Consider the following 71,416-nt stretch of genomic DNA (forward strand, 5'->3'; position numbering starts at 1 on the left):
CTATAAGTCGTTCTCGGCTGAGGTGGAGGGCTCACTATTCGGTCGTCGCGAGATTGTTGACACTATGCATTGTCAGGCCATCAACTGGTTCCCTATTACTTCTTTCACTCGACCTCCTGACGGATACTTCACCTTTTGGTGTAAGGTTGATGACACAGCCCCTAGGGCATGAAGCCACGGTTGAACCACGATGGCAATGTAGGGGGAGTATGCATCTACTACAATAAAATCCACCTCCACTACAACCAAGTCTATTTGTATAGGCAGCCTAATCATGCCTTTCGGGGTGACGGTTTTTTCCTTCAAAATTGACCAAAGGGGAGTCGTACTTCGTCAGGTCCTCTGGCTTCAACTTCAATCCCTTCTACAAGTCGGGATACATTACTTCCACGGTGCTGCCTTGGTCAACTAGCACCTTCTTCACATCGTATCCTCCAATTCTGAGCTTGACGACTAGAGCATCGTTGTGGGGTTGAAGGGTTCCCAGTTTGTCCTCATTCGAGAATCCGATTAAGGGCGTGGTCATCCTTCTAGCCCTCTTGGATTCCCTGTCGTCAGCTTCAGCCTGGAGCCTGCCCACCGACATTACTCTGAAAGAATTGGAGTCGGTCCTTCCTGGTGCGGCGAGAATGAAATTTATTTTGCCAATAGGTGGCCTCAATGTGCTTTGCCTGGTTTCAACATTTGACTGCTCCTGCCATCCAACAGGGTGATGTAATAGATGTCTCAACTTCCCCTCTCGGACAAGTCGGACCAAGTGGTTTTTCAGATTCCTGCAATCATCGGTGGTGTGGCCCGGCTCTTGGTGATATGCGCAATACAGATTCTGGTTACGTTTCAAGGGGTCACCTGCCATCCTGCTTGGCCATTGAAATAACGGTTCGCTCTTCACCTTCTCTAGGATCTTATGTAATGGTTCTCGGAACACAGCATGGACTGCCTGTGCCCTAGTGGATCCAGATTGTTCCGAGTAGTCCCTTCTCGACCTGTTACTGTTGTTAAAGCGGTCCGACCTGAAGTCCCTCCTCTCCTGAGGAACAACCTTCGCTTTGCCCTTCCCCATCTGTTGGTCTTCCTCGACCCTTTTGTATTTGTCAATTCTGTCCATGAGTTGGCGCACACTAGTGACCGGCTTCCCAATCAGGGACTTTCTTAAACCATGCTTTGTCGGTAGGCCCCTCTTGAATGTGCTAATGGCGATGTCATCGTAATTTCCTTCTATCTCATTATACATTTCCCAATACCTGTCTGAATAGGCCTTCTATGTCTTTCCTTCTCACATGGACAAGGATAGGAGGGAATCTAAGGGCCGAGGGACTCTGCTGCTGGTGATGAAGCGGGAACCAAAAGCCTGTGTCAGCTGCTTAAAGGAATTTATGGAATTTGGCTTGAGGCCATCAAACCATCTTATCGCCATAGGTCCCAAGTTAGACGGAAATACTTTGCACATCAATGCCACGTCCCTGGAATGGACAGCCATCCTCTGATTAAACCGGCTTACATGCTCTACTGGGTTCATTCGACCATTATATATGGCAAAGGTTGGTTGGTGGAACTGCCGAGGAAGCTCAGCCCCCTCTATCCTACGCGTGAAAGGCGACTGGGAGATGCGGTCCAGGGCCTTACTCATGGCGTCGTTTGCTAGGCCTTGGTAAGATGGGCTTTTGTGGCCGCGTTTGCGAGGTTGCTCTTCCTCATAGGAAAAAGTTTCTCTTGGGGGGGTTTTTGATCTCCACCTGTATTCATTGTCCTCTTCATCGCTAGTGTTCGAGCCGGGTGAAGGACGTTTTCGTTGCACTCGGCGTAACTTCTTCTTCAAGTCATCGATTTCTTACTGTAAAGCCCTGTGATCGTTTCGCTTATGGGATGCGTGACCTTTCCCTTTCGAGCGACTTCTGCTCATGTGGGAGGTGTTTATGCTACCCTCTCGCTGCTTGTCTTGATCTTTCTCCCGTTCGAGGTTCAAAAAGTTGTCTTACCGTTGGGAGTCTGCGTGTCCAATTTGGCGCGGACCTGATCCTTCCATTTCTAACGGTTTCACTTGTCGAGGCACAAGTTCTTCACACAGACGGCGCCAATTGTAGGGTCAATTTTTGGGGCCCAGGCCTAGCAGGTAGGTGATTCTGGCCCAAGGAGCCCTAGATAATGAATCTGTAGAGAGCGGGTTACAGAACTAGGCCCTAACGAAGTGAGTGTTAGTTAACTTTGGGCCATGCAACGATTGAACATAAGAATATCTCCTTCATGTCCACTGGATGCCCGGTCCGAGGAGACATGTGGGTGCACTTCTGTTCCTAATCAAAGGCTATGGTCTTTCTCTTTCTCTTCTGTTCTTTCTTCCCTTTTCTCCCGATCCCCTCTTCATGGGGATTCCCCTCTCTTATATAGCCTCCTTAAAGTCATCAAAACCTTACACTTGTTGATCATCTGGACTTTCACTTGAGTGCTCGTCCCATCGGACATCTCCCCTATCTTTCTGTGAGTTGAAGTGGCCAAGGTAACATTGTTCGCTTGTCCTCTCCACATTAATGCGGCCAGAAAAGTAACTTCCCTGCATTTAATGCGGTAGCTGTAATCTCTCCCTTAACATCCTATACTCTCTTCCCTCTCTCAGGCTTGTGGGGCTCATCCCTGCTACCAATACTCGTTGGAGTGATTCTTTATTACTGGTAGGATGCATGTTTGAGCCATACTTGGCACGTCCGAGGAGACATTCCTCATCGGACCTCATTTTAAATAAGTTTGGGCCCATAAGAATTGGGCTGAGAGCCCTTTTGGCGCCCTGCTTTCTCCTCGGACGTAGCTGGACTCTATATGGGGTTCAAGGCCCATTGCTTGATCTATGGATGTTACCCCTACATTAGTGATTACATAATTATCAAATTCTATAGTTTGCTTGAAGCCAGCCTTGTTAAGCAAAAAACTTGATATCAAATTCTTCCTCATGGATGGAGTGTAAAGAACATCTTTCAATGTTAGCATGCGTTCAGAAGTGAATTTCAATTTAATCTCATCACTCCCAAGAACCTTGGTTTTGCTAGAGTCACCAAGCATAATAGTTTTTTCTTTTTTTAAAGGAGTGTACAATTTGAACCAATTTTTGTCATAGCAGACGTGCCTATTAGCACCAGAATCTACCCACCACCCTTCAATATATTACACCATATTGATGTTTGTAATCATAGCCACTAAAGGCTCTTTGGTTACGTTAGCCTGCGGGACAGATTCATGTTTCTGAAATTTGCAAAATCGAGCAATATGCCCACTCTTACCACAAACAAAACAGGATCTATTAAATTAATCTTGTGAAGGGGGTCCTTGGTTCTTATTATAATTTTCATTCGGGTTTCCCCTTCCTTGAGGTCTATTATTATTTTTAAAGGCTCTCTTTTTAGGCTTCAATTGACCATTTTTAGGAAAATGATTTTTGGGCATATTATTATTGGCTGAAATAAGGTTTACCTTTGTGGTGGAATTACCATTGCTCTCTTGTGTCATGAGTGCATCTTGTTCTCTAGCCTCCTCCTCCACACGGATGCGTGTGATCAAAGTCTCCAAGGATGTCTCCTTTTGTTTGTGCCGTAAAGTCTTTTGGAACTCCCTCCAAGATTGTGGTAGTTTATCAATTGTGCTAGCTACCACCAAATTGTCTCCAATCTCTATGCCTTCGAATCTCAATTCTACCACAATCATTTGGAAGTCTTGTGCTTGATCCACCACCGATTTTCCATCCACCATTTGGTAACGGAAAAATCTGCTAGCAGCCATTTACTCACCAACGGATATTATAATTACTCTGAATGGGCTGTCAAGTAGGAGGCTCCAAGGGGCTGATTCATTTCCATTTTTAATACCTCCACTCTTCACCTCCCCTTTGCGCACGTATCTTGCCCAATATCTGAGACAATTCATGTTAGCCCATTAATTACTACAATTAAAAAGAATAAAATAGTCTCTCTCCTTTTTAATGTGGGATTAAACATTTTCACTAACTCCTTATCTTCCATATTGACTCCCATATTTTTACATTTATGTTATAACATTTATTCATTTTAATTATTTAATATTAAAATGCTCCAACACTAACACTTTTGCAAGAATACTAGTATGTGACTAACTCCAGCAACTGAAGAGATTTTGTTGGGTGCAAAATTCATTAATCCATGCTTGTTGATTTGAAAGCGGCTTGGTACAAAACCCTAAGACACATTAGAGTCACAACAACTTCACAGGAGTTTGTAGTACAGTGTATGTCTCTGTGTTAGTCTTCTCTTTTGATGACGGCTATAAAATATGTCTTTTATGTCTTTCAAAATCTTAGGCACGAAACCCTAAAAAGCTTTGGTCATCATGGGCTGAAAACAAATTTGAACAATCAAAATTTGTATGGCTCGATAGGTCGAGAGATATTGAGGCAAGTATTGCGATTCATTAAATCTTTATAGATCAAGAGATGTCGAGCTAGGTATCAAGATCTTCTGTTTTGCCTTTTCTGCATGGTAACTTGAGTACTCTTCATGTCTTCAAAATACCACTTGATAATTCAACCTTGAAACCACTTAGATACTACCTAATTACAAGCAGAGTGCGTTTTGTTATAAGATATGCCAATTACATAAAAATATGACCCTTACACTATTTAGTATTTATGTCAAGTCTTTGATCAAGTCTATTTAGATCCAGTCTTGTCCCTTTCAAGTGTAAGATAGCATAGACTCTATGTATTTTTTAGTTTTTAGAGACAGTTTTGGTTGAAAATATCATTTGGGATGGGCTATTTACACCAATCTTGTAATCTATCTCTGTTGATTGTAAATGCACCTCTTTGAAGGCATCCTTAAACCGAAATGATAGGGTAAATTTTTTATTTTTTATTTCTTTTGTTTGTCATCTGTTTAAAATTTACTCTGGATTTTCTGTCTAATTTGTGCATGTACCAATTGAGCTACAATTTTTCATGTATTTAATACCAAGCATATGGAGTGGAAATGTTGGAGCTTCTATCAAAAAATATTTCGCCTCATACTTTGCCGAATAGTGTGGTCCACTCTGACTACCATAAACTAAGCATGTAAGATTCAATTTCTCTTCAAAGTTCAAACTCCACCATGCCTTGCAGAACCTTTGCCGGACGAGTCACCAAGATCACATCTCGCCTCTTCCAATGCACACAAAGACTACTACCATTGAAATCTAAGGGCAACCCTTCAACTAAATGGACTAGGAGAGAAAAGCAACACTTAAACCTACGGTTTCGGATATGGGAAAAGGCCTCCAATTCCAAATGGACGACTTCTCCTTGCGTGACAAGTCATCTTCACCTTGTTTAAGGTTCTAATTGGGATCGGAGAAGTGGGCTTTTCCAATCAATTTGGACCAAGTATTGACCTTAGGAATTGAACTCCTAGTTGGATTTTTGTCTAGGTATAGGGCTTTGCTTATAGCTTCAATCTCATTTAACTTCCTATTACTCGAATCCTCACCAATCTTCCTCCCAGCTTCAAATTTTGACAACATCTTCCTTTCCACACCCCCACCCCCCCCCCCCTCCTCCCCCCCAAAAAAAAAAAAATCCCATTACTAAGCTCATCAATAAATGAATAAAACCAACAATAAAGAAATGAATAGAACCAACAATAAAGGAAGATAAAATGATAGAGTAAGAGTGATATTAAAGTAACTAATAGTGAAGAGATGAAAGGTAAAAGACCTGGGGAAAGGTTGAAGACCGTGTAACAATAAATTGAAAAATTAATATGAAAAAAAATTAAAAAAAAAACTAAAAATAAGATAGTGTTGAAAATAGGTGGATGATAATGTGGCTAAACAGAAGTGTAATAATAATAAATGTTATGCGTCAACTTTTAGATATAGATATAAACTAGATGTTTCTTAAAAAAAAAAAAAAAAAAAAAAAAAAAAAAAAAAGATATAGACTAGATAGAAAATTGTAAATTTTTTTGAATTTTGGAAGTTTAAGTAAGATTGTCTAAATAACTTAAAAGTCTAAACAGTATAAGTCATTTTAATAAGAATTTGGAGTAGAACCCAAGTACCTAGCATTCACATCAAAGGTTTTACAAAATTTAGCTTTTAACAACTCAAAAAATTGTTTTATTTATTTTAACATCTCATTTTACAATACACCCATCATCAAATACCCTATGTTTTTACTACTTCATTTAAATATTCTTTTTTTTATTATTTCTTTTACTACTCAAGTCTCTCTCTCTAATTTTCATTTTAAATAAATTAAATAATACTAGATGATGTCCCGCGCAATGCGTGGATAATTTACAATTTCATTCAAAATCACTTTTATGTATATTAAGACCTACATATGAAATTTATTTTGTTGTATTATATTTATATTTACCCACAATATTGTTAAATACTTTGAAACTTGATTTTCTTAATTCATATATATTTTTTTTTTAAATGTATAACACTATAAGACTATAACATATTATAATATTTACTGTTAAGAATTTATTTTTCAAACTAATTAAATGATTTTGAAATCTATAAATAAGAATTTAAAGTAAAAAATACTTTTATATCCTAAAATTATATAAATTTAAGCAACCTCCTAAACACTTCCACAACTACTCCACCAAAGAGAAATTGGCTAAAATTTATCTATTTATCAAAATTTAATTGCCTTTAGTTAGCATTCCATATCCTTTAAAAAAAAGTGAAAAAACTTTGAAATCATCATTGATTTTTCTTTTTATCACTATGGCTCATACCACACAAAATAACGGTAAAATACCTACAAAGAAACTTACAAATTATGAGTTAAAAAAAATAGCAAACTTCATAAATTATCAATTAGAAGGGTTTTTTTTTTTTTTTTAAGTTATAAAACAAAATACATTTATGACTTTCCCAAATCAAAATCCTAAACACCCAAAGACTCAAAACAAATCACAACCTTCACAAAATTCATAACGTTCGACTTCAACATCAAAATTGTAAGCTACCATCACTAAATAAAAAATGCAAGCCCCCTTCCTTGGTCACAACCTACTCATACAAATTAGAATCAAATAATACGATAATGTTGGAGTTATGTAGGTGTCATTGAAAATTTAAAGGTAAAATGACATAGTTTTTGGTCTAGGTGTATTTGAGATGGGATGGCATAAAGGGCAGTGAGCATGTATATATAAAGGAGTAGAAGTGAAAATGGGTGAATGGAAATGCAAAGAGTTTTGTGTGTGTGTGAAAGAGGACAAATCATGGTCTTAAAAACCGAATCAGTCAAAGAATCGAAAAATGGATCGATTCTGAGTTTTTTCCTGTTCTTTATCGGTCTTTTGCTGGACTGGTTTCCAGTTGAAATGGTCGACCCAAAAGAAATAAAGAGTTCTATTTTTAAATTTGTTTTTATCTCTAATGTGATTTAAGAGTCTTTTAATTTTCTTTGTAAAGAGTGCGTCACATTGTAGAACCACATACTATCCGTATGAGGTGGCCACATAACAGAACCTCATGTGTGTGTATATATATATATTGATTGATTTTTTGTGATTACCATTTCAGTACCAAAGATGGCAATTTACTCATTACCGTAGTTTGGTATTAAAAAATTTAACTTTTGGCATGATTGATGCAATGAGTTTTTTAGAAATTTGAGTACTAAAATAGTCGTGATTCCATGAATGCTCTAAATAGGGAAAAATTGCAAACTAACACCAATCCCTAAATAATTTCGTTAGTTAGAATCGTTTCCAAATTATTTAGGAAACTAACATCTCAATTGTGTAAGGCTCGATTTTGGTGTGCTAAATCGAATATAAATAGCTCGATTTCAAGTGGAACTCGAGTCTTAAAGACTCGATTTCTCCAAGTTACCATGGGGTTCTTTGTTCTTCTTCGATAAACACCAAAGACACCCAACCCAGAAATCAAGCCCCAACCCAAAAATCAAGCAGAGACAAACCGAAGACAAACGCAAAAACAAAATCAAACCCAACCTAGAGATCAAGCTACCGTGGGGTTCTTTGTTCTTCTTCGGCCCGTCAAATGAAGTTCTTCTTCTTCATTCTTCTTCTTCTTCACTTAGTCAGGTTTTCTTCTTTTTGCAATACTAAACTCAAGTTCTAAAGGCTCGATTTAGCACCAAAATCGAGTCTTAAATATTCGGAATGTTAGTTTTCTAAATAGTTTGAAAATGATACTCCCTTCGTCCCAATCTGTTTGTCATGTTTGAAAAGTCAAACTTTTTAAGGGAGTATCATTTGTTATCTTATTTGCCTTATAAAAATGTATAAGTTTACAAAACTACCCTTAAATAAATTTATCAGTTTTTTTTTTTTTTAAAGAGTTATTCTTAATGAGGCAACTAAAAATGTGCCACAATTAGATTGATTTTTTAAAATATTTGTTAGTTTTCTTTTCAAATAGTTTTGAAAATAAAGTAGGGGTATAATAGAAATATTAGTAAATTAATGACTTTTATTTTTAGAAACAGGACAATATTTTAGTACATTCCAAAATAGAATAAAGGACAAATAAACTAAGACGGAGGGAGTACTAACTAACGAAATTATTTGAGGATTGATGTTAGTTTGCAATTTTCCCCCTATACAAATGCTGTGTTTGTTTCAATTGAAAACTAATTCCGGAATTACTTTTACACCCTTGCGTGTGTTTGGCTCCAACAGAAAATATGGTCAAATGGAAAATCAATTACATGTTGACCGTAAAAACACCAACTTCAGCCGTAAAACCAATGCAGCCCTCATTTTACCTTCAAATGATTTCCAAGACTCAGAGAGAGAGAGAGAGAGAGCACAGGTGGCCACCCAGCCTAGCTCCGGCTGCCCAGATCGTGCCGCCCCCACCACCCAGATCGCGCCAACCAAGCTTCCTCTTTTTTCTCTCTTCTTCCTCAACTCTTCTTCTCCCTCTTGCTCAATGTTGTCGATTTGGCCACCACCGACCACCAGCCCACTACATTCCAACCCCAAACCCACCCTCTGCGCCGATGAGTAATCCACTGTTTGAGTCCGATGACCTCACCTCACCTTCGATCCACACACCTCTACCCAGCTATCACTCTCCCTCACGCCAGCGAAGCCATACCCGCCTAAAGCTGACCCACCCTCTCCAAAAGTCAATCCACATCCCCTCAAACCCATCTAGCCAAAATCCACCCTCAAACCCATAAATGATTTTATTTTGATTTTTGGTTGTGTTAGAGTGTATATTTTGAAATCTTATGTTATAAAATTTGTTTGAAAGCTGAGAAAATGTGAAAATTTTATAGGAAAATAACATTTTCAAAATGTTACCAAATACCAAAAATTATTTTCTAAATTATTTTTTATTACAAAACCAAACACTCAAATTTTATTTTATTTACGAGAATTCATTTACTCCTTTATTCATTTTACATTTGGATTTCAATTTACATCTAACAAACGCAGCAAAAGTCAAACAATGTTAGGAAACTTCTTCGGGTCCCACTTCTATTTTAGTTTTCCTAAATATATATGGCACCAAATACTTTTTTTATTATCATTTGTGGTAAAACCGACAAACTTCCAAACCTTTGAGCTCAAGCATTCAACATATCCATTAAGCTTGCTCTCCGTCTTTCCATTCAAGTCTCTCGGCTGCTGTCTGGGCTTCCACTAACAACACCCCAGTCGCCAACACAGCTTACATTCATCAAAGTCCCCGAACTTAAGAAATCTCAGGCTGACACGAAAAGCTAAAAACTTTCCACATAGAGAGAAAAGAAGAAGAAGAGAGATGGAGAAAAGGCTCTCAGATGCAGCAATGGAAGGAAACATTGCGACCCTCAAAGAGTTACTCTTAGAAGACCCTCTCCTTCTTGACAGAACCATTGTTTCTTGCGTATCAGAGACTCCTCTCCACATATCTTCCATGTTGGGCCACTTGGGTTTCGTCAAGGAGTTACTGAGTCTTAAGCCCGAGTTGGCCTCCGAGTTCGACTCACACGGATCCTCCCCTTTGCACCTTGCATCAGCTAAAGGGTACCTGGAGATAGTCAAAGAGCTGTTGTTGGTGGATCCTGATCTTTGCATGGTGAGGAACCAGGAAGGGAGGACCCCACTACACGTGGCGGCTGTCAAGGGCCGAGTTAAGGTGGTGAGTGAGTTGGTACGAGTCAAGGCTGAGTCCACCCGGGTGCTCACGGACCGAGCTGAAACGGTGCTGCACTTGTGTGTGGGGCATAATAGGTTGGAGGGGTTGAAAGTTTTGGTTGAGGCAATTGGGAAAGATGATGAATTGGTGAATTTGAAGGATTGTGATGGGAATACTATTTTGCATATTGCTGTGTCCAAAAAGCAGATTGAGGTATATGCTTTCTATACTTAATTTGCTAATGATTATTTGACGTAATTGGATTGATTGGGGTATGCTTTCTCTGCTCAATATTTTATGCTTAATTGCATAGATATAAAAAGATTGGTCATTTGATGTAATTTGATTTTGATTATATAATTTTGGACTATAAATTTCAGGCTTAATCTTTGTCTAGGAGTGAGAATATGGAATGTGGGATTAAGGGAATGCAACATGTATTAATGTGTGACCAAATCTTCAGCAATAAGGTAGCTGATGTTGAGTAAAATAATGAAAAGAATGTTTTTGGGTTAAGGAAATGTTAAGAGAATAATTGGTAGTTAATCTATTGTATGTGGAATTTCCCTTTTTTTCCTTTACGATGTTAAACTCAGCAGCTTTTTGCACCTACCATTTTAATCACAAAAGGAAAAAAAGAAAAGAACTAGCAGCCTTAACTAGATCTCATATCAACAGGATTAAAAATCCCACCTGATTGAAATTCTTGGGTTTCTGGTGTTTTCAAATTACTGTAAATTTAACATATGTCAGAAATCATACTGTTTGTATTTTTGGTTAATTGTAAATAGGCAGTGCAGTACTGCCTCTTTCTTTTAAGGCTGAAGAACTAAGTATGTTTTGGACTTATCTTATGGAAGTAATGATTTTAACTTGTATTGTTGATTGCATTTCATTTACAAAAAGGGTATGCATGAATTTTTTACAGACCATAAAATTTTTGCTTGCCAAGACTTGCATGGATGTGGATGCACTGAATACAAATGGCTCTTCAGCTTTAGACATTCTAATACAGAGTCCCAGAGATTTGAGGGATATGGAGATTGACGAATTACTTCGAGGTGCTGGGGCTTTAAGTACAAAAGATACACATCCGATTGTGCATGAATGGGCTCCAACAAAAGTTCCTTGGATAACCAAATCTCTAACCTCAACACTAACTATGAAAGAGAGTGGTTCAGAGAGGCCAGTAGTGAAGCATCAACATACTGATTGGCTTGGTAGGAAGCGAAGTGCATTGATGGTGGTTGCATCTCTTATTGCAACTGTGGCCTTTCAAGCTGGATTAACCCCACCAGGAGGTGTGTGGCAAGATGACCTCACAGTTGATGATAATGGGAACCCTGTGAAAGACCCTCATATTGCTGGAACAGCAGTCATGGCATACACCGATACAATTGAGTATGGTCAGTTCATGATTTTCAACACAATTGCTTTCCTTGCATCTCTAAGCATAATTCTTCTACTTGTCAGTGGTTTACCTATAAAACGTCGGAGATGGATGTGGATTCAAATGGCAATTTTGTGGATTGCCATCACTGCACAAGTGGTAACTTATTTTATCTCTCTACGTCACATGTCCCCAAGAAAAGTGCAAGGCATGCTGCGTGAAGTTACTTCGATATCAGTCTTAACCTGGTTGGTGCTAATTAGTGTTGTGTTCATAGGCAATATTATTCGTATGAATTTATGGGTTCTCAGAAAGTATGGTTATATTAAGGAGAAAGAGGTAGCAGTACCTAATGCTGAAATTGATGATGACCAAGAAGAAGTGTGAGGTGAAGATTGTAATTTGTAATAAAAGGAAATCCTCCCAATTTTTATACCTATAGCCAACTCTGCTCTTCCTGTTTTAGTGTTGCTGATATCCAAGATTGTTGGTCATCAGTTGAATGCTATTTGTAGTATGGATGTGGAAGTAGTCTTTAGGCAAGTTTTGTTGCAGATAAAGCCAAGTCCTTCTACTGGTAAATAGCTGAAGGAAGTCATTTTTTATCAGGATTATTTTAGTTGAGATATACACCATTTTTGTGATCTCTCTTGGTTAGTTGTACTATTTATGTCAAGTCTTTGATAAAGTTCTGTGTAGATCCAGTCTTGTCCCTTTCAAGTGTAAGAAGGAACCCACTGTTTTTTTTTTTTTTTTTTTTTTTTTTTTTTTTTTTTTTTCTAGAGGCTGTTTTGGTTGAAAATATCATCTGGCATGGGCTATATACGCCAATCTGATCATCTATCTCTGTTGATTGTACATGTATCTTTTTGAAGGCATCCTTAAACTGAAATGATAGGGTAAATTTTTTATTTTTTATTTCTTTTGTTTGTCTTCTGCTTAAAATTTACTCTGGATTTTCTGTTTAATCTGTGCATGTACCAATTGAGCTACTGTCTTTCATGTATTCAATTCCAAGTACATGGAGTGGAAATGCTGGTGCTTCTATCAAAATCTTGTAACCTCTGTATCTGGAAACAAAAATCATGGGTGTTAAGATCTGTATACAAATAATACTTCTATCAATTGCCATCTTATTAATTCCCAGTGAGGAGGGTGGTGAGTTGAGGTACGACTGCCAAGGACTAGGATTAAATCCATTTCACTTGAAATGGAGAGGATCCTTGTCCATAACTATAGACGCTGGCATTTCAGCCAACATGCTAGTAGAATTTAGAGCCTTCTTTCTCTCTTCGTCCACCAGATGCTTCACTGTTTTATTAATGATTTCATGCCAATTATTAGAATTTTTAATCTATAAATGGGAGAAAATTAGATTGCTTAATCTAAATAAGCTGAAAGTGATTTGCTTATCTTTCTTTTGGTTTGATGAAAGTGCCAAACTGACTGGACATTTTTCTATCAGCAGACATAAACACTGCAAGCCATACAACTTTACACACACACAAATTGAGGAGTATTTTTAAAAATTAGTACAACACTTTGTTAATATTCATATATTTACTAGCCGCAATTCTAGCAAGAATATAAGCTGCTTCTGTTACATTCCTTGGAACAGTAAAAACACATTCTCATCCGTTTATGCTTTATAGCTCTTGTGACCTCCAATACAGTTGCACACTATCACAGACCAGACACTGCTATTTACTAGCCTCTCAATTTCCTTTGGAGTGATTAACAAAATCAACTTTTGCAAACCCATCTTTCTTGTTTGAATGATAGCCTCCCTCGTAGCAAGCAACTTAATATTTTCCTTACCGTTATTATTGCAGCCAATGCTGCCACCAAAGATTATTTAGCCTTGTCTAGAATAATCAATGCTTGCCAATTTTTCATTGCTTTGCCTTTCGTTTCCTACGTCCAGTGTTATGACCATTATCTATGTTCGTCCCTTGGATTTGATTCTCTATGAATGCTTCTTTGTACCTGCCAATCAAAGACCCAGGCTATTACAAAATTTCTGAACTGGTGTATTTTTTACCCTCATGAAGGACCTGATTATTGTATGAAACCAACCGTAGCATCTACAGGTTAATAAAAAAGTAAAAATAGTCCAACATGATCTTGGCATGTTCAATACATAAACTAAGCATTCACACTTGGGTCGGGGTCAATCTTGAACTTCTGCAATGATACACCTGTTTAAGAACATTCTTAAGCGCTATTTCTTTGAATCACAAATCTCATTTTAATAAAATAATCAAGGTCAACCTTAAAACCATTAACTAGAAACGTTGTGTTTTTTTTTGTTTTTTTATTATTAGTTTCAAATTGTCAGCTTATCATGTTTGCAAGGAAGGCTGGAGGGGGAGGTCTGATCCGAGATTGCCAAGGGAATTGGGTCAAGGGTTATATGAGAAATATTGGAGTGGCAACAAATATAACTGTTGAATTTTGGGCTCTAAGGGACAGTCTTATCTTAGCCTCTCAACTTGGAATCACCCAACTTCTTGTAGAACTTCATGCAAAAGTTGTTGTTGATCTTGTCTTATCTAGGAAACCTTCTAGCAGCCCCTATTCTTCCTTGTTGAATGCCTGTAGATTCCTCCTGAACCAGTTCCAACAAGTCAGAGTTAGTCATGCTTTTCGGGAGGCCAACCATTGCGCGGACTCACTTGCCAAAGGAGGATGCTCCCACTTAAAGGATTTTGTTGTTTTAGAGCTTCCCCCTTATGATAGTTTTTATGTAATGCTTAACTCGGATGCTTCTGGACTGTATTCTCTAAGGCTTTCAATCACTACTTCGCCTTTTTTGGCTAGTTAATGTTATGATAATTACCCTTTTAACCAAAAAAAAAAAAAAAAAGGCTAGAGCACCAAGCGACTTTGCTCAATGATAAAGAGGCTATACTAGTAGGGATGGCAATGGGGCAGGGCAAGGCAGGGTGGGGCGGGGCTGGAGGATGTGATCTTTGTCCCCACCCCGCATGGTTGTTGCCATTTTCCGTCCCCGCCCCGCCCTGAGGCGCGGAACAAACTACCTTGCCCCATTCCTGCCCCTTGGGGCCCTGTGGGGACCCACCTCACCCCAAGTAAATTAAACCATGTGTGATGCTTTTACACGTTTCAAGGAAAAATAATGTGGATAGAAAGATATAAATATAAGTATTTAACCACATTAACAAAGATAAAGTCTTTAAGATTATCAATCAAATAATTTTTAAACTGTGACTCTATCACATAGTAAGTAAATAAATAAATAAAAATTGGATATAAAAATACAAATATAACCCAATATACATAATGAAATCCTAGTGTGGGGCAGAATATATCAAAAACTTTCAAGAGACAAATATATTATAGTCATTTGATTGAAAAACATGAAACAATGTGCAAAAAAAAAATTGAAACATTTGGAATATGAAAAGAAACAAACCTACTGGAAGCACCAAGAGACATGTACCTTTTTTCCTTCCAAGTGTGCTTCTTCAATAGCTATAAACAAAAATTCCAATTTTAGATAGGAAAAAAGAAACCAAAATTTAAATTGAAAAAAACTAATTTAAGAAACACTAAATCCTGGGCCAACCCAACAAAATTTGGGATCTAGGGCGAAAATTTTATATGGGACCTTTTTGGTTTTTATATGTAAACATAAATTAAATAAAATTATATAATACTAATTAAAACTAAATTGATGAATAACACTAACTAATTAAGGTTAATTTCATATAGAGGATTGAATATCAAAGTTGAACCATAAATTTAAATAAAAAGAACTAAAAAAAAATATTATTTTTTTTTAAAAAGTAACTTATTTTAACTTTGATATATGACTATGCATAGTTAAATACAGTTGTAATCTAAATTTTAATTTTATTTATTCTTTTTAAGAGAAAGAGATAGATAAATATTATTTAGTGTGTGGCTTTGTAGGAGTTTAGTTTACAAAAAATAAGGTCTCAAACTACTAGAGGAGATTAGTCATCATTGATGATCTATCACGTTTGCAGCATTTTTTTTTTTTTGAAACATTTTAGGATTTCAATTGGTTTAAATTTCTATTGATCTCCTATTTTGGAAGCCTTGTTAGAAATGAAAAAGAAAAATACTAAAGATACTTTAAAATGTTCACAATATAATGTGATAATGACTGTAATTAATGAATTTCAACAATTTAATTTATTTGTATTTGAATTACTTTTTTATATGATTGGTGACATGTCAATTAAACTTATAGTAAAATTTGTAGTATTTTTATTATCACTCTTAAAAAAAGTACCAATTATTTAATAAAAATTATATTTTTATAAAATTTTAGGCCTTTTACATAAAGAGATAGGGCCTTTTTTTAGTAGAGAATTTTTTTTTTTTTTTTTTTGGTTGTGGGGCCTTGGGCCGGCCCTGACTAAAACAAAAGGTAAGATAGTGAGTGAGATGAACCTAAAAAGCAATGTTGGCGTGGAGTATGGCTAATTGGCTTATGGCAATATTTGAAACTTAAAAAACACGTACAAAGAAGGGAGAAGGGTCAAAGAACGGCAGTAGGTATTAGAATAAAAATATTTTATCCCACGTCTTGTGTTCCACTTTAAATATTAGTGATTTAGGGTTTACTAAATTTACAATTATAGTCCTTATTAGTACAGGGTGGGGACGAGGCAGGCCGAGGACGAGGCTAAACAGGGTGGGAATAAAAATACTAAACCCATCCCTACCCCATCCTGGGGTGTGGGGACAGAATATTGCCCCATTCCCGCCCTACCACCTTTGCGGGGCGGAAAAAACCCACGTGGGGGTGGGGCGGGTTGGGTTAAAACGGGATAGAGCAAAATTGCCATCCTTAGGCTATAGCAACAAATGCAACTGAGTAAAAGTCATTGACAATCCCTTCAGTTATTGTCAGGACTAAGGAAGTTGTTAACGTTGGAAAAATGCTGGTATTGATGTCTATCTCCGCTGATTTACAATATGATGTGCTTAAGATGACTATTTAGAAATTGTCTCCAGCCAAGCTGATTGGGTTCCATTCCACCTGCTGCTAGGTTGTAGCCACTCACTCCTCTTAATAAAGAAACATACTAGCCTGAATTAGGAAACCAGGTTCCCAAGATTGAATGGTTGGCAGAGTCGTTTGACCATCAAAGCAATGCAGTTATGGTTCAAATCACCGTATACACAGCGCTATTAATGGCACACCACTGTGTAACGCGTATGTGCACCACGTTAGCTAAGATCGTGAGTTCAAAACACAATTTCAAATTTATAACCAAAATCATGTTTTGAACATACAATTTCCAAGTGTTTTGTGTACAGTGTGTGCACTTCATGGTGTGCAACAACAATTTCTCATACACAAATGGCCATCTTTGCCAACCGTGAAAGATAATTTAAGAAGAAAATGCTGCTCACTCCCATTCCAGCGTTTGCTTCCTTCCAGTGCCTTGGCTTTTTTCCCTTTTTTCCCCCCTTTATTGAGAAAAAAAGAAATGCAACTTTAGTAAATCATAGTATTTCTTTAACAAAAGACCAAGGACATGAGCGCGCTTTGTTAAAATATAAAAGACAGGGAAAGAACCTTCATTAAAGTTACTGTGACAAATTCTCTCCATTCTTCAGCACACTAAACAATCCACTGAGTGCTGCTACGAAGACCACAACTGTAACATTATTTTTGCATGCAAATACTGGCTAATGTGGGTGGGCTGAAACTATGCCTTCAATAGTACATAAATAACAATTCAAGCATGCATAATTACATAGATAACAGATTTACAGAAGAAAAAATATGAAGATATGACAAAACCAATCATCTTTCATCCCGTATTGCATGTATAAATATCCGTTGACCATATTTGCAGTAGATACAAGAGAACACCCCACAAGCAGAACTCACCAACCTTGTTCTGTCTCAAGCCATTTAAGGTATGGATTCCATAGCAATCTCATCGCAAGATGAACTAATTAATCTTGCCCGTGATTAACAAATATTTACCAATCTCGACTAGCAAAAACAATGAGATCAACCATTTTTTGTTGAAGGGTGAAACCCATCACAAGCCAGATCAAATTGCATGCACCACTTAGCGCAGCCTGATAGTTTCATTTGGTAAAATAACATTAGGGTTCCGTATATGTGGATTTAATGCTGCCAATTCCTTCCATTTAGCTCCAGTACCATGAACACGAGATGAGATGCTCCACAAGGTATCACCGGGTTGCACTTTTGTTGTTGACGGGGCAGCAGACTTAGAAACAGCCTTTGACTTCATAAATGGATGTTTGTTGCTCTTTCCCATTCCATTAGCTAACAACCAGCGGGAACCAGATTGCTGCTGGGTTGAGGTACCCCAAAGCTTCTTTTTTCCAGGCTCAGTTTTCAAACCTGCAACATGGACTTCAGTGATTCTAAACTGAGGAATGCCTTCCTCTTCAGAAGGTTTATCTTCTTTAGTTTCCTCCTTTGTCTCCTTTACTGCTGACTCGGACTCATCCTCCTCCTCATTACTGTTCCTTACGTGTGAAACTGTGCTGTATATTTTGGGCTTTGGTGGGACGAATACCCTCTCTACTTGAATAAGAGAAAGCATTGGTGCACCAACAGGCTCATAATTCCGTAGAGGATCACGAAGTTGCACCATAAGTGCTACTGTGAAGTTGTTCCCCAGTAAACCACACTTTCTGCTAGAGCCTTTGCCCCGTCTTCTCTCACCCTTTGAACCTCCACGGATCATTTCCAAAGAGTTAGCATGATGGGCTGCAAGAATTTTAGAAGTACGTTCACTGATACAATCTTCATCATCAATATCACCAGAATCCAGCCTCATCCATTCATCAAGAGATAACGAGAGGCCCATTAACCCATCAACATCATCGCCACCGTCTTCTATGTCCAACAATTGCAATCCAGCAGCTCCCTCCAAACCTAGGGACCCACTGATGTTAATCTCCTTACCCTCGAGAGCTGAAATTTCCCCAATAGACTGTGCACTAATGTTTGCAGGTGCATCCTCATCTGACATCCCTGATTGTATTCTCAACCCTTCCATTGAAAGTGCTTCAATCTTATCCATAGCTAAAGGAGCAAGATCCTCAAGGGAGACATATTCTGAGCCCATTTCATTGCCTACAGAGCCAGAACCCAAGTTATTAGACCTCGGTCTGGCTGACCTCCCTTTAATTATCTTTTGCCCATCAAACATGTCTTGATCAATGACTGATTCATGCTGCAACAAAGATAGGCTGTGCCAGGAAGAGATAATATACAATCAAGATAACATTTACCTAAAGCCATAAAACAGAAAGAAAGATTAAGCTTGTAACAAACCTCTCAAGTCCCTCCAAAGTGGGTGCAGCTTCCCATGCTACTTGCTGCATTGTCTTTCCAGTGATATTTTCCAAAGGCATCAACTTATTTGCCTGCATAGAAAGCTTTTCAATTCCCGCTGAAGCCAAACACTGCAATATTTCCATTATCCCAGAACCCATTTCTGCAGGTACCACAACTGGACTTGAAACCTGCATGATCAAGCTCCCATTATTTTTAGCATTCTTGAAAAGGGTAGGATTCATAGAGCGGACAAATCCTCCATTTTTTGTTTGAAGAAAAGGGCCTAACCCTTCTCCAAGAGGAGGCAATTCGGATGGATCTTCAGGAGGTATATCAATTGGACTCCCAAAACCACCAGAGCTTTTTGGTGGAGAATGTTGAAAGGCATTCTCATTCAAGCCCCACTCACGCATTAAGGCTTCTGTCTCCAGGTCTTCCAACATTTTAGCCCTTGTTTTGCTCCTTTCTGCCTGAGTTGCTATCTGATGCTCTTCCTCGGCAGCCTGAATCACTGATGAGAGTTCAGAATCCACGGACAAGTTCCCCCACCCAGAGTCACTTGGATCATTGTAGCCACATTCTACTTGGTCACCACTGCCTTCATTAAAATCAAATAAAGAACATCCCCCAGCAAGGGCCTCCTTCTCAAATTGTCTTAACAGTCGCTCTCTTGGGGATTCAGGCTCACTCTCAGAACTCAAGCCAAACGGACTATGTTCTATTCCCAGCATGTTTAAGAACTCGCTCGCAATGGATTCAGTATCATCATCCAAGCTAATTGACTTCCCCTTACTAGTTGTTTTATAATCCGATTCAAAGTCCAAATAGTTCTCATGGTCCTCTGGAGATTCTGATGCCGCTGTCTCCAATTCTGACACAGTATTTAAAGCTGACTCTAATTCTTTCATGAGTGCTCCTTTGGTGCATGTGACATCGTCTTCAGAAGTGCAGTCATGCAAAACAAGCTCATTATCACATCGACCCATTTCGTCATCCTTGGTTTCAAACTTAGTGCCATCCTCAAAAGCTACCTGTACGCCAGTGTCAATTTCAATGTTGGGACTTTCTACTGGAGCAGCATCAGCAACCTCTATAATTGATTCCTCTGAATTCACAGGCTCCTTTGATGGCAATTCTATGCCCTGTTCAATTACAGAAAACTCATTATCTTCACACTCAGTTTCAACATTTTCTTTACCAGATTCAGATATAGGATCGGAATATGGTTTGATGGGGTCAAGATGTTCAGTAAAGGCATTAAGTTCAGGCTTGTCAACTGGATAATCCATCTTATCTTCATCCAATTTCTGATACAGAATATCTACTGAACTGGCAAGTTCTGACCTTGATATAGGCAAAACCTCATGAAGATCTTTTACGTTCTCCACAGACTGTGATGCAACACCAGACGGCTGGTTTGTTATGCTAGGAAGACTTCCGACACGCTGAATTCTGCTCCAGCCATCACCTTGACCAAATTTCATCTCTGCTTTAACAATACTCCGACTATTCTGCCTTGTATTCAACACCTCAGGGCTTCCAGGAGCAGCAGGTTTATCACCAATCACTAAATATCCAAAACTAACATTCATCAATGCACCTTTAGCTTTTCCCGATAATTTAAAACTCGTCGACCACTTTCCTGGGCTCTTTTCCTCCTCTAATTCCTCCAAAGTCAGAGGCAGCAACCTTGTGAGATCAATCCGATGCTTACCCAAATCAAGTTCCGGCGCACCATACACAGAAGCATAGAGCAAAAAATGTTTCGCCTCATACTTTGCCGAATGGTGTGGTCCACTCCGACTACCATAAACTGAGCATGTAAGATTCAATTTCTCTTCAAACTCCACCATGCCTTGCAAAACCTTTGCTGGACGAGTCACCAAGATCCCATCTCGCCTCTTCCAATGCACACAAAGACTACTACCATTGAAATCTGAGGGCAACCCTTCAACTGAATGGACTAGGAGAGAAAAACAACAGTTAAACCTACGGTTTCGGATATGGGAAAAGGCCTTCAAAGGCCTCCAATTCCAAATGGACGACTTCTTCTCCTTCTCCTTGCGCAACGAGTCATCTTCACCATGTTTAAGCTTCGAATTGGGATCGGATAAGTGGGCTTTTCCAGTCGATTTGGACCGAGTATTGACCTTAGGAATTGAACTCCTAGCTGGGTTTTTGTCTAGGTATAGGGCTTTGCTTATAGCTTCAATCTCATTTAACAACTTCCTATTACTTGAATCCTCACCAGTCTTCTTCCCAGCTTCAACTTTCGACAACATCATCTTTTTCCACACCCAAAAAAACCCATCACTAAGCTCATCAATAAATAAATAAAACGAACAATAAATCTAAATCTACGCCACTCAAAATCTAATGGGTAAGTCTTTGTTGGATTTGAGAAAGCAAATTACTGTAACATTTTCTATGTATATGCAACAATATTAATTGCACTTAAAACACACACATAGTCACATACACACAGTTCAAACCAAAACCCACTACTCTAAACTCAACAAAAAAATTCAAAAAAAAGTAAATATATAAGCAAATCTAAACCACTCAAAATTTATCGGGAAGTTCTCTTTTACAATTGAAAAGGAAAATTACTGTATGATTTTCCATGTCTAAATGCAACAACATTAATTGTATTGAAAAATAAATAAATAAACACAGAAACAAACTAGTAAAATGAATTACCTAAATGGAGCTAGCTGGAAACAAAATCTCCGATGAATCAGAATCTTTAAAAACCCTAAAAAACTACCCGATCGAAGTCATAGGTGATAGGTTGCTTCTCCTTCTGAAAATTCAAAACTTTGGGCTTTTAGCAATACATGGGAATTGAAAATTTTCAAACTTTTACGAAATAACGTATAATAAGTGGGAAAAGCGAAATTTTAAGGTTACACTTACATACGGTGTCTGAGGCGCGTTTGTCTCCCTCTCCCACCAATTTGTCTTTGTCTTTGTCTTTGTCTGGGAATTGCCGCTGCCACTTCAAAACCATAAAAAGTATAAGAGAATATTTTTAATGTTAGGTGCCTTGTATTTGGGTATATATTTTTGTTCCCTACATTATACTTTTTTACCCTTTATGTTTGTTGCTCTACTTTTGCAATTTCTTTCCAAATACACCCATGTTGGATGGCAAAAAAAAAACAAATTTCTCACCTAGCTACTTCACATGAGTTTTTCCCATACCAAAGAGAGAACAAGGCAAGAATGGATTTTGCAAAGCTTGTATCATGTGTGTGTATATATATAAAATAATAATTTAAGGCTAAAATGTAAATTGCAATCTCTAATTTTACTTTCGTTCAATCAAATCTTCTAAGTTTCAAACTTATTCAATTCAGGTTTTTCATCCAATTATGTTTAAAATATTCCATTAAGTATGCAATTAAATATTAAAAAAAATTATCTTTAATGATAATTTTTCAATGAAATTTGATGAAATGTCTGAATTGAATAAATTTGAAATTTAGATAGTGCAATTTACATTTTAGCCATAATTTAATAGTTTTTTTTATGTATTATATTAATTAATTTAATTTTTTTTATACATATACTATTTATAATTTAATATTTTTATACATATCTATTTATCTTCTCCTAAACACAGTCATTTTTTTCTCTTTCATCACTCACATCATCATCCCTCCCTTTTTTTTCTCATCTTTATCTCATTAATGGTTAGGCTACCTAATTAGGGATAGCAAAAAATGTCTTCACCCATACCTTGCATTGATCTAATTTGCCATTGCCACAAGCTGGTTTTTGGTTTTTTTTTACTCCCCAAAAGGGAACAAGCGTCAGGACATTTATGATCCCAATCCACTCTATCCTGTTGCCATCCGTTCATGGAGGAGTACTAACAAGTTTTTTGGTTGTTGGTTTACAAAATCCCAAAGTTTTATCTTGACATCACAACATAGAGTTGGATGTGTGAAAAAAAATTAAACTTTTTTTTTATACAAGTAATTATTTTTATTTATTGTTCTCCAACAATAAACTAAGTATAAGTTTTTTTTTTTTTTTAAAGATAAAACTAAGTATAAGTTAGAACAAAGACTTTATTTGTTTTACCTAATACTAGTGTTTTATGAAGAATGACTTATTTTATAAAATAAAATTAAAAAAAAAAAAAAAAAACTCATTTTTTAGTGTATGGTTACAGCCGTGTGCCATAAATCATTTTTGTTTTTTGATTCCCATGAAAAATCATAAATATCTATTGTAATTCTAATTAATAAATAATTATATGATTAAAAAAAACTTAGTTCACACAAATATACTCCAAAAAGAGAGAGGGAAAAAACCAATATTCAGAATCTACACAAAAATTTATGTGGGAAAATGACTAAAAGTATACGTTCAAGTCAACGCCAATCAATAGTTAGTTTATGGGGTGAGATTAGTGCAAAAAAGGAGCTTTAAAATATCGGGAGAATTTTTTGTGTGGTGTAGAGTTTATTCGTGGTGATTTGTCATATGTAACATTTCAAAAAATATATTTATGATCTTCTGATTATGTTTTTTTATTGTCTATTGACCACGAGAAACATTTTTTGGTAATTTTATGTTTTCCATGGTACCACCGAACACCCAAGAACGTTCTAGAAGGGAAAAAGTGATTAATGAAGGCTGAAAAATCTAATCTAAATTCTTGTTGTCTCACCTATTTTTATCCATTGTAATTAAAATCATTCAACTATCTAATTAACGTTTGGGTGTGAATAAAATATGAAGAAACTTTAAGGCACAAAGAATAATATGACCAAATATGTGGCACCAATTGTGATTAAAGCTAAATAATTCTTTTGTCTTTTGTTCAAGAAGATTGTTAGTTGTTACTTAGAATCACAGGCTTCGCTGTCCCCGTATGGTCTCTGCAAATACTTTACTAGCATGTCACACGGTTTGGCCAACTCCTTTCATTTTATTACATAATTGACACACCTTTAAACATGTTATATGACCGAATTATTTATATAATTATATCATTCACATTAGTTCATAAAAAAAAATTCATTTTTTTTAATCATAAAACTTACTTTTTCTATTTTATATACTCATTTTTCAAAACATCACATATCATATTATATATTTTATACTATATTACATTAAAATATTAATTTTTTTTAAATTGTTTTTCTTTCTTCACACAAAATAACCGTTATCCACTATTTTTCTTCTATCTTGAAATACGTAAAGAAATAATAAAAAATTATATGCAAAGTAAATAGTGTCGGTGCAAATTTATACAATTACTGTAATAATTTTGTAAATTTACACATTTTTAGACTAATGTAGATGATTTTGGAGATTAAATGCGTAAAAGTGGTACATTTTCTATTTTGCATTGCTTGATGCAAATGCTCTTATTTCATCATCTTTTTTTTTTTTTTTTTTTTGTGAATTTCCTACATCTTTTAGATGGAAGTGATCATTTAAGTTAGCTTAAGATCATAATTAATATAATTTTGAGGTGGTCAAAAGGCCAGCTCTAGGCCTAGGCCACTTAAAACATGCCTTAGGACCCTATCAAAGAAAGGGGATTTTTTTTTAAGTGATTTTTAACTTCTTTTAAAAAAAAAAAAAAAAAATCCACTATTAAGAAAGTGCAAAATTTTGATTAACGCCAAAAATACTATAAATTTTATTTAATAGGTCTTATAAATTATTGTGTTAGCAATCATGAGAAGTAATTCAAATACTTATTTTAATTGTTGAAGTGCTACCAATCACATTCTTTTCCTCATCAATTTGTAAACTTTTAGTAGTAAAATTTGTAATAGTTTTATCATCCCCCCTAAAAACAGATCAACAAATTGATGTGGCAAGAATATGACTTGCACCACCTAAACAACATAATAAAAAAAATTGTTTGGTCAATTTTACTAACTGGGGACAAGTCAATTTGTAAGGTCTATGTAGTAAATTTTGTATTATCTCTACCACCACTCAAGTGAATTAGTTGTAATTAAAAGTAAGAATAAATAGATTTCAAATAAAAAATCATAGTATAGAACATTAATTAAATCAATTGTTAATAACTAAATATTATTTAAATGATATTTAATTACAGTAATACACAAAGGCCTATTCTCCCGTTGCAACTTATACTATTGAATTATCAAAGGTCCATTTTAAGTCTTCACCTTAGACAATTTGCATAAGAAAATGCAAAATAGAAAAATGGCTTAATTTTACACATGAGAATTTGCACAGCTAGTACAAAAATTTTCGTATCTTTTAGCATAAAAACCTACTTTTTGTATTTTATGTTAACTTTTCAAAACACTCTACGTCAAATTAAGTATTTTATGTTATATTTCATTAAAATATTAAAATATATAATTATTTATCTTTCTTTACACATAACAATAATTATTAACTCTCTTCATTCATCCTTAAGATATGTAAAGAAATAATAAAAAGCTAAATGTAAAATAAATAGTGCCCATATAAATTTATATGGTTATTGTAATAATTACTTATTTTTACACAACATTACATAAATTGATGCGGATAAATTTTAAAATTAATGGACTAAAATGTGGTTTTTTTATTCATTATACAAGTAATGATACGATTGCTATTCATCCGGCTTGAGGCATTAGCACCAGCATCAGCAATTCAACACTAAGGCGGTGTTTGGTACCTGCACTTAAAAATATGTGTTTTGTTGTTTGAAAACATGTGTGTAAATACATGTAGATGAAAAAGTGTGTGAAAATACGTGTAATATTGTTTAAAAACTAAAAATTTGTGTTTGAGTTGCTATACCAAATGGGCCCTAAATTTTCAATGAAATTGTTTCACTATCATGATGATGTATGTGTGTGAGAAACAAATCGTAATACATACACTTGCACACACACAAATGTTTCTGTGAAGTTCCCCTCTGTTTCACGAGAATCACGTGAATAAGACAAGTTAGGAGAATGAATCCCACAAGTTTGGTTCTTTTACAACTTTGCCATAACTCATATTTCATAATTCGAAAATACCAAAAATTTGTTTTCAATTTTCATTACTCAAACTCAAAATTTTGAGTTTATAGTAATAAGAGCATTCATATCAGAACATAAAAAATAAATAAGTAAATTTAGCAACTCAAAAAACCACTTTATCTATTTTAACAACTTACTTTATAATACATCCAATATTAAGAGAATGTATTTAGTATCAAATGATACCATGTTAGCAGTACCATTTGATACAAAATACTTTTTCCAATATTAACACTGTGTTTGGATGGGTAGATTTTAGGAGGGATGGAAAATGTAAGAAGGAAAATGGAGTGGAAAACTGAGTTTTCCTCTGTTTGGGAATGAGAAGAAAATAGGAGGAGTGGAAAATCAGGGAGAAAATTTTCTCCCTGGGCCCACAAATTTTTTCCTCCCAAATCGGGAGGAAAACAAAGGGGGAAAAACTGCACTGAAGCAGTTTTACAGTAATGCCCTTCCAATGACCTGAACGTTCTCTTTGTTTTTTTTTTTTTTTTTTTTTTTTTTTTTTCACGGGATCTGAAATGTTCCTTTTTTTTTTTTCCACGTGACCTGAACATTCTTTTTTTTTTTTTTAATGTGATGTGAATGTTTTTTTTTTTTTTTTCAACATGACCTGATCTAATTTTTACATTATAATAATAAAAATAATAATATAAATTTATATATATGATGTGATAAATTTAATATTATGTAATAAGTACAAATAAATCTATTTCTTACATATTATGTAATAAGGGTATAATAGTCAATTTATATAAATTACATTTTTCATCCTTCCATTTTTCTCTCCAACCAAACAAAAGAGTTTTCCACCCTCCCACTTTTCCACCCCTCCAACCAAACACACAAGAGGGAAAACTAAATATTTTCCATCATCTCACTTTTCCATCCTCCCACAATTTTTCATCCTCCCACTTTTCCACTCCTTCATCCAAACGGACCCTAAAGGTTCTATTTTAACATACAACACATTAAAATAATATAAACAATACAATAAAACAATATATCGTATGCAATAAACACTATAAAAAACTAAAAAGAGAAAAAAGAGGAAAGGAGACTTGTGCCACAATTTTTTTTTTAAAGGTTTAGCTACAGTAAACTATCGGAGATGGCAGTTTACTGTAACTAAGAGTTATATTTTTTAAAATATAACATTTTTGATGTAGAGACCATTTTAGTGTTTTGACTTATAAAATAGCATTTTTCACATTTTCGATGTCAATACTCTAAGAACTTAACTCAAGAATTTATCCAAACAAACTATAATTTAGTGGGCCTCACATTATTTATCCAAACAAACTATGATTTAGTTGGCCCCACATTCTTTTAGTTTTGAATGATGAAAATTGAGTTTTATAACTTAGTTTTTATCGATTTAGACCCTCTCTAAAAGTTTGAAACAAAAATTTTTTTTTCCCACGCCTTTTTGACATGGTTTTAAAAATGGGGTCAGGGGCAAAACCAGATTTGCCTCCTATTCTCGAATTTTTCCAATTTTTAACTGATTTTTGGCATTTTTCAGTCCTAACTACCCTCCAATTCCCAGTTCAACCAGTTGGACCGGCTAGTCTGGTCCAATTTGTAAGACCATGCTTTTTGAACAGAGCCTGCAAATACACAATTGACAATACAATGCATAATATCAGAACATGTTCCTGATAATGCAAAATTCGTACGGTGGCTGTGGCACTCATTCCATATGCTAAACTATGCTTCCAATTAATTTTGTTTTCAAAAATTACTCATACTAAGAACATTAGCATTTGGTATTTAAAAAATATCTCATTTTATCAGTTTAAAAGTTACTTTATCTATCATATCATACCATTTTACAATACATCTAACATCCCAACTTTTATTTTACCATACAACACATTAAAATAATATATCCACACAATAAAATAATATAATCCAATACCCAAATAAGACCCAAAATCCAATAAAATATTATTTTAAAAAAATACCATCTTGTTACAATACCATCTTATTTAAAAGATGGTATTGTAGTACAATTGTAAATTATTTTACAATTAAAGTTTCGGATAATGCATACTTTTAAGGTTTTGATGCTATAAATTTACCATTTGGGGGTTTCTACGATCCCGATGCCAATGCTACTTTTTTTTTTTTGATGAACAATGCCAATGCTACTTAAAATAGGATTAAACACTACTCTTTATAATATAGTTTTTTTCTCTCTTCCTTTAGGCAAATTTCAAATGAAATACTTACAAGAATTAGCAGACAATGCTATGCCAAGCATGATGTGAAAATTCAAATACTTAAACATGTATTTTGATTTGTAATGTTTGGATTTTAATTATTGTTGCTACTTGTTACAGCCTCAACAATGGCCCACTCTCAATTTTTAGAAGCGCCACCAAACTGTTGTTGTTCAGAGGCTCAGACCTTAGAGCGTGGTGAGAGTAGTGACAAATTTTCCATTATTATAAAAGTGAGTTCTCAAAAGTAAAACGGAGAGAATGAATGATACATCTCATTCAATAATGTTATTTTGCCCCATTGTTTTCGTATTGAGCATGTATAGCATTTTGATGGTGAAAGTTAAAAACTTATTTTTAATCTCAATCATTAAGTAAAAAATTTTAACTTTTAATTATTTTACCATTTTGTCTTCTCAAATATTTCTTCATGGTGGACCTGGTCCGGGTCCATTATTTTCAAACCCATATCTCTAATAAACCCGTCGCCCTTTGTTGACAATGTTGAATGGAATATTCCTTGATGGAGCATCTCAAATCAGAATAAAATACTTTTCTTATCTAAGTGATAGTTCGGATAGCAATGCATTTGCGTTTATGCTGGTTGCTGCGTTTTTTGTGTGGGTCCTGTGTATTATTTACGAGATCCATAAGTACGGATTTCAGTAAATTTTTTTTCAAAATTGGGTTTCATAGTAATATTTACACATTTAAAAATTATTTTGCTACAGTATTTTTAGTTTTTAGTAATAAGGGTATCCAAATAGACCCTAAGAGAACTTTTTTCTCTCCACCAAAAAAAAAAAAAAAAAAAACAACAACAACTACTACTAAGGGAACTTTTATGTTTTATCCCTCTTTTAATTATTATTATAATATTTTCTCAAAAAAAAAAAATTTTATTATTACTATTATATAAAGTATGTGATAATCCAATGTTAATCTCTCACCTTCTCCACCTTTACTATCTAGTATCTATTATTAAAAAAAAAAATCTCTTCCACTTCAACCCCTCCACTATTTATTTATTTATATATTTATTTTTAAATCAAACCCTCGAGATTGCACACACTCTTGAGTGACATAGGATAGGATGGGATGCATGATTACTTGCATTGCACTTAAAGAAAAAGAAATCAAATTCTCATGCATAGTTCCAACCTTTTGGGCTTCTAATTCATTTAAGAGTGCGTTTAAACTTTAATTTAGAAAACTATGTTGCGGGCCGTTTGATAGAAAAGTTTGAGTAATGTTGTTTGTAGTTTTTTGAAATACGTGTGGGTGAAAAAGTACGTGAAAATGTGCGTAATGTTATTTAAAAACTAAAAATGAATTGTTTAACAACTCTATCAAATAGGGTCTAAATTTCTCAAAATATGATAACTGGCAATCTTAATGCACAAAAATGTAACTTTTTTTTATGTTTGATTTGATAAAGGATCTAATAAAATTCATGGGAATAAAATAGGGTTATATTTCATTTATTCTTAAGAATCTTCTAAGCATAGCTAGTAATAAGTATTTTTATTCGCAAAAAAAAAAAAGAAAAAAAAAAAAAGGCTGTAGCCACGTATACACAGTAACACAGGAGCAAAAATCTAGAGCTAAACTGCTACTTACTATAGAACTTTACCTAATTGCCGACATTAATATTGATAGAAGCACTAAACACCTTCTGAAGTTTGAACTCACAAATAGAGATGTATTTAATTAATTAACCTCAGAGTTATAAGAACCTTTTTAAAGTTTTACCTGCGCATGAACTCTGATAGCAAAAGAATGTCGAGCAACGAAGAGACTATGGAGGACATGAATGAAGATTCGTTTCAGAAGGTGAAGCAGAAGATAGTGGACCGGTCTAAGGTACTCTATGGTTGTTAATCTGTGAAATTTCTTGTCTTTGAATGTTGGGTTGTGAATTTCATTCGTTTTTACGATCTGGGTATGTTTGGTTTTTTTTCTTTTTTTTTTTTTTGGTTGTTGTAGAAAGTGGCTCAAACAAAAGAGTTGTTGTCGAAACAAGCGGTTCAGACGAAGGAGATCCTCTCCAAACAGGCCGTTAAGATCGCAAAACAAGCTGAGGAACACGAAAGGTTCATTAACAAGGTGGTCTTTTTGTTTTTCAAGCTTTTTATTATTATTTTATATTTTTTTTAAATAATTAATTGGATGTATTAATATGTGGATCGAATCTTATTATATTACTGTGATTTGTGTTTTGATGTGTAGGTGACACATCTTTTGGGGGTGCTTGCTTTTGGCGCGTTTTGCTATCTATTGGGAGCGAGTGAGTAGAATTGTTTTGATTCATAGAAAGCTTTAAATACACCAATTGCTTATGTGATTCTCTTTTTGTTGATATTTCTATGTCAGGACCCCAAGATATTCCCTATGTGTATTGCTTATTCTATGTAATTTTTGTTCCTCTCCGGTGGATATACTATCGGTTCATGAAATGGCATTACTATCTTTTGGTAAGTTTTAAAATATTGAGAATTTGTTATATTCCATAATTGCCTGAGTTCATTTATTTATTGATTTATAAAGCTTAATTGGTTTTTTAGGCAGTGGGGTATTGAACTCTGATGGCAAATTTGTGTTTTTGGTTATTTAGTTACTAAACATAGGCTCATGTGTCATTTCTATTATTGTGTGAATTTGGGGGGTTGGAACTAAATGGGGACTGGACTAGAATCATTCACAGTGATGTCATATACTTGTGTGCAATCAACAGATTGCAGTAGTGACTGTTAGTCTGTTACACCAAAAAGGATTTTTTTTTTGATAGGTAAGAAGAATTATATTCAAGAAAACTGCTAGATGCAAAATAGCATCAGCAAAACAGAAGTACAAAAAGAAAAAAAGCAAAAACATATAAAACATAAATTACAAAAAAAGAGAGCTAAGGAAAAGAGGAAGAGAGCCACTAGATGTGAGTCCCCAAACCCTAGCCCAATCAAAAAGGGAACCAGAAAAGATAGCAAGCAATTGGTCCTCGGATCTATCCAAATCCTCAAACGTCCGCTGATTGCGTTTTCTCCAAATACACCACATCAAACACATCGGAACTAAGTTCCAAATGTAAGAGGAATGCTTCCCCAACCAATTCCACCAACTAAATAGAAGATCTGACACCGTATGTGAGGAACCCAAGAAATCCCAAAAATCCTAAAGACAAAGCACCACAGCCGATGAGCTTTTCCATAATGTAACAACAAATGATCCACTGTCTCACCACAACAATGACACATAATGCACCAGTCGACAAAGTCAAAACCCCTGAGTCGTAGGTTAGCTCCCGTGAGGATCCTATCCCATGCTGTTGTCCACACAAAGAAAGAGACACGTCGGGGTGCCTTAACCTTCCAAATTCCTTTCCAAGGAAAAACAACAGAAGAAGAACCATGTAACTTATGGTAAAATGAACGGATAGTAAAATCCCCGTTTTTTGTCAACTTCCATTTCAAACGATCACCTTCAGTCCCTGAAGGTAAATTGGATGCCAAGAGACGTAGGAACTCGTCCACCACATCTGCCTCCCAATCATTAGGACCTCGATTGAAGTGAACATCCCAAATTCTCCTATCCTCAGCCCCTTGACATATCAAAGATGATTGTACGGAAGCCTCTCTGTTTGCAGCAAAATTGTACAAGACTGGAAAAGCCAAATTGGGAGGAAGATCTCCACACCACCTATCTTTCCATAATTTCACTCTATCCCCCACTCCAACCTTATATTGGACATTTTTGTTAAAAAACCTCCCAGCCCATCCGAATACTTCTCCACAAACCACAACCATGGCCACCCCTTCCCAACTTAGAGGTCCACCCCACCCCCCCCAAAAAAAAAATCTTCCCCAAATTTCAAAGCTACCACCCTCCTCCAAAGCCTATTCTCCTCGACCCCGAAACGCTAAAGCCACTTTCCTAGTAAAGCTTTATTGAAAGTGGTCAATTTCCTAATACCCAAGCCTCCTATTGGCCTTAGGCATGCACACCTTCTTCCAACCCAATAAATGAGTCTTAGGGTGTCCCCACAGGAAATCCCTTTGTAGCTTCTCAATTTTGTTAGCCACATGTGTAGGGATGGTGAAAAGAGATAAAAAATAAGTGGGGAGGCTAGATAGCGTGCTTTTAAGCAAAGTCAGCCTACCCCCTTTTGATAAATACAGTTTCTTCCACCCTACTAGCTTCCGTTCAATTTTTTCCAAAATAGGGTTCCAAATAGAGGGGGACTTATGGGATGCCCCCAACGGCATACCAAGGTAAGTTATTGGAAAAGCCCCAACCCTACAACCCAAAATCTCTGCCAAAACATGCACATTATTTACCTCTCTATAGGCACCATTTCACTTTTAGCTACGTTAACCTTCAGACCAGTCATAGCCTGAAAACAAAGTAGCAGCAGCCAAACATGAAGGACTTGCTCCACCTCTACATCACAAAACAAGATAGTGTCAGCAACCTCAACCCAAAAATCCTTTTTGGTTTTTTTTTTTTTTTTTTTTTACACCAAAAAGGATTTTTGGGTTGAGGTTGCTGACTCTTGAGGAAAGACTTCTCGGCATAATGTATGACAGAAACATTCGCATTTTAAAAAAATAAACATAAAAATTCTTTTTCCATTATTTGGATTGTTTCTTAACTTCTAAATGGAAGTGAACACCATATAAGAAGATAGAAAGTGCAGAGGAAAATGAATGGTAATTCGTGAAAGCTGTGTGACTGAGATTTTGGTGCAGCAAAAAATTCTTATTACTAGGTATATATATTTAGTTAATGCATCCTATTGAGAACTTGAGAGAGTTTATTTTACATTAGTTTTCCACTTTATAATTTTAACTTTTCCCCCAATAATCCAAAGTTTCTAGGGACCATGACTTATGATCATTTTAGATTGTTATATGTATATTTCATTATTGGAGTAACCTAAGATGAAAAATGAGGAAGTGACATCATTGTTCTTGTGTCTCAGGATTTTTGCTACTATGCGAATACAATCTTCTTGATCGACCTTCTTTTGTATCCAAGGAATGAAAAGTTTTTTATGGTTTGCTTCTCATTTGCTGAGGTGAGCAAGTACTCCTAGGGTTCTTTGCACCTCTATGGGGAAATGATTCACTTGTCCAATTTCTTGGCTCATTTCTATGGTACTGCAGGGACCATTAGCGTGGGCATTAATTGTTTGGCGCTGTAGCTTGGTTTTCAGTTCTGTTGACAAAATTGTTAGTGTCCTTATACATCTTTTACCTGGTGAGTTGGACCTTTTTTTTTTGGTGGCCTTCTTTATTTCGTACCTTTAAACTTTTTTTTTGAAATGGTTAGAGATATGTATGCTAGTATGCCAAGCCCCCTCTGGCTTGAACTAGGGCCCTCCAGCTCCCCCATGCACTTGGTAAATGGGGAGGTACCATCTAGATTAATGAGTCCAGTTAAGTACCTTTAAACAATTGTCCAATAATTTCCTGGGGGAAGGAAAAGACGTAAGGTTTAAAAGTGAATGATTGAAATTTGTCAAAAACTAGTCAATTTCTGAATTGAACTATTGATCGTATCTATGTTAAAAAAATTATAAAATGTGACATAATTAAACTTGAATTACCAATGAGCTTTAACTCATATGGTATCTCCTCTCTTTATAAAAGGAAAATAGAGGGTGATGTTGTGGGTTCAAGACCTATTGGTGCACGTGTGACTTACCAATCCATACATTTGGCTTTGAATTCTATCTTATATATGTTAATCAGAATCTTGTAAGGTTCTAGAATCCTTGCATATTTTTTTATTATAGTTGTTACATATACATTTTCTGATTCGGTAGAACTGAACCTTTTTAAACATGCAAGAGTTTCATGCTAGGTTAGGCCATCAGCCATCTTAAGTTTTGACTGCCTTTAGCAAATTTTAGATTTGTATGGGTTCTTTGGAGTAGGTTTGGTCATTGATACCCTGATATTTACTTTATTGGTCGAAAACCCATGTCAAATATCATGATGCCTAGAGTTATTGATTTCTGTAATTCGACTGTGTTGAATAACTATAGTTAGGTTTCAAAAAATCTGCATTGGTTTCATATCTTTAGCAGACTGGTGCCTTAAAGTCTCAAACAGTATAATGGGTAGCATTTAGACCTGTGATTCTTTACATATTACTTTGGAGGGTGAAAAAGTAGTGCACTTTTTTGGCTGGAGATTGTTCTAGTTTTGTCATTTTGCAGTATCAATCTGTATATTTAGTCACATTAGTAGCTATGCCTGTGCAGATAGTTAGAGAGATCTTCCCGAATGATAGTTATAGAGTTCAAAGGATTTTGTATGTAGATCCCTGTCTGATAATAGGCTTTAAAATCTTAACCCACACCGAACCAACTTCAGCATCATAGGTTACTCAAGTCCAACCTAAAGTCCATTCCTGCCACAATATCAACCAGAAAATTAAGGGGAAAAAGAAACTCCCAGCGGCGCCCCCCCCGCCCCCCTCTCTTCTCTCCCGCTTCTATTTTCATCCCAAGAATTAAGACTGAAACTCATCTCCTTTGAGGAATCAATTTACATTGTGAATATATGAAACTCTTGTATCCGGCAGTCAGGGATTGATACTCCAAAGACAACTTAACTACAACTACTGTTCTGGGCTCCTCCAAAAGATAGGCCCCAGCTTTATGATGTATTACATCCCTCGTGGTGTATCATTAGTAAGCTCTCTTATACTAAATGAAATATTTTTCCTTTTCAGGTATAGTTTTCTTCACCATTCGATGGTGGGACCCAGCAACCTTTGCAGCCATGCACCCTGAAGGAACTTCTCAGAGAGCTTCTTGGCCATATGTGGAGGGTAACTCTTACCTTTGGACATGGCTTTTTCTGGTTCCTTTAGTTGGTTATACCCTATGGCAGGCTCTCTATTTTCTCATTGTCAATGTCCTACGTCGACAAAGGCTGTTAAGAGATCCTGAAGTCATGACTTCTTACAGGTAGTCAACTTTCTCCCTCTTAAAGTGTTTCACTGCACATTTATCAACTGTTGTGTGATTATTACTGGTTATAAAATTAATTTTCTATGATTTAATTTGTTGGATAGAATTTTGCCTCCCAGTTCCAACAGCCCCCTCCACCACCACCTAATTTATGTGCCCAATCTCCTAACTACTGACTTCTTGGTTTGGTAGGGAACTCTCAAAAAAGGCACAGAAAGCTAACAATATTTGGTGGCGCTTGAGTGGTTTGCTCGGGGATGAAAATCGCTTGCTCATGTACATTGTGTTCCAAGGCTTGTTTACTGTAGCAACCATGGCACTTACAGTCCCCATCTTCTTGTCATATAAATTGCATGTGATTTTCCAAATACTGAAGGTTTCTGCTACTGTATGGTATGGTGGAAGCTTTCTGCTAGAGGTAATGCCTAGGCAGGTGATTCTAAAGGAGAAGAAGAAATTGGAAATGCACCCAATAACTCAGCAAGATCAATCCTCCAGTGTGACGAAAAATACCGCAATGATGAATAATTCTACTGGGACAGGCCAGTCCTGAAAATTAAGTGATTTTGGTAGCAGTCACTAGTTATAACAAATTAGTCATACTTTGTAGAAAGTTTATAAATAGCATCGTGTTTCTTTAGCAGATCAATGCTAATGATTTGTTTGTTAAAGTTGGATCTTGGGGTATTGTGAATAATTTTATTTGCTATATGCACCTCTGCAGATTTTGAAATTTTGTAGAATTCAGATTGGAATCTGATCATGGCAGTGTTTCAATTTTCGAGTCAACAATATCCTGCTGTGTATTGTGATAAAGTGCACCTAGGTATTACCTTTTTTTTTTAGCTTGGTGAAGTTACTGGATTTTGAGCAGCAGACTTAGTTGGCTATAAATTCTTCCATTTTGCAAGCTAATGGTGATTTTATTGTGTTTTCCTCTACTTGGCCGCTCTTGCCATTTGGTCTGCAATTTATAATGCTATTAAGTGTTGAAATATTAAAGCAATGCTTTGCCTTCAAATCATAGGGACTTGTTTAGGATTCCAATGCTTAGCTTTAAAATCTAGTGATACCACCTCTCTCAATATGTGAGGAAAAGTTTCAGATTTATGTATTTCACATGTTTTGCCATTTTTCTGTTGTCTAGCACCTTGAGCTCGTTCTTGTAATGCACCGTAGCCTATATTTAACAAATATTGGAATGTTGGGTTTGACTTCCTCACTTTATTGCATTTTCTAAAAACCCAATTTTTGGGCTCTCTCCCTTCATTTCAGTCCATTCAAACAAATTTTATAATACTCTTTCATTTTATATATAAAAATGGAAATTGCTGTGACATTTAGTATGGAATTAATCATCTATGTTTTCCAAGATTTAAAAGACGCAGAATTTCATTTTCATAGATAATTACATGGTAGTGTATTAACTATTAAGAAATAATTATTTTGCCTTTTTTTTTTTTGATATTTAGTTATATATATATATATATATATTATAGGAGCATGATTTTAAGGAGCTCAAGCCCATGTAAAATTGGGCCATGGATAAAGATAAGCCCACTAAAGCCTGGCACACTTTAAGACTGAGCCACCCCAAAAGAACAAAACCTTGGACCATGGACCTAGTATAGTGCTACCCAAAATCCGAGGATGATCTCACCGAGGACTATATTGGAAATCAATATCCATACCAAGCTAATAGAGATAGATCACCTTCCGATCTCCCAATGAATAATTCTAGAAGGTATGAGATTGTCCGAGGGAGCTTTTTGATGATTCGACAGTAATCTCCACATTAATGAGGATCACCCGCCTGGCGTAGTCGCATTTAATGTTGGAGGACAGACCTAAAGCAGTAAAAGAAGCTCTAAAAGTCTCCATTCATGACGAAAATAAGAAAGGACAAGTCTGATGGGACAAAAACTTATCTGTATAGGGATAGCACATCCTAGAGAAGTAAGAAGAGTAAATACAAGAGAAGATAAAGGCAAAACGGAGGCGACACACATAAAAGGGGATCAAAAAACACTAAAGAAAGAATTGTGGAGAGAGAGTGAGGATTCTTGTAACATTCTAGTAGTTTTTGTTTTTGCGAGGAACTTTGTAATATTATCTAGTGAATTGAATAATATATCTTATTTTATGTAGTTTTTATGTAAACATTTGTTGTTTTTGATCAAATCTCCCACTATGGATTGTTATCAACTTATAATATAAATTAATTGTGATTTCTACTTAATCTTTAGTTAAGTTGCTTGCACAATGCTAATTTGGATCTTCATAAATTAAAAAAAGAAAAAGAAAAAGTTTCATACCTGGACCCCCCTCCCTCAGAAATTCTAACTCCTTCCTTGTCTGGAACGCACACAAACACCAAACAATATCCTATCCCTTTCAGAGGCTTAAGTGGTGGTGGAAAGTGGTTGTCAACACTCAACATGCCTTGCAATGCATCGAATTTCAACTGGCTAAAGAATGAAATCGATTTACGAGCACACACAAAAACCACAATGACATTGACATTAGCACGCTCTAAAAATTCAGCAAAATTTGTTCACACCCATAATAAAAAAAGGAGTAATGTTAGGGACATATAAAGTTCAACAACTTTTGTCATAACAAGTTACGAACAGTGGAGGTAAAATGATGAGCCCACACCTCTACAACTTACAACTTACTAAGTTACAAGTTATGACAAAAAGTTGTAAAATTTATGTCACTATTGATGTGATACAGTAGTCAGCGAGGCGGCGTTAGTCGGTTTGGCTTGATCCGAGTAACATAATTTATTATTATTATTAATGTATGACTAGTCCTTAGAGCATTTGCAGCAGTGTAGCTATAATGCTATAATGCTAAAATTTAGCTCCACAAACACAAAAACCTTGCTGCAGCAGTGGAGCTAAATCTAAAAAATTTAGCTCCATTGCTACAGTGCACATCTATAAATAGATGTGCACTGTTCATCTCATCTAAAATAAAGAAATATTATTTTATTAAATTTCTCTCTCCACTTTTATTAAAAAAATATTTTTTCCTTTTTCTTTTTCTTTCTCTCTCTCCAGTGTCTCTTCTTCCTTCCTCTTTCTTCCTCTTCCAATCCTCCATTTTAATCAAACCGGCCTCTCTGCTCAGTCCGTTGCTCCGAAGCCCAACACCGACCACCTCATTGCCTAGCGCCGATCGCCGATCGAAGTCCATCCCAACGCCGACCACTTCTCGCTGCCCAGCGTCGATCGCCGATCGAAGTCCATCCCAGCGTCGATCGCCGATCGAAGTCCATCCCAGCACCGACCACTCCTCGCTGCCCAGCGCCGATTGCCGATCGAAGCCTAACCTAACGTCGACCACTCCTCAGCGTCGATCGCTGATCGAAGCCCAGCCCAGCGCCGATCGCCGATCGCTGATCTCTGGTGCAAGTGGGCTTGTGTTTGTGTTTGTGGCAGTGGGTTTTGCTCTTTGTGGGTTTTTTTTTTTTTTTTTTTTTTTTGCTGTGGACTACCGGTGGTGGTGGTGGTGGTGGTTGTGGTTGTGGTGGTGGTCGATGGTAGAGGTGGTTGAGGTTGGTGGTGTAATATTTTTTTGGTAGTAGAATATATTATTTTATTGTAGTAGTTATAATATTTTATTGTGATGTTTATATTATTTTATTATGTTGAAAGTTAAAATAGATCCACTGCTGCAGCATGTGTGTAGGTAAAATAGATAAAGTAACTTTTGGTGAAGCTAAATTGTTAAAAATTTAGCTCCACTGCTATGGATGCTCTTATCATTGTTCTACTACTCAAACCTCTAAAAAATTCTCGAAAGATTCTCAAAAAAACCTCTAAAAAATTCACCTGCCATTCTAAAATCCACTACACCTAAAGCACATCAAACTCCATACACCCACCACCCAACCCAACCCATTCAATACATCACATCAAACAGACAATTCCAACACTATGAAGGAGATCCAACGTGGCTCACACCCAATACATATTGAAGCGAGCTTAAGATAGGGGTGAAACTTATCACAATTGTGAATTGGATATGGATGATGACGTCACCAACCCACGTTTGTTATAAGTCCGTGCCTTTAAGAATTAGTCTAACTAACCTTAAAACTCTGGTCGAGTTGAAAGTATTATAAATATAAAGACACCCTTTTCTAGGTACAATAATAATGTAGACTACTTTCTTTGGCTTTAGAACTCTATAAACTCTTCACTCTCTGTGTCTCTCTCTCTCTCTCTGCGTGAGGAAATATATATAATAAGGCCTTGTTTGGTTGAAACAGTAGCAAAAAGAAGAAGGAGATCGATGATGGTGGAGTTGTTTGTGCTAGGGTGTACTGGAGTCGTTCTGTTTCTCCACGGAGCCAATTTCTTCTTTCATGTTCTCACTCAACATGTTGCCATTCGATCACTCAGGTATTTAGCTCTCTGAACCTTTTTCTTTTCTGGGATTATATAGCTGAATATATCTTTAAAGGGTTTCAAAAGAATTATTAGTCTGAGGTTTTTTATTTGGAAAACTTTTTCTTTCCTGGGGCTTCATGAATCTCTTTATAGAAGTATGGAACCCAGAATGTGTTTGATCTCAGTTGGCATCGAAAAGTCAATAATTTTTCCCTCAGAATTCTAAATTTCCTATTGATGTTTGGGTTGAAAATTAAAATAGATTATCATCTTGTCTCATTTATATCCTAAGAGGGAAAACATTGAGAAAAAGAAAACCCTATAATTTAGGTGCTATAATGTTTTTTTTTTTCTTTTGTTGATAACAGATGCTATATTGTTGGTTGAGAAATAGCTGGTGTGTACGAAACTAAAAATAAGATAATCTTAACAATAAGTCTTGCACAAAACTGTAGAGATGAAAAGCAGGTAAATAAATGCTAATATTAGTACTAAGCTCATATAAGAGATTCAACCTATGCAGCTCTTAATGATAATTTCTTATCATTATATCAAAATATTAATTAGTTTTTGGTATTGGTAGAGATTAAACTTCAGATCTCTTATACAACTATAAAAAACTTTACCAATTAAGCTAACTGAAACCCACTACTAAACTCATATAAGAATTACTAAAAATATTATAAATTTTTTGTATATGTAGCATTATTTTTTGTGTTTTTATTTATTTATTTTATTGGATATGTAGTATTACTCTAATCTTAGAAGATGCGATGTTACTGATGAAAAGTTTATTAATTCTATGATTAGTTAGAATTTAAATAATTGTGGACTAAGATATTAGCACAAAAGTGAAGGTAAGGTAAGGTACCAATCATTCCAAGCATACAAAATGACAAAAACGTAATGCCATAGTTTGTTTAGGTTTTTCGTGCACATTTTTTATATTGTTGGTCGGTCTTGAAAGTATGGTGGACGATCATTGATGTTTTTTTATTTGTTTATGAAAAGCAAGAAGATTTTATTGAAACAGAAACTGTACAAAAATATCATTGATGTTTTAGTATAGTGTCATGCATTTTAATGATTTGTTTTATTCTATAAGCTTGATATTTTATGATGACCTGGCTTGATGTTGAATTTTCCCATTATTATTATGATATTGGATGTTTGTATACCAGTGTTAACATTTTTTTAAAAATTTATTATTTTCTGTTCCAGTTTCTTTGGATCTGTTGGATGGTAGATCAAGACATACATGCTGCAGCCATATGAATTTCTTCACGCCAAGTTTTTGTGTAGTATGGAGAATAAATACAATTTCAAAGAAGGAATGGGAGTTTATTTTGCACCTGCCGTGAAGCTTTGTATATATTTATTATGATCAACATTTTGGCAAGCTTAATTTGGTGCATAATGGGGGAAATAATGAAATTAATGGAAGGGTTTCGTTGAAAGTTTAATGGAGCCAAACTATGTTGCAAATTGTAATCCAATATTTACTTCCAATTCTCACCAATGAATACTCCACTCCATATGTAGTAGTAGTTAACTTCTTCCTCAATGCGTGTTGTACAAATTCTCAAAATCTTTTGATGCCTTCTGATGAGGCCTACTTCACACGCTGACCTTCCGCTGCATAGGCCATTCATGTTTAATTTATATCCAACTCCAGCCAACTAATGGCTTCTCCTTCAGTTTTGTATCAAACAATTTGCCTTGGGAGTAATCATGTTTGTGTGTCCGTTTGTTTTTTCGTTTTTTTTCGGCTAGCTTTTAGTAGTTTTTATATATAATTTTTTTTAAATATAAATATATTTTAGCACACTTTCCAAAAAAAAAATGTTAAATGCGCATATAAAAGTGTAGGCAAAAAATAGATGGAGAAAAGCATAACCCATTGTCTGCTATGAATTGGTAGGTATGACTTACAAAAATGAATAAACTGAACTTTTTTTTTTTTTTTTTGGCTTTGGTTGTTGGGTGAACCTAAACAACGAGAGAGAGAGAGAGAGAGAGAGAGAGAATTTTCAGTGGGGTCTCAAAGGTATTTTTTGGAATGGGCTAAAGCTAAATACTTTGGAATTTTATTCCAAAAGAAAAGGAGATTTGGTAGATTCAGCACGTGAACGGTAGCTAAGGTTTTGCTTTAATGAAACTTAATAAATTAAGAATTGTCGGTGAAAAATCCGAGAATCAAACTTTAAAAAATTGTCAAAAAAGTGCTTTAATGAAACTTAATAAATTAAGAATTGTCAGTGAAAAATCCGAGAATTGAACTTTAAAAAATTGTCAAAAAAGCTAAAGATTTTATAGCTAAATTGACACATTTTTATACATAAAGTACTTGAAGTTTAAGAGGAAAAGAGTTTCAGTTACGGGGTTAGTAACATGTTGTAATTATTTCTAAAAAAATTGTCAAATAAAAAGTTTGTATTATTTATATTTTTTTAAAAAAATTGTATTAGATTGGAATGCATACAAGAGCTTTGGCACTTGCTTGGTTTAACTCTCACTTTTTTTTTTCTTGACTTAAAAAAAAAAAAAAAAAACTTTATTGTATAACTAGTTATCTAACATTAAAAATATTAAGAAAAGAAAAAAGATATGCAAGGGTTTTGGCACGTTAAGTGTACGTTTGGATATAGCTGAAATGAATTTTTGGCTGCATCCAGCATCTATCAGTAGGTCTTGTGTACTATTTACGGGACCTACAAACCTATTTTTTCAGCAAAACTTTCATTAAAAATGGGTCACACTATACTATTCATATATTTAAAAAAAATTTTGTTACAATATTTTCAGTTTTTAATTTTCAGCAATAAATGATATTCAAACAGACCTTAAATAACAGAGGTTTCCATGACATACCATCAATTATTATTGAATCATGATGTGACATATCTAGTGGCCCAAAAGCCAAAAGTCCAATAAAAAAACAATTCATATGGTGAAAGTGCCATTGCCTAGTCTGTTTTTTTTTCCTAAAAAATGTAAACGTGCCACGTCCAGGGGAAACTAAGCTTATTTTGCTCTTATTTTCTAAAAAATCTAGCACAATACCCTTGTTTTGAAACTATTAAGTACCATGTCTTTACTTTGAAACTTGGTTTTAAAAAAATCGAGTTACAAGTGAAACTTGACATTATTAATGTCGATTTCTATACATATTTTACCATTTAATTTTAAAACTCAACTTTGCTAAAGTCGAGTTTCAATTAAAAATTTAAATATAACTCGATCTTGAGAATATCGATTTTATACCAAACTCGATTTTGTTAAAATTAAGTTCTAAAAATAGGGACACAGTGCTTAATAGTTTCAAAACAGGGACATTGTGCTAGATTTTTTTAAAAAATAAGGGTAAAAGCCCATTTTTCCGCCAAGTCTAATAGTTGCCTAATTTCTTGAACTAATGTCTAATGATATGGAAAATGACTCGTCAGAACCTAGATGAAAAGTTGGGAGTACTTAAAAACTATTTGACCATTGTTTATATCAAAAGACAATTGAAAAAAAAAAATTTAATTCAAAAAGCTATATATTGTTAATGCAATCAAGAGGATTCAACCCGAGTTCATTAGTCTAGTCAACACATCATCATTAGATACATCAAACCCTTTTGAATAGGAATGGTAATGGATTGAGTTTGAGGTGGGTTTATTTATTCTTGAACCTGCCTCGTTAACTGATCGAGTGTTTTTTTTAACCCTCAAACTTGCTTTTATGGGCCCTTTGGCCTTTGCCCAGCCATGCCACTTTAGGGCCCAATCTAAAGGCCCCTAAACCATGGCCAAATCTAAATTAAAAAAAAAAAAAAAAAATCAATTTTATGTTAAACCAATTCCACATGCCGTCGGCCACCCATTGGTACATAGCAAATACACACACCAAACTGGTATCATACCTGTAAGGACTCAATTTGTAACGATCCCAAACTGATCTTGGGTTCGTACGTTAAAAGCCTAAACAATAAAATTTGTAGAGCGTGGGCTGAAAGGCTAGGCCTTGGTCACCGGACGGTGGTTAGTCATGGTGCTCATGGTGGACACGCAGAGGTGAACTAAGCTTGTCCATGGATCTTTTCCATAAAGCTTAATGTTCTTATTATTTCTCTCCCTTTCTGGCCCCACAATAGCCCCTCAAAATCTTGCTGTCTGGATCCTCGGACGGAGATGAGGGTTTTGATGACATCAGGTCTCTGTCAAAACTTGTCAATCTTTGTCACCTATCGGTTCCTGAGACTCTTTGTCTGCCCGAGACACGTTCTTGAAGCCTTGGAAGGTGAAACGTGTCTTCATTAAATGCGGGCGACTTTGTACTTCCCACATTCAACGACGCGATGGTGATCTAACGGTGAAGATTTTCTTACCTTTATGGGCGGGAAAATTCATGCATTTACTTTCGATGGGAGGTATAAATGATTTTTGGAACTGATTTGTCTCTTCACTTTTGCACTTAAGAGTTCTAGCGCATATATCCTGGGTTCATCCAAACTTCCATCCAAATTCAAGTCTATCTCCAGCACAAAAAGCCTGTCCGAGGAACCTTTCCTCTTTTCTGTAAGTTCTCTGCCTTCACTAACTCATGCCTTTTCTTTTCTGGGTTTATTTTTCTCTTGTTCCTCTTCTTCTCCCGTCATCCTCTGAGTTTGTTTAGTAGTTCTTAGAGATGGTTAAATTGAGAAAATTGGTTGAGACTGAAGAGGCAATGGAAAAGTTCATCGTCGACTATAAGATTCCCCCCAACGTAAGTTTGAGGCACTGCAAGGTAGGGGAGTGGCATCTTCAGAGAAGGACGGGCGAGGTGGTAATTCCCATTTTCGCCTTCGTAGAGGGGGGTATGAGAATCCCCATAGGGCCGGTAATGAGGAGTTACCTAGGCATTTCCGATTAGCTCCCACCCAATACGCTGCCAATATGTTTAGGATTCTGGGTTGTGTGGATGCCTTAAACGAAAAAATGGGGCTAAGACTAACCCATTATGACGTAAATTGGTGCTACAATCTCCAAAATTTGAAGGGCAAATCCTACTACATGAAGACGAGAGACGATAGGGTTCGGCTAATCCAGTGCCTCCCCGACTCCAACAAGGGGTTGAACAAGGACTTTCTTATCATATCTGGGGAATGGCATGATGGCCTTCCTTGCCCAATGGTGGAGGGAGAACCAGGTGGGGTATAGAGAGTAGGAAGGTGACAATCTTTTGCGCTGTTTTAATTTGGTGTGGTTCGGTTACTAACCATGTACATGCCTCTTTTTGCAGATCCAAACGGCTTTCACCGACACTTTCATCTGGTTAACCGGGTTGATTTGGAGACTGTTTTTCAAGCGGCGGTTTTTGTTAATGAAGAGGATGGTCAAGTCAGAGCCGCTCACAAAATCTTAGGGTACGATCCCATCTAGAAGTCATTTGCCGACCCAAAGCACGTGATCAGCGCTAACAATCCTTGACTTCCGAAAATCACCGTAGTCGAACAAGGGTTTTTGATCTCCGAAGGATCTCCTGTCCCAGAGGGCATCCCATTGGTGGACTTCTCCCCGTCTCATCAGGCAGTAGAGGACGAAGGTAATTTGGGTCTGTCCGAGGAGGGATTTGGGGCATTTGACTAAGCTGACCCATCCAAGGATCCTTCTGGTGATCTGGGTGACCCTGACTTGTCTGAAGAGGAACTGTTGTCAGTGGGAACATCCTCTCGAGTCGAGATGGGTCTTAAGAGAAAACCCCTGATCAGCTTATTCGACCTCATTGAGGGTCAGCCAGGGAAGGGTGCATAGGGGAAACCGCAATCCAGTACTCCAACTCCCTCGTCTCAGCCCTAGCCCATCCAGACTAGGTCTTCCTCTACTAAGTCGCAGTCATGATCTCCCCGCCCCAAACTTCCTGCTCCTCCTCAATTAGCTCTGCCTCTTCGGCCGGAGCCCACTGGCTCAAAGAGAAAGAAGAGCCCAAGGGTAAGGAACCCATGGATGGGGGAAAATCCCAATCCTCTCAAGAGAGGGACGAAACCCCGCGAGCTCAAAAACAGTTAAAGGTCGGGCCCCAAAGCCAGGGGAAAGGGATCGAAGCCCAATCCGCGCCTAGTGCTTGGCTTCCCGCCCCAATGCTCCATGGGGAGCCATTGCTGGAAAACGCGTTCATGAGAAACCTTGGAGACGGCGAAGGCAGTTATGTGGTCGACGCGTTAGAGAGGACCTTGCTGCTTCCTACTGATATGGAAGAGTTGAAGAATATAAGGATGCAGGAGGTTTTTCTCAGCGCGAAGAGGTACCTGGGTATGGTAAGACTCCTAAAATTTAAAACTCCGTTGATTCCTGCTCCTAGATTCTCGTTCATAATGTGTTTGTTTCAATTGACAGGCTATCCAGGCTATCTATAGGATGGAGGAAGAAGTTAAGGGGCAGAGTAAGACCGCCGAGCTTGAGCGTAGTAAACGTATAGATGCTGCGCGGACCCTCAAAACTTCCGAGACTGACCTCGCGAAGGCCAGGGAGGACTTAAAGGAGGCAACCAGAGTCAGGGATAGTGCTGAGGTAGGTTTGACTGGTGCCCAAAAACAGGCTGAGGAACCGACGAAGCACCTACTTGTTGCCGAGGAGCAATTGGAGATTGCTAAGGAGCAGATCAATGATTTGAAGAAGAAACTGATCGAGGCAAATAATGCTAAAGGTGTGGCAGAATTTGTTAGGGATAAAGCCGTGAGGGCCAGGAAGGAGGCTGAGTTTGCCAAGACTGAGGCCGAGATTGCTAAGAACAAGGTCGAGGAGGAGGGTCATGAGGCAGGGGTAGCTGGAACCCAGGCCTCCCTTAAAGCATAAATCCCTGGAGTATGCAGACTATACTGCTCCCAGGTTTGGGACGAGGCCCTCAAACGAGCTGGGGTGGAAGTTTCGTCTGACTTGTGGAAGGCGGAGAGCGTATTTTGTCCTCCAGCCATCCGTGAGACCGCCTCCGCCAGCTCCGAGGCTATAAGCACTCCACAGGAGGCTGAGACTGTTCAGTCAGAAGCTGCTCAAGTCATCATCACTCTTGGCGAGTCGACTGAGGGAGGAGAGCCTCATGATGCGACGGAAGCACCTAGAGGTCTGAATCCCGAGATGCCTAAAGAGGGTTCCGAGCCTACTGTCAGTGCTCAGATCTCTGGTGCCGAGGAGCCAGCCATCTTTGTTTAGCCTCTACAAGCCATTCCCTTTACTGATGTCCCCAAGAGCATCGAGATTGATCCTGCTCAGCCTTCCCAAGAAGGGGATGTCTCCCAGGGCCCCGAGGCTAGTCCTGCTCGGCCTTCCCAGGATGTGGCCAAAACGAAATCGAAGAAGTAGAAGCTCTGGCCAACTTTTGTATTTGTTTCTAGCTTAACTGTTAACTAGTTTCCCTTTTGTTTTGAGGACTTTAGAGTTTGCTTGCAGTTGTACTCTTTGACCACTTACACGAAATTCTTTTCTTCCTTTTTCCTTTAAATTACATGTTCGTTGCCCTTACCGATATTTACTATTGTTGCGAATCTCATGGTTTTTGAACTAGTTATTTTAATATGTATGAATGGCTGTGCACATGATATACTTGGGATCATATCTCAGAGTTTTGAATTTGTACCTAAACATACTTCTGAGGGACTAAAGGCATCATCCGAGGTGCCGTGCGTGTTATTGGGCCGTGTCTAGTACTTAGATTTTCTTGGAGTATCTAGTTTCCCTATAGGCCTGAGTTCGAGGACCATGCAATACCTTAGTTCTGTCCGAACTTAGATTCTCTTTAAGTAGTTGGTTTCCCCATAAGTTTGAGTCCGAGGACCATGCAATACCTTGATTCTGTCCAAAACTTAGAATTTTCTTTAAGTAGTTGGTTTCCCCATAGGTTTGAGTCCAAAGACCACACAATACCTTGGTTCTGTCCAAAACTTAGATTTTTCTTTAAGTAGTTGGTTTCCCCATAGGTTTGAGTCCGAGGACCATGCAATACCTTGGTTCTGTCCAAAACTTAGAATTTTCTTTAAGTAGTTGGTTTCCCCATAGGTTTGAGTCTGAGGACCATGCAATACCTTGGTTCTGTCCAAAACTTAGATTTTTCTTTAAGTAGTTGGTTTTCCCATAAGTTTGAGTCCGAGGACCATGCAATACCTTGATTCTGTCCAAAACTTAGATTTTTCTTTAAGTAGTTGGTTTCCCCATAGGTTTGAGTCCGAAGACCATACAATACCTTGGTTCTGTCCAAAACTTAGATTCTCTTTAAGTAGTTGGCTTCCCCATAGGTTTGAGTCTGAGGACCATGCAATACCTTGGTTCTGTCCAAAACTTAGATTTTTCTTTAAGTAGTTGGTTTCCCTATAGGTCTGAATCCGAGGACCATACAATACCTTGGTTCTTTCCAAAACTTAGACTCTCTTTAAGTAGTTGGTTTCCCCATAGGTTTGAGTCTGAGAACCATGCAATACCTTAGTTCTGTCCAAAACTTATATTTTTCTTTAAGTAGTCGGTGTCCCCATAGGTTTGAGTCCGAGAACCATGCAATACCTTGGTTCTATCCAAAACTTAGATTTTTTTTAAGTAGTTGGTTTCCTCATAGGTTTGAGTCCGAGGACCATGCAATACCTTGATTCTGTCCAAAACTTAGAATTTTCTTTAAGTTTCGAGGATTAGCCCCTCGGCCAAGGTGTGGGGCGTTGAACTGATGTTGGAAGCTCCTAGAACTATCCACACCACTGGAGCTTCGAAACGTAGCCCCTAGTGGAACTTTATATTAGGGCAACAACAACGGGCTGCTGGAAGTGATGGAGGGGCTTTCGCAGGCCCTTGTTTGACAAGAGCTCGATCCACCGCTTGTGCCCATGCACAAGCCTTTCCCACAGACGGCGCCAATTGTAAGGACTCAATTTGTAACGATCCCAAACTGGTCTTGGGTTCGTACGTTAAAGGCTCAAACAATAAAATTTGTAGAGTGTGGGTTGAAACTGAAAGGCTAGGCCTTGGTCACCGGACGGTGGTTAGTCATGGTGCTCATGGTGGACACGCAGAGGTGAACTAAGCTTGTCCATGGATCTTTTCCATGAAGTTTAATGTTCTTATTATTCCTCTCCCTTTCTGGCCCCACAATACCCATCATCAAGCGATTTTGGACAACTTATTTACAAATTCTAGCAGCATTAAAACGATAATCTATTAATTGGACAATCATAAATATCTAACAAAAATGTTTTTTGCCCAACGACAATATCAAAGTTAAACAAGGAAAAGTCTTAGATAAGAATATACATGCAGAGGTCTTAGGAAACCAAGTAACGAACCCAAAAAAAAAAAAAAATGTGGAGAATGAGAAGCCAAGAACAATGAACCTGTAAGGTTGTTGTTGCAATTGACTAAAGGAGTGAGTGTGAGGGTGTGGCCCATGACGGAGAAAGTGAGAGTGAGAGCTTGAGAGCGGGGCGGCTAAGATTGTTAGGTGGCTAGCGGTAGAGAGAGCGAGAGTGAAAGCTTGAGAGAGGTGGTTGAGATGAGAATGAGATTGATTAGGTTTAGGGTTTGGAAATAGTTAGGGTTATATATAGTTAGGGCATTTTAGTAATTTAACTATAAATATAATCGGTTCGGGTTCGGGTTTGGGGCGGGTATTACTAATACTCGCACCTGACTTGCACCCGCTTAGGGTTGGATTATAAAAATCCAAACCTGCCCCTAATATTACACGGGTTGGGTAGCCGTGGGTAAGATTAATTTTGCCATCCCCACTTTTGAATTCATTTTCTTATTGGGATTATGCATACAACATACTATCATATAATTGTTATTTTTTTTAATAATTTTTTTGAATATTTGTTAACTTTTTGGTCAATAATATGACCCGTTGATCCAATTTTGTAACTTAAATTGTTGTATTATCAACTCCTTCGTCCTTTTAAAATATTTGTAGATGAGGAAAAGAGGGAGGGAGTCAAGGCCAAAGTGTGACTCAAATCAAAAAAAAAAAAAAAAAAAAGTACAAGCACGTTGCCAATAGTACAAGTGGCCTCTCGAGCGTCACGAATACAAGCTTAGTACTTGATCCTTTGACTAGGGGATAGAAAGTGTGCTAAATCTTGCACTGGCTTACCAACCCAAAGCGTTGAACATACAAAATCAAGACTATACATATCTAGGCAAAAATTAGACACTGTTGATCCAAGCTGGATAGGGTTTACAATACTGTTAAAATGAACTAGATTTGTAGCGATGGAATTCTTGAATATTTTTGAGAATGAAATATCGCAGCAAGAGATGGTTCAAGTCCATCAAATCTTTATCTATATATATATATATATATATATATATAAAAGGATCCATTGAATTATAATAAAAGGTAGGTGTAGGAGGTCTTAAAGTTGGTCTTTAACTCCTTATAAAGTGGAGTGGAGTGGCAAAACAACAATAACAATAAATTAATTATAACAAAAACACCTTGGCTTCATGCCCTGTTCACAAAGTAGCCTAGATGAGTTGTTGTCTCAGTTAAGGGTGATGAGAACCAAGATCCCATGGATGGTGAGGATGGGACGGCGAATGAGGGTCAGCAAGCGACAGGGGAGGTGGTCGATGAATGTGAGGTAGGGCAACTAGCGATGGAGCCCTTTCTTTCTTTTTTTTATGAATAGAAAATTTTATTAGCACCAAACAGACAAACTACAAAGGAACAGAGTCCTTAACAAGAGCAATCTCCGAACAGGGAGGACGCCAACCAATACCAACCGACCCCACAGCCACAAAATTACAATTCAAAGACCATTCTACAAAACAATGAGCTGCAGCATTTGCAACTCTGGAGACCCAACTAAAAGATAAATCTTGGAAACGAGAGACCTTACGAGAAATATCTTGAACAATAGTCTTGATTCTCCACGGTACACTAGAATCTGAAAAGTAAAGAGCCTGGTAGCATATAACTGAAATCGCCCATCTCATCACTTCAACCTCTGCTTGATGAGGGAGGATGGTTTCCACTTTTGTAGAGCACACAAAAACCAGTTCCCCTCTCCAGTTTCTGGCCACAAAAGCAGCAACCGAGTGATTAATTCCCACTGCAGCGTCGACATTAATCTTAATTACATCCCTATTTGGTTTAACCCAAGTGGATTGAGAGGAGGAGCTGGGTTGGACAGAACTACGGAGCCCAATAAAGAAGTGGAGTCATTCATACTTCATATAGGTGAATATCGTTATGCCAGTTAACCGAGATACATGGGTGTGAGTTTTGGAGAGCAATTAAGACACATTGATGAAGAGCTGACCAAATTTGAGGGGCAAAGCATGAGAAATTTTAACTCTCCTTTCCGAGTTCCCATTGTAGGCACGTGGAGGTGGAGTGGCTCACAAAACCCAAAAAATGGAATACAAAAGTCAAAAATAATAAAGCACAATTACAAATACAAGGCAAAATGAAAAAACTGGAAGACAAATGGGCATAAAAAGAAGAAATGAAGTAGAAGGAGTGCAGAGAAGAAGCCAAGAAGGTGTGATGGGTTGGATGGGTTAACTGTCTAGGCTACAGCCAAGTAATGGTCACCTGCCAATGCCCAATGCCATGGCTTGGGTTTAAATCTAATTTTAGAATAAATTGCAGTTTAACCCCCTAAAAATTTGGAGATGTTTATATTTTACATCTTGAAATTTTAGAATTTAAATTTTATCCCATGAAATTTGAAAATGTTCAGATTTACACTATAATATTTTAGAATTTGAATTTTACACTCTAAATTTTAGAGGTGTTTGGATTTTACACCAAACATTTCCAAATTTTAGAGGAGTAATATCTAAATTCTGAAACGTTAAGGTGTAAAACCCAAATACTCTCAAACTTTAGAAGATAAATTTCAAATTTTAAAATTTTAAGGTATAAAATCTAAACACCTCCAAATTTTGAAAGTATTAATCTTAATTTTATGCATTTATCCATAGGTCAAATTTCAATACCGGCCGAAATTCACCGGAATAGGCTATTTTTGGTACCGGATATGTCACGTGGGATCGCACGTGGCCTTTAAATTAAAAAAAAAAAAACCAACTCTGCGATCAACGTCTTCATTCTCTCCTACACAAATGCCCTAGCCGTGTACTGTACATCCAGTTCCCAGAGTGAGTGTTCCTGTTCTACGCGATGCTCTCCAGCCCAAGATTATGTTGGAAGCAAATCAACAATGACTTGGGTTGGGAACTTAGTTAAATCATGAATTATATCACTTTTCTCTTTATTTCTTGAAGCTGTACTCAATGATCAAATGGACCATGAAACTTTGGTGCCTCATTTCCCTCCAAAAACCTCTTCTCCAGCCACTTTACCTACCAACCCATTTTCTCCTTTCTGCTAAACTTATCCAAACCTACGCTAAATTTAGCGGAGACCCACAAACCACAACAGCTATTTTAAGCTCTTTCCATGCAAAAATCTTCACACCCCCCACCTCTATATCTTACTCTAAGCTCCTCTCACAATGCACTGCTTCCAAGTCTGTGACTTCAGGTATGGAAGTCCATGCTCACATGATCAGATTTGGATTATCTGAGGACCCCAGTTTTCGGAATCATTTGATTAGTCTGTACTCAAAGTGTCGGTGTTTCGGGTATGCACGGAAGCTGGTTGAGGAAAGTTCTGAACCGGATTTGGTTTCTTGGTCTGCTTTGATATCTGGGTATGCACAAAATGGGCTTGGTGAGGAAGCCCTTTTGGCCTTTCATGAGATGCATTTGTTGGGTGTTAAGTGCAATCAGTTTACGTTTCCTAGTGTTCTTAAGGCGTGCTCGATGACAAAGGATTTGGAGCTGGGGAAGCAGGTTCATGGCATTGCAGTTGTGACAGGGTTTGAGTCCGATGTGTTTGTTGCGAATACTTTGGTTGTTATGTATGCAAAATGTGGGGAGTTTGGGAGTTCGAGGAGACTGTTTGATACAATTCCTGAGCGGAATGTTGTTTCGTGGAATGCGTTGTTTTCTTGTTATGTGCAGGGTGATTTCTGTGGAGAAGCAGTGGATTTGTTTCAGGAAATGATTTTGAATGGAATTAGACCTAATGAGTTTAGTTTGTCCAGTATACTGAATGCATGCTCAGGTTTGGGGGATGATAGTCAAGGAAAGAAAACCCATGGGTATTTGATAAAGCTTGGGTATGATTCTGATCCATTCTCAGCAAATGCACTTGTTGATATGTATGCAAAAGTAGGAGATATTGAAGATGCAATTGCTGTTTTTGAGGAAATAGCAAGACCTGACATCGTTTCCTGGAATGCTGTTATTGCTGGCTGTGTTCTTCATGAGTACCATGGTTGGGCTTTAAACTTGTTTGCGCAAATGAAAAGGTCAGAAATATGTCCAAATATGTTTACCTTATCTAGTGCTCTTAAAGCTTGTGCTGGCTTGGGGCTCAAGGCATTGGGTAGACAGTTGCACTCTAGATTGATAACAATGGATATAGAATCAGATTCGTTTGTGGGTGTAGGACTGATAGATATGTACTCAAAGTGTGATATGATGGGTGAAGCGAGGATGGTTTTTTATTTGATGCCAAAAAAGGACTTGATTGCATGGAATGCTGTTATCTCTGGACATTCATACAATGGAGAAGACATGGAGGCTGTATCCCTTTTCACTGAGATGTTCAAGGAGGGAATTGGATTCAACCAGACTACATTATCCACAGTCCTAAAATCTACAGCTAGTTTGCAGTATATCAATGTTTGTAAACAAGTTCATGCACTTTCTGTAAAATCAGGTTTTCATTCTGACAATTACGTTGTAAACAGCATTCTTGATACATACGGAAAATGTAGCCATGCTGAAAATGCTGCAAGAATTTTTGAAGAATGCCCAATTGGGGATCTGGTGGCTTTCACATCCATGATCACAGCTTATGCTCAATATGGTCAAGGAGAGGAAGCACTAAAGCTCTATTTGCAAATGCAAGATAGGGGAATCAAGCCGGATCCATTTGTTTGCAGTTCCCTTCTGAATGCCTGTGCAAATTTATCAGCATATGAACAAGGAAAACAGATACATGTCCATGTTCTGAAGTTCGGATTCATGTTTGATGTCTTTGCCGGGAATTCCCTAGTCAACATGTATGCAAAATGTGGAAGCATCGATGATGCAGACTGTGCTTTCTCTGAGATACCTGAGAGAGGAATAGTTTCTTGGTCTGCAATGATTGGGGGACTTGCACAACATGGGCATGGGAAACAGGCCCTCCAACTGTTTAATCAGATGCTTCATGATGGTGTCCCCCCCAATCACATAACTTTAGTTAGTGTCCTTTGTGCATGCAATCATGCGGGTCTGGTAACTGAAGCCAGACATTATTTCAATTCAATGGAAGAGTTGTTTGGTATTGAACCAATGCAAGAGCATTATGCTTGTATGATTGATCTCCTTGCCCGTGCTGGAAAATTAAATGAAGCAATGGAACTAATGAACATGATGCCATTTCAAGCTAATGGTTCAGTTTGGGGTGCACTTCTTGGAGCAGCAAGAATCCATAAAAATGTTCATCTGGGCCAACATGCTGCTAAGATGCTTCTAACTCTTGAACCAGAGAAATCTGGTACCCATATTCTTCTTGCAAACATTTATGCATCAGCTGGCATGTGGGAAAATGTTGCAAAGGTAAGAAGGCTTATGAAAGATAGCAATGTGAAGAAGGAACCTGGAATGAGTTGGATTGAGGTCAAAGACAAGGTATACACCTTTATTGTGGGAGATAGAAGCCATTATAGAAGCAAGGAAATATATGCCAAGCTTGATGAGCTGGCTGACCTTATGAATAAAGCTGGCTATGTTCCCATGGTAGAGATTGACCTCCATGATCTAGAACATAGTGAAAAGGAGCAGCTTTTATTCCACCATAGTGAAAGGCTTGCAGTGGCTTTTGGTTTGATTGCTACCCCACCAGGAACTCCAATTAGGGTGAAGAAGAATCTTCGAATCTGTGTGGATTGCCATGCCGCATTCACTTTCATCTGTAAAATTGCCTCAAGGGAGATTATCGTGAGAGATGTCAATAGATTCCACCATTTTAAAGATGGTTTGTGTTCTTGTGGAGACTATTGGTGATTTTTTGTGGGGGAGAAGTGTTACCTTTCTTTCCAACCAAGTATACCTCTGACACAAGGGCATATTGGAGGCCTATCATGAACCTATGGCCTTTTCTTACTGTGATTTGTGTTTTAATGTCTAGGTGACTCATCTTTTGGGGGCTCTAAAACAAATGCAAATGATGCCAATGAGCTCTAGCTTAAAATTCAAATGGTGCTTCCTACTTAGGCTTTGTTTGGTTGGGAGATGGAAAATTGGAGGGATAGAAAATGGTGGGGGATGGAAAGTGGAAGGATAGAAGAGTTAAATAAGGTAACATTATATGTGTAATTGTTGTTTTGATTAATAGAAAGCATTACATACACCATTTGTTTATGTCATATTTTTTTTGTTAATATTTCTATGTTAGGACCCCAAGATTTTCCCTATGAATATTGCTTGTTCTATGTGACTTTTGTTCCTCTTCGGTGGATATACTATCAGTTCAAGAAATGGCATTACTATCTTTTGGTAAGCTTTTCAATATTGAGAATTTATGCATATTCAATAATTGCATGAGTTCATTTATTTCTTGATTTGTAAAGCTTAACTGGGTTTTTAGGCAGTGGGGTATTGAGTTCTGGTAGCCACTTTTTTTTTTTTGGTTATGTTGTTACTAATCATAGGCCTTTGTGTCATTTCTGTTAGATATTTGTATGAATTTGGAGGGTTGGAACCAGTTGGGGACTGGACTAGAATCAGTCACAGTGATGTCACAAATTTGTGTGCAATCAACAGATTGCAGTGGTGAGGTGCTGAGGAAAGACTTCTTGTCAAAACATTTGACAAAAACATGCACCGTTAAAACTTGTTTCTTGCTTTCGCCGTTATTTATATTGTTTCTTAACTTCTAATGGAAGTGAAGAATGGTAATTTGTGAGGACTGTGAATGAGATTTTGGTAAGTTCTGTGTGAATGAGACTTTGGTATGTCAAAATTTCCTATTTCTTTTTTGGCTAAAATGCAAAACTGACCCTCTAAGTTTCACCTTTTGTCATTTCAGTCCTCTAAGTTTCAGTTTTGTCATTTCAATCCTTTAAGTTTTAATTTTTATCAATTCAGTCCTCCATTAGTCTTCTGTTAAATCCTCTCGTTAGAAGCTATTAGTCTCCTTGAAAGAAAAACAAAAAAAAAGTCTTCTTGCACGTTGGAACAGAAAAAATCAATGGCGTCAACTATTCAGTCTGTAGTATCTTGTGGAGCCGCCGGCATAGAGAAGGTTGGCAAGTCAAAATCTTCTTGTTGAAACAGACAATTTTTGTATCTCACTTTACCAACGAAAATAGCTCAGCGGTTTCTATTTTGTAGTGTTTCATTTTTTTTGTTTGTTTGTTGAGAAGATAGTGTTTTCATTTAAGCCAATTAAAAACAATCTCCAAGGTGGTCATCTAAGTGTGTCTTTCAACAAGTTCCATTATCTTAATTCCTTTTTCTTTTTTCTTCTCTAACATCCCAAAAAGTTTTTATACTTATAGTTAATTTTTCTGTTTCTTACTGTCCAATTTTTTTTTTCTTGCAAGGAGACTAATGGCTGCTAACGGAGGACTTAACAGAAGACTAACGGAGGTCTGTATTGACAAAAATTAAAACTTAAAGGACTGAATAACAAAACTAAAACTTAAAGGACCGATATGACAAAAGATGAAATTTAGAAAGTCAGTTTCGCATTTTAGCCTTCTTTTTTTTGATAAGTCAAAATTTGTTTTTCCTATTTCTATTTTTATATATTTCTTTAATGCATCCCATTGAAATCTTGAGGGAGTTTTACATTAGTTTTTCCACTTTAATTTTAACTTTGCCCCCATTGATCCAAAGTTTCTAGAGACCATGACAGTGATCATTTTACATTGTTATATGTATATTTCATTGTTGGAGTAACCTAAGATGAAAAAAAATGAGGAAGTGACATAATTGTTCTTGTGTCTCAGGATGTTTGCTACTATGCGTATATAATCTTCTTGGTCAAACCACTATGGTTTGCTTCTCATTTTCTGAGGTGAGCAAGTACTCCTAGGGCACTCTGCAGCCTGCGCCTCAATTGGGAAATTATTCACTTGTCCAATTTTTTGGCTCGTTTCTATTTTACTGCAGGGAAGACTAGCATGGGCATTAATTGTACCAAATGCAATATTTTTTCTTTTCAGGTAAAAGTATCCAGCAACCATGGCTGCAGCCATGCACCCGGAAGGAACTTCTTGCAAAGCTTCTTGGCCATATGTGGAGGGCAAAACTTACCATTGAACATGGCTTTTTTTTGGTTCAATTAGTTGCTTATACCCATGGCTGGCTCTCCATTTTCTCATTGTTAATGTCCTGGGTCAACAAAGGCTGTTAAGAGATCCTGAAGTCATTTCTTACAGGTGTCTCACTGCACATTTACATCTATTGTGCGATTATAACTGGCCATAAAATTAATTTGCTATTATTTATTTTTTTTGGATAGAATTTTGCCTCCAATTACAACCCCCCCACCCCCCAAAAAAAAAAGAAAAAAGAAAAATGTTTTTTGTCCCACTCTCCTGTCTACTAACTTGGTGGCGCTTAATTGGTTTGCTAGGGGATCAAAATCGCTTATTCATGTTAATTGTGTGCCAAGCCTTGTTTACTGTGGCAACCATGGCACTTACAGTCCCCATCCTGTCATATTAATTGCATGTGATTTTCCAAATACCAAGTGTTTCTGCATCTGTGTGGAATGGTGGAAGCTTTCTGCTAGATGTAATGCCTAGGTGGGTTATTCTCAAGGAGAAGAAATCGGAGATGCAGCCGATACAAACTCAGCAAGATCAATCCTCAGGTGTGATGGAAGATTCCATGATGATGAAACTTTACTGAGATAAACCAGTAGAACTTTTTTTAACAGTATACTTTGTAGAAGTAGTCATGACAAATTAGTCATAGTAGAAATTTTTTAATTGTATCAAGTGTTTCTTTAGCGGATCAGTGTTAATGATTTGTTTGTTAAGTTGGATCTTGGGGCTTTGTGAATAATTCTCATTTGCTATATGCACATTTACAGATTGAAATTTTGTAGAATTCAGATTGGACTCTGTTCATGGCAGTGTTTCAACTTTCAAGACAACAATGTCCCGCTGTGTATTGTGATAAAGTGCACCCCTGTATTACTCTTTTTTTTTTTTTTTTTTTTTAGCTTGGTGAAGTTACTGTATTTTGAGCAGCAGACTTTGTTGGACTATAAATTCCCATTTTGCAAGCTGAAGGTAATTTCATAATTTTTTTCCCTGCCTAGCCACTCGACTCTTTTGGCTAAATATTGTGTAAATTCAAGTTTATTTGTGATATGTGTAGTGAAAAGAGAGGTGAATTTCGGCAATTGTATACCGAAATTGTGAGAAAAAGTAGGAAAAAGTGATTTCGGCAATACCTTGCTGAAATATCTACCCAATTTTTGTGCTGTCCAACTGACTTGACCGAAATAAGGAGAGAGAAAAAAAAAGGGTAGAATTATGGTAATGTCATTGCCGAAATAGGGGGAGAGAGGAGAGAGAAAAATAAAATTGACTTGTGGCAATGTCATTGCCATAATAAAAGAGAGAAAAAAAAGTTTAATTATGGCAATCTCATTGCCAAATAGAGGAGAAAGGAAGAAAAAAAAGTTGAATTGTGGCAATCTCATTGCCGAAATAGGAGGAGAGAGAAAAAAAAGTTTAATTATGGCAATCTCATTGCTGAATAGAGGAGAAAGGAAGAAAAAAAAGTTGAATTGTGGCAATCTCATTGCCGAAATAGGAGGAGAGAGAAAAAAAAGTTGAATTGTGACAATTAAATTGTTTGGAGAGATTTTTCTTTTTTTGGCTGAAATAGGAGGGGGAAAAAATATTGTTGTCAGTGGTTCTCTTTGACCGAAACAGTTTGGTGTGTGTGAAAAAAGTTTTGTGCCAGAGATGTCATTGTAATTTCATTTCATCGCTGTAAAAGTAAAAATTATTCGTCCTTTCTATAATTCATTTCATTACAGAAATCCTCTCGTAACTTCAATCATTGGAAAAACAAGTTAACAGTGCTCTCTACATTGTTACTTTTTTCAAGCTACACACTTTTTAAAAAAAAAAATTTTATTTCTCCTCTTTTTTTGGTAAACAACGCTTGGATTAAAACTAAGAAATAATAAGTCTGTTACAATAAGCAGTTCCAGCTTTTTCTCTAGCCAGTAAGTCAACCACCACATCCGATGGGTTATACAAAAGATGAACATCAAAATCTTGGTTACGATTTGCACCCAGGCGAGCAAGACAGTCAGCACAACCATTAGCTTCTCTGAACACATGAGTTATCGTGTGATTAGGGAAGGTCTTTATTAGGTTCTTGCAGTCAGTTAATAGAGGTTCAAGCATTAGATTAACTACTGAGGGGTTTGAAACAAGATGTACAATAAAATCAGCATCCATTTCAATGCAAATATTATCAATCCCTAACTGCCTAGCCACATGAAGGCCATCCTTCAAAGCCCATAGTTCAGCAACAGTGCTGGACATGTTTCCTAGTTTGCGCATGAATCTAGCCACCCATTCACCATCACTACTCCTCAAAACGCCGCCCCCACCAGCCTTCATCGAGTTACCAAGCACGGACCCGTTTGTGTTGAGCTTAATCCATCCTGGTGGGGGTTTAAGCCATCTCACTTGGACTTGTGTTCACCTTGGTTTGTTCGGACCATTGGGTACAATGGCATAGAACTCCACTCCTTTCTTAACGCAGCAAGCACTAATGCCTACCTCAATTTTTCTGGTTTGAAAAATAGCCTTGTTCCTATGCAGCCAAAGCGTCCAAACCACTTGAGGAAATATAATTTTCCAAGGCATACGGGGTCTTGGGTACATGCTAGTCATCCCACAATTAGTTTTCAGCCAAGCACCCAGATTCGGCCCAAAGAACTCCAGGTTACCTTCCTCAACTCCCAAGTCTTTCCACATAGATTTTGCCACCTTGCAGTCTCTAAGAGTATGAAGGATGGATTCCGGACATTCTCCTCACCATTATAAAAGGCAGCATCTATTTTTTCATCTCCTTGCACTAATTTTTAACAATCATTCCTCAAATTATTTCACTCTTTTCTGCTTGTTCTTTGTTGCATCACTCTTCTTCTTTGCTCTATTCCGCACAACTTAGGATTGTAAGTTTTGGTTTAATATGAGTTTCTTCTTTGCTTTATTAACTTTCAGTTATAGAAACTAAAAATTTATCTAAATGTGAGTATTAAAAATAAGACAAAATTTAGTTATAAAATTTATTATAATTTAAGACTACAACTTTACTCAATATCTTTTTTTTGGAGGTGAATTTTGACAAATCTACCATTGGATTACATCTTCTTCTTATGTCTTCTATGCTTGCAAAATTTCTAGAAAATTAAAAATCAGTAGCTATGTCATCAATAAATTGTTTAAATTGCAAGTCTTTTTAGTTTAAAATTATGCATAAAATATAAGCTTATAGATCGTATAATAAATAATATCCAATTGATACAAAATTTGACATATGTATTAAGGGTGTAAAGAACATACAATTCAACGGTTAGATTTTCAAAATACGTAATAATATTTATTTTATTGAGTAAGGTTGTAACCTCATGCTATAAAAAATTTTGTAGCTAAACTTTGTCTTTAAAAATATCAATTGTTATAGTAATGATATTATATAATAAATAATAATACCTTTATTATTATTATTATTATTATTAAACCATTGTAAGTTGTACATTTCATTTAGCAAAATAAACTATGATAGTAAGTTTTCTTCGCAACTCTATGAATTGAATTTTTAATTCGTTCTTTATTTTGTTATTATCAATTTATAGGAAACTTAATAATAACATATTGCATAATATTTTTGTTATTGTATATTAAAATTAATGTAAATATGACTCGTCAATTATATTATAGTTATTATTACATACTTATATGTATGTTATTATTATTATTATTTAGTAAAGTAAATCCTACATTTGTGATTGTTTTAATTTAAATAAAGTTCTTTTGATATCAAAAGACAAGTCTTTTTATGGTGCTTATTGGTTGGAAAATAATTTATTTTATAAATATATTCTTTGTAAATATTATAAGCTAATACATTGAAAATATTATGTATTGTTATATTAGAGTTAATATTTTTTTGTATGATTATGATTATGATTATTGTTGTTGTTGTTGTTGTTATTCAAAATTTAGATTAATAAATCCTTTATTTGAGTTTCTTTCAATTTCATTATGGTTAAGACTACAAGTATTGTAAGTTATATTTGGTATTTACCATAATAAATTTTAATCATCACTATATATGAATATGATTATTTTTATTTAATAACATATAATCAGCCTATGACTTAGGCTAGGAATATTGTATTTTCAAATATCATGTAATTGATGTCCATAACTTTGGCATATTGCCTTTAACTTTTTTTTTTTTTAAAAGAGTTTCAACTTATGGCGTCCTCTCTTAACGATAGCTCTTTATCATCAGACCAAGACACCAATCCATTTTTGGTGTAAGCATGGATTGAACCCTAGATCTCTTATTCAACCATTAGAGATTTTACCAGTTGAGCTAACTGGAACTCACAATTATTGCCTTTAACTTAGGCCGGGAATGTTTCTATCAAAAAAAGAAAAAAAAGAAAAAAGAAGAAGGCTGACAATGCTCTATTTTGAAATTCAAATATTTCCCATTCATTATAGAATATTGCCTTGTATAGCAAATCCCAAGTATCTCGTTGATATCATTATAAATATAATATCTTGGCAGCTTTGGTAGCTGTAGCTCAAGACCATAGAAGTGATGTTGTTAAAGTCTAGTCCAAATATGTCAAAGTTTGTTCTCCTATGCAAGCTGAAGCCTCCACCATTTTCTGGGCAGTGGAGCTTGCAATCAAAAAGCAATGGAAGCTCGTCTGTTTTGAAGAGATGCCAAGGCTTGTTTTGACCCTCTATCATCCCCTAACCTCCCCCTTGACTGGTCTATTAATACCTCCATCAATAATATCTGCAATATTGCTCATTCCTTTTCTAGTTGCAATTTCGTTTGGCTTAGGAGAAGTTGTAATGCAGCAGCTCATGTTACTTCCAAGTTTTCTTTACTTTCTAGTCATTTTTTGCGTTTTAATAAGGGTAATCTTCCTGCTGTCGTCAAGTCTATTCGTGAAAAAGATTACCCGGCCTGTTTGTTTTGTTTTGTTTCTTTAGTTTCAATATCATAACAGCTTATCAAAAAAAAAAAAAAAAAATCTTGAACCCTTTCAAGGGTCAAGCTCAAGTTGATTCTCATAAACTTTTAGTATTGTTGTTATTTTATATTTATTTATTATTATTTGATTGTGTTTATTTTTTGTTGCAAGTATCACTCTATAATTCTACAATTGTGATACCAACTGAAAAATTGTGAGAATTATAGAGTGATACTTGCAACAAAAAATAAACACAATCAAATAATAATAAATAAATACAAAATAACAACAATACTGAAATTTTATGTGAATCAGCTTGAGCTTGACCCTTGAAAGGATTCAATATATTGTATTTATAATGATATCAACGAGATACTTGGGATTTGCTATACAAGGAAATCTATATATATATATATATATATATATATATATTTGTAGGGATGTTAGGCCTAGTAGAATATATTGGGCTAGGGGCCCAGTCTGAGGACACCTCATAGTCCAAGGATGGATAAACGTGTTATAGAGATTAGCACTAATAAATAAAAGAAGGGATCTAGGCGTGATGTTCCAGGGAGGTGATTCGAGGAGGAATGCTTCCTCGACTGAGCAAAGCCGAGATCAGAAGGTGTGGTCTGACATCAAGGGCAACGTTCCGGACAATTTCACTGATGGGGATAAGTATCAAGAAGGAACAGCATAGAGAGAGGCTATGAAATATCTAAAGGGAAAGCTGCTACCACCGCATTAAATACTTTGTAGCTAACTCTCTGGCCGTATTAATAAGGCAGTGATACCTGAATAGTAACTTTCAGCCTTACAGCTACCCCCCAAAGACTTCAAGAAGGTGTTGATGGGATAAGGATCAATACCAAGCGTGATGTCCCAGGGAGGTGATCCGAGGAGGAATGCTTCCTCGGCTGAGCAAAGCCGAGATCAGAAGGTGTGGTCTAACATCAAGGGCAACGTTCCAAACAATTCCACTAATGGGGATAAGTATTAAGAAGGAACAGCATAGAGAGAGGCTATGAAATATCTAAAGGGAAAGCTGCTACCACCGCATTAAATGCTTTGCAGCTAACTCTCTGGCCGCATTAATAAGGAAGTGATACCTGAATAGTAACTTTCAGCCTTATAGCTACTCCCCAAAGACTTCAAGAAGGTGCGGATGGGGTAAGGATCAATACTAGCAATCTAATTTACATGTGGAAGGTAGAGATGAAGGGGGAGGATAGTATAAAATAAAAAGAAGACCCTAAGGGGAAGGGATCAGAAAATTAAGAGAAAAACACTGTAGTTATAAGAACTGTATTTGTAATCAATTTCAAGAGATATATACAAGAACTAATCTCCTCGGACTGTGCCGATGACAATTTTTATTAGATACAACCAGTCTATCTTCATTTTTCCTGTCATCTGAATTCATTTTACTTGTTGTCAAACTCATTAAAACCCAGTTTTTCAACTCACTCTCTACAAATTTATTGTATTGGGCTCTTTGGGCCTAAGTTCATCCATCCTTTGGGCTTGGGAGCTAATTTGTGTCCTTACAATTGGTACCGTCTGTGGAGATTCTGGTATTGTGGTGAGTTTAACGTTCAAATATGGTGGGTTTAGGTCCACACCAGGAGAAATCTATGGGGTTTCGACGTCAAGATCATTTCCTCCATCTTGAACGAAGAAGGGACCAGGAGGGAAAGGTGCATACCACCCATACTAATAGAAGTCAATCTTGAACTGGGAGTCACGTCTCTCATGAGGAAAATGCTAGGACCATGCAACTTGAGACTGATCATTTGCGGATGTGAGAGATCGCGCCCCCGGCTTGTTTTATAGGATGTTGAGCCAAACCCACATGAATGGGTGGAGTTGTGTTATTGGCTCTCAAAATGGAAGTTCGACTAGTTATATTTTCCCCTTTAGATTAAGAGTTTTACAATGGAGTCACCACTTATTTAATTATTGGGATAAATAAGAAAACCAAAATTGAAAAATTCTTCATTTTATTAATTTTTAATTGAATTTACATTGATCATAGGAAAATTACATGGTTTTGGTCTTAGATACAATCTAAGATAAAGTACATGGCTTTGTTTCTTAATTACAATCTAGAAATCGAAAATTACATGGATAAGCATTTGCTTTACTAACCCTTGATCTAAGTTCAGAGGTTATGTTACAAGGTGGGAAGGTGTTAGGCACCCACCTTATCCGGTGAAACCAGTCTTCTAGACTATGGTGGCCAATATTCATATCATATCATCCAATATATAAATCAATTTGCATGTTGAGTTTAATGTGTGTGCACGTAATAAACCCTAATTCAATTTATTAAGCATTGCATTTGGATTGAGAAATAAATTCTAGTGAATGTGTGTGGATGGTGATATCCTAGATTCAAAAATTTAAAAGAATCATTAAACAAACATATTTTTCATGTTTTTTTATGCGGATTTAAGATCGAAATTAGTGTTACGCATGAACATGTGACGAACAACCAAGAACATGTGAATAACATATAAGAACAATTAAGAACATTCAAAGGAATTTAAATGATTAGTATCATGCTTTAATCTTAAACTCTCATCATGGCAAAAAAAAAAAAAAAAAAAAAAAATAGGGAAAGGGATTATACCTTCATGCAAAATCCATATGGTGGGGGAGGAGACTCTTGAGGGAGGTCCTAAGGGTGGAGGAAAAGAAGAGTTAGGAGAGGAAGAGTGAGTCTTACTCAATACCTTGAGTCTCAAGAAGATCAAGATATAATAAGACTACTTAACTTCCTAGAACTTAAGAGAGGAGAAGAGAGGGGGTTTTTTCTATCTTCAAATAGAGGAGATAGGGGGGGTTTATATAGCAGTGGTTGATGAAATATGAATGTAATGCCATTTAATGAGGGTTGACAAAGAATCATGAACCTAGACCTCATTTTAGCTTTTGAGAAAATCTGGTGCATTAAATGTAGAGATTGATGGGAGTGAAGAGCAAGCAAAATTCAGTTTTCTCATAGCTACTGTAATAGTCTGTAGAGCCAACTTCAAAAAATCATATTTTACTCAATTCTGATCGGAATTATTTGGTTCTTGTGATAAAATTGAAGCCCCAGATGTTTAATTTTCGGGAAAATTAACCTCATTCACAGATTCAAAATATTCTGAGAGATATCAATGAAATGGTGAGCAGAGGTCATTTGTTAGAAAACAATTTCAGCACAATTAGCATTAATAGGTCCCAAATTAGTTTCCAATTAACATTAATAGGCTCCAATCACTCCCATTTCAGACTTAATTAGTTTCAAATTTACCTTAATTAAAAGATAATTGCACAAATTACTCATTAAATAATTAATGTTTAACTATCTAGTTATTTAGGTATGTGCAACTCTACCATAATATGTAGTCCTAACCAATCAAATTATGATACATCATTGATCTCAAATTGATTATACTTACAACCAATTGAAATCAATTGTTCATAATCATATATAGTCGTACTCAATTTGTGATAGTGCATCTCAGCCATTAAAACTTGATTTGATGATAACTTTCAATCTAGTGGTCTGATTAGGGCTTATGACTAGTCGATTTGATCATTACAATATTAAGATCATTTTGGTGAAATGAGATTAAGGATCTAATGACCAGAATTAAGATGCATATTTCCAAGGAAAAATTACCCTTTTACCCTCCAGGTGAAGTTAAATGCGGGTTGTAAAATGGAATGTCAATAGCAGAGGAACTTGCACCGTGAACGATGAAGGAAAACTCCCTCAAGGTCTGTTTCTTCTTCTAGTGAGGAAGGAGATGGTAGTTACAGGCCCAGATCGAGGACTCCCCCTAGTGAGTCTTTCTCGGGTGATGAGGATTACCACCATAGGCGCAGGAATAAAAATCCATCTTGCAAAGGTCTAGGAAACGATGCCATGAGCAGGGCATTGAACCAAATTTCTAGATCACCTTTCACACGTAGGATTGAAGGAGGAAGACTACCTCAGCGTTTCACTCAGCCCACGTTTACCATGTACAATGGTTGTACAGATCCTGTGGAACATGTAAGCCACTTCAACTAGAGGATGACAGTGCATTCCAAGAATGAGGCCTTGATGTGTAAGGTATTCCCATCCAGCTTGGGGCCTGTGGCGATGAGGTAGTTTGATGGCTTGGGTGTTGGTTCTATTGATTCCTTTAAGGAGCTCACTCGGGTGTTTGGATCTCGTTTTATTACGTGTAGTAGGGTTCCTCGGCCTTTAGATTCCCTGTTGTCTATGTCCATGCGAGAAAGGGAGACCCTAAAAACGTACTCGGACAGATACTGAGAGATGTTCAATGAGATCAATGGGGACTTTGATGATGTGGCCATCAGGATTTTCAAGGTCGGCTTGTCTGCTGAGCATGATTTGAGAAAGTCTTTGACCAAGAAGTCGGTAAGGAGTATCCGTCGGCTTATGGATCGTATTGATGAGTACAAGCGAGTTGAGGAAGACCAGCAGTAAGGGAAAGGAAAGGCTAAGGTTATCCCTCATGACAGGAGGGATTTCAGGTCGAATAGATACAATAGTAATAGATCTCGAAGGGATTTTGCTGGGCAATCTGGGTCTACGGCTCCTCAAGTGGTCAACACGGTGTTCCGAGAGCTAATACATCAAGTCTTGGAGAAGATCAAGAATGAGCCATACTTCAAATGGCCAAACAAGATGGGAGGAGACCCATGAGGCGCAACCAAAGTCTTCATTGCTGGTACCACTAGGAACGAGGACATTCCACCGAGGACTGTAAAACTCTATGGAATCATCTGGAGTAATTGGTCAGAGATGGAAGGTTAAAACAGTTTTTGTGTTAGCCCAATAAGTAGGGAGACCAAGCAGGGTCAAGAGCTCAGGGGAATGCTTCTTCAAGGCCCCTTTTGGGCACAATTAATGTCATCTTTGCTGCTCTAGGGAGAACTAGTTCTCATCCCTCCAGAGTGATGTTTGTAACTCGGCTACCTGTCGAGGACTCTAATTCTGAGCCGAAGAGGGCTAAAGTGGAGATCCGACTGGCGTTGAGTTTTTTTGGACGAGGACAAGATTGGAACCATTTAGCCACACGATGATGCTTTAGTGGTCACGCTTAAGATAAGAGGGTATGATGTGAAAAGGGTGTTGGTAGACTAGGGTAGTGGTGTAGAGATTATGTACCCTGACTTGTACAAGGGGATGAACTTGAAGCCTGAGAATTTGACAGCCTATGATTCACCTTTGGTAAGTTTTGATGGGAAAGTTGTTATTCCAAGGGGTTAAATTAGACTACCCGTGCAAGCAGGTTCAGAGGTAGTGGAGGTGGACTTCATTATGGTGGATGCTTATTCTCCCTACACGGCCATTGTGGCCAGACCCTAGCTTCATGCCTTAGGGGATGTTTCTTCAACTTTGCATTTGAAGGTGAAATATCCATCTGGAAACCAAATTGAAGAGCTTTTTGGGTGTCAATCCTTGGCTAGGCAGTGCTTGTTGGTTGCAATTATGCATTAGCCTGAAGCTGAGTCCTCGACTTTTGTTGAGGGGGGCTCATAGCAATCAAAGATTCCTGTCCTATCTACGAATGCAGTGTCGGAAGAGGAAAAGTGTGAGAGGTTGGAGAAAGTTGTTATAGATGGTGATTCGGAGAAGTTTTTTCAGGTCGGAGCTCAGCTGCCTCCTTGAGAGAAGGAAGAACTGTTAGCATTTCTAAGGAGGAATATTGATGTGTTCGCATGGAATGCTTATAAAGCTCCTGGGGTGGATCTAAATTTCATTTGCCATCATCTAAATGTCAACCCAGTTGTCCCCCCTAAGAAGCAACAACCTCGGCGCTCATTTAAAGAGCATTCTGATGTTGTTAAGGACGAGGTGAAAAAGCTTAAGCAGGATGGGGCTATTAAGGAAGTGTTTTACCTTGAATGGTTGGCCAATACAGTGGTAATGAAGAAGAAGAATGGGAAGTGGTAGGTATGTGTGGACTTCACATATCTTAATAAAGTTTACCCCAAGGACCATTTTCCTATACCTCAAATAGACTAGTTGGTGGATGCCATTGTAGACTATCCCCGAATGAGCTTCTTGGATGCCTTTAAAGGGTACCATTAGATACCTTTAGTTTTGGGTGATCAGCAGAAAACAACTTTTGTCACTCCCACTAGAAATTACCACTACAAGGTAATGCCCTTTGATCTAAAGAATGCAGGGTCTACTTATCAGAGGATGATGACCAGGATGTTTGAGTCACAGTTAGGAAAAAATATTGAGATCTATATAGACGACATGGTGGTTAAGAGTAAGTTGGAATCCGAGTATGTTAACAATCTCGGGAATATCTTTGAGACCTTGAGGAGACACAAGTTGCGACTTAATGCTTCTAAGTGCTCTTTTGGTGTCAGATCAGGGAAGTTCTTAGGGTACATGGTTAGTCACTGTGGAATTGAAGTCAACCCTGACCAAATTAAAGCAATTAACAATTTACAGCCACCTCTGAGTCCCAAAGAGGTCTAGAAGTTACAGAGATGACTGTTGCTCTAAACCGATTCATTTCTCGGTTAGCAGACAAGCGTAGGCCTTTCTTCCAGTTTTTAAACAAGTGGAAGAGATTTGAATGGACCGAAGAGTGTGTCCTGGCCTTTCAGCAGTTGAAGGAATACCTATCTCAGCCACCCATTATGTCCAGACCTGAGGTGGATGAGATTTTGTTTGCTTATATTGTTGTGGCTTCTCATGCAGTGAGCCTGGTGCTTGTACGGGTTGATAGTGGTGTGCAGAGGCCAGTTTATTATGTGAGTAAGTCATTACATGAGGCTGAGATTCGTTACCTACCGTTGGAGAATGCCATTTTAGCAGTGATGCATGCTCGTAAACTCCCCCACTACTTCTAATCACACATAGTTGTTGTCCTAACCCAACTTTCACTTAGATCTCTACTTTGAAGTGCTGATTACATAGGAAGGATTAGTAAGTGGGGTATGATCTTAGGAGCTTTTGATATCAAGTACATGCCTCGCACCTCTGTCGAGGGTCAGGTCCTCGCTGATTTATTAGCCGAATTTGCTAAAACCCCATTTGAAGAAAAAGTTGAGAAGCAGAATATGGATGGAAAATCAGTTGGCATGGTCTCTCTGCAAAAGCCTTTACCCTAGAGAGAACACGTTGATGGTGTAGCGAATCAGAGAGGATCTGAGGTGGGGCTAGTTATAATTTCTCCTGAGAAGATCATTATTGAAAAATTCTTAAGGTTGGGCTTCTCGGCCACCAATAATGAGGCCGAGTATGAGGCTTTATTGGTAGGGATGGCTATGGTTTTGAGAACGGGAGGAAATATAGTGAAGATGTTTTCAGATTCAAGATTAGTTGTAGGCCAGGTAGGGGGAGAATTGGAAGCCAGAGATCTCAGAATACAGGAATATTTGAACCAGGTTAGACACTTGTAGTCAGGATTTGAATCTTTCATTTTATTGCAAACCCCTAGAAGTAGAAATATACATGCTGACTCGCTTGCCACGTTCGCAACCCCCTCAGCAAAAAGTTTACCTCGAGTGATCCTTATGTAAGACTTGTGTAAACTTACTGAAATAAGGAGAAACGTGGTTCATATTCATCAGATTAGGGTGGGTCCTAACTGGATGGACTCTATTGTGCTAATCCTTAAGGAAGACATCTTGCTCGAGGGTAAATCCGAGGCTGACAAGGTACGGAGAAAGGCTCCTTGATTTTGGCTATCTGAGGACCAAAAGTTGTACAAGCTCTCTTTTTCTGGACCATATTTGCTATGCATACACCTTGAAGCAATTGAAATACTTCTAGAAGAGTTACATGAAGGGATTTGTGGAAGTCACACAGGAGACAGATCTTTATTTCACAAAGCTCTCACTCAAGAATATTGGTGGCCAAATATGCAGAGGGAACCATAAGAGTATGTGAAGAAATGCGACCAATGCCGAAGATTTGCCCCAAACATTCACCAACCAGGAGGTGTCCTTAATCCTCTGTCTAGTCTTTGGCCTTTTGTTTAATGGGGCTTGGATATTGTAGGGCCATTCCCTAAGGCAGCAGGGAATTAGAGATGGTTGCTAGTCGACACGGATTACTTCACCAAATGGGTTGAAATCGAACCATTAGCAAATATCAAGGATATGGATGCTAGGAGATTTATCTGGAAAAATATTGTCACATGGTTTGGAATCCCTCGTACACTCATCTCAGACAATGGTCTTCAGTTTAATAGTAAAGCCTTCAAGAGGTATTGCTATGACTTGGGCATAACAAATAGATATTCCGACCCTGGCATATCCACATGGGAATGGAAGGCCGAGCTGTCAATAAGGTCATGGTGAGTGAGCTCAAAAAGAGGCTGGGTGATGCAAAGGGAAAATGGGTGAAAGAATTGCCACATGTTCTTTGGACGTATCGTACTACACCTTGAAGGTCCACTGGAGGGACCCCCTTTCAACGACTTATGGGGTTGAGGCAGTAATTCCTCTCGAGACCGATTTCCCAACACTGAGGACGAGCTCTTTCACTCCAAGCAACAATGATGGCTTGTTAGAAAAGAGCTTAGACTTGATTGAAGAACGGACAGAAAATGCGATGGTTCAACTAACGTACTATCAACACAAGCTCAAGCAAGGGTATGATTCAAATATAAGATTAAGGCTGCGAGCACCTGAGGACTTGGTTTTAAGAAAGGTTTTGGGTGCTGCCAAGAACCCATCATGGGAAAAATTGGGACTCAACTGAGAAAGGCCATATCGCATCACCTCGGTGGTTGGAATATGTGCTTATTATCTTGAAGATCTAGATAAAAATGTTATACCATGCCATTGGAATGTAAATAACCTGCGAATGTATAATTATTAATGAAAGTCCTTTCTGCCAAATTTTTGCTTATTATATTATGTGTTGCACCTCTTATTCATTCGAGTATCAAACAGAACCTTGGTCATGCCTGACTCCTCAGACCATATACCTTAGGTCAATTGATATCTTTTAATCATTTTTCTAAATGTTAAACAGAACCTTAGTTATGTCTGATTCCTCGGACCACCTACTTTGGGTAAATTAATACTTCATGACATTTTTCTAAGTATCAAACAGAACATTGGTCATGCCTAACTCCACGGACCACATACCTTGGGTAAATTGATATATTTTAATCATTTTTCTAAGTGTTAAACAGAACCTTAGTTATGTCTGGTTCCTTGGACCATCTACTTTGGGTAAATTAATACTTCATGACATTTTTCTAAACATCAAACAGAACTTTGGTCATGCCTAGCTCCTCAGACCACATACCTTAGGTAAATTGATATCTTTTAATAATTTTTTTAAGTGTTAAACAGAACCTTAGTTATGTCTGGTTCCTCGGACCACCTACTATGGGTAAATTAATATTTTATGATATTTTTCTAAGTATCAAACAGAATCTTGGTCATGCTTGGCTCCTCGGACCACATACCTTAGGTAAATTGATATCTTTTAATCATTTTTGTAAGTGTTAAACAAAACCTTAGTTATGTCTAGTTCCTTGGACCACCTACTTTGGATAAATTAATACTTCCTGACATTTTTCTAAGTATCAAACAGAACCTTGGTCATGTCTGGTTCCTCGGACCACATACCTTGGGTAAATTGATATCTTTTAGTCATTTTTCTATGGACCAAACAGAACCTCAGTTATATCTGGTTTCTAGA

General features: G+C 37.0%; 5 protein-coding genes, 1 long non-coding RNA gene and 1 pseudogene across 9 annotated transcripts; 5 read left to right on the plus strand and 2 right to left on the minus strand.

The window, feature by feature from the left end:
• Positions 1 to 364: 364 nt before the first annotated feature.
• Positions 365 to 1,234, minus strand: LOC115967933. The gene has a single exon (XM_031087096.1). It carries the CDS (start codon positions 1,232 to 1,234, stop codon positions 365 to 367), a length of 870 nt encoding a protein of 289 aa, XP_030942956.1.
• An 8,492-nt stretch (positions 1,235 to 9,726) lies between these two features.
• On the plus strand, positions 9,727 to 11,911 carry LOC115978128 (ankyrin repeat-containing protein At5g02620-like). The gene is made up of 2 exons (XM_031100151.1): positions 9,727 to 10,332; positions 11,048 to 11,911. The coding sequence occupies exons 1-2, from the start codon at positions 9,763 to 9,765 to the stop codon at positions 11,894 to 11,896; spliced, it is 1,419 nt and encodes a 472-aa protein (XP_030956011.1). The 5' UTR covers positions 9,727 to 9,762; the 3' UTR covers positions 11,897 to 11,911.
• A 5,238-nt stretch (positions 11,912 to 17,149) lies between these two features.
• On the minus strand, positions 17,150 to 21,849 carry LOC115976062 (protein PLASTID MOVEMENT IMPAIRED 1-RELATED 1-like). Of its 3 annotated transcripts, none has more exons than XM_031097156.1 (4): positions 21,760 to 21,849; positions 21,540 to 21,642; positions 18,837 to 21,124; positions 17,150 to 18,751 (listed from the first exon to the last, which is right to left on the minus strand). In XM_031097156.1, the coding sequence occupies exons 3-4, from the start codon at positions 21,122 to 21,124 to the stop codon at positions 17,593 to 17,595; spliced, it is 3,447 nt and encodes a 1,148-aa protein (XP_030953016.1). In that variant the 5' UTR covers positions 21,540 to 21,642; positions 21,760 to 21,849; the 3' UTR covers positions 17,150 to 17,592. The 3 variants fall into 3 exon arrangements, with proteins under 3 accessions (XP_030953016.1, XP_030953014.1, XP_030953015.1); XM_031097154.1 differs by having other exon boundaries at positions 21,756 to 21,849; XM_031097155.1 differs by lacking the exons at positions 21,540 to 21,642; positions 21,760 to 21,849 and having other exon boundaries at positions 18,837 to 21,324.
• A 7,916-nt stretch (positions 21,850 to 29,765) lies between these two features.
• LOC115976063 (uncharacterized membrane protein C776.05-like) lies at positions 29,766 to 35,974 on the plus strand. Its single transcript, XM_031097157.1, has 8 exons — positions 29,766 to 29,946; positions 30,070 to 30,189; positions 30,313 to 30,370; positions 30,457 to 30,557; positions 33,059 to 33,154; positions 33,243 to 33,336; positions 34,819 to 35,056; positions 35,252 to 35,974. The coding sequence occupies exons 1-8, from the start codon at positions 29,842 to 29,844 to the stop codon at positions 35,610 to 35,612; spliced, it is 1,173 nt and encodes a 390-aa protein (XP_030953017.1). The 5' UTR covers positions 29,766 to 29,841; the 3' UTR covers positions 35,613 to 35,974.
• A 3,248-nt stretch (positions 35,975 to 39,222) lies between these two features.
• On the plus strand, positions 39,223 to 40,916 carry LOC115976065. Its single transcript, XR_004088251.1, has 2 exons — positions 39,223 to 39,471; positions 40,681 to 40,916. It is a non-coding gene; the product is annotated as an uncharacterized LOC115976065 (long non-coding RNA).
• Positions 40,917 to 51,495: 10,579 nt separating this feature from the next.
• Positions 51,496 to 55,003, plus strand: LOC115976064 (pentatricopeptide repeat-containing protein At5g04780, mitochondrial-like). Of its 2 annotated transcripts, XR_004088250.1 has the most exons (3): positions 51,496 to 54,564; positions 54,649 to 54,818; positions 54,916 to 55,003. XR_004088250.1 is itself a non-coding variant. In XM_031097158.1 (2 exons), the coding sequence occupies exon 1, from the start codon at positions 51,696 to 51,698 to the stop codon at positions 54,522 to 54,524; it is 2,829 nt and encodes a 942-aa protein (XP_030953018.1). In that variant the 5' UTR covers positions 51,496 to 51,695; the 3' UTR covers positions 54,525 to 54,564; positions 54,649 to 54,864. The 2 variants fall into 2 exon arrangements, 1 of the variants encoding a protein (XP_030953018.1); XM_031097158.1 differs by lacking the exon at positions 54,916 to 55,003 and having other exon boundaries at positions 54,649 to 54,864.
• Positions 54,909 to 57,480, plus strand: LOC115967941 (annotated as a pseudogene).
• Positions 57,481 to 71,416: the final 13,936 nt, after the last annotated feature.

This window comes from Quercus lobata, chromosome 2 (genome assembly GCF_001633185.2).
Source record: "Quercus lobata isolate SW786 chromosome 2, ValleyOak3.0 Primary Assembly, whole genome shotgun sequence".
Lineage (NCBI taxonomy): Eukaryota > Viridiplantae > Streptophyta > Magnoliopsida > Fagales > Fagaceae > Quercus > Quercus lobata.

Excerpts from the sequence above, each read along its gene's own strand:
- LOC115978128 (XM_031100151.1), top strand. The coding sequence starts at position 9,763 with ATGGAGAAAAGGCTCTCAGATGCAGCAATGGAAGGAAACATTGCGACC. Across the intron at positions 10,333-11,047 it reads TGTCCAAAAAGCAGATTGAG|ACCATAAAATTTTTGCTTGC; the intron begins GTATATGCTTTC and ends AATTTTTTACAG.
- LOC115976063 (XM_031097157.1), top strand. The coding sequence starts at position 29,842 with ATGAACTCTGATAGCAAAAGAATGTCGAGCAACGAAGAGACTATGGAG. Across the intron at positions 33,155-33,242 it reads TTTGCTTCTCATTTGCTGAG|GGACCATTAGCGTGGGCATT; the intron begins GTGAGCAAGTAC and ends ATGGTACTGCAG. Across the intron at positions 35,057-35,251 it reads GAAGTCATGACTTCTTACAG|GGAACTCTCAAAAAAGGCAC; the intron begins GTAGTCAACTTT and ends TTGGTTTGGTAG.
- LOC115967933 (XM_031087096.1), bottom strand. The coding sequence starts at position 1,234 with ATGTATAATGAGATAGAAGGAAATTACGATGACATCGCCATTAGCACA.
- LOC115976062 (XM_031097156.1), bottom strand. The coding sequence starts at position 21,124 with ATGATGTTGTCGAAAGTTGAAGCTGGGAAGAAGACTGGTGAGGATTCA. Across the intron at positions 18,752-18,836 it reads ACTTTGGAGGGACTTGAGAG|CCTATCTTTGTTGCAGCATG; the intron begins GTTTGTTACAAG and ends TTCCTGGCACAG.
- LOC115976064 (XM_031097158.1), top strand. The coding sequence starts at position 51,696 with ATGATCAAATGGACCATGAAACTTTGGTGCCTCATTTCCCTCCAAAAA.